At 45.2% G+C, this 60,000-nt stretch overlaps 2 protein-coding genes across 5 annotated transcripts; one reads left to right on the top strand and one right to left on the bottom strand.

The window, feature by feature from the left end:
* Positions 1–42,087: 42,087 nt before the first annotated feature.
* On the bottom strand, positions 42,088–48,191 carry LOC136530406 (sister chromatid cohesion 1 protein 3-like). Of its 2 annotated transcripts, XM_066523151.1 has the most exons (11): positions 47,926–48,182; positions 45,807–46,068; positions 45,666–45,712; positions 45,560–45,591; positions 45,438–45,490; positions 45,003–45,361; positions 44,685–44,796; positions 43,647–43,792; positions 42,968–43,565; positions 42,757–42,889; positions 42,088–42,642 (listed from the first exon to the last, which is right to left on the bottom strand). In XM_066523151.1, exons 1-11 carry the CDS (start codon positions 48,047–48,049, stop codon positions 42,544–42,546), a joined length of 1,965 nt encoding a protein of 654 aa, XP_066379248.1. In that variant the 5' UTR covers positions 48,050–48,182; the 3' UTR covers positions 42,088–42,543. The 2 variants fall into 2 exon arrangements, with proteins under 2 accessions (XP_066379248.1, XP_066379247.1); XM_066523150.1 differs by having other exon boundaries at positions 45,438–45,591; positions 47,926–48,191.
* Positions 48,192–50,082: 1,891 nt separating this feature from the next.
* LOC136530405 (CMP-sialic acid transporter 2-like) lies at positions 50,083–56,901 on the top strand. 3 transcript variants are annotated; one of them, XM_066523147.1, is made up of 15 exons: positions 50,083–50,414; positions 52,730–52,796; positions 52,871–52,931; positions 53,026–53,137; positions 53,287–53,366; positions 53,774–53,849; positions 53,939–54,039; positions 54,390–54,461; positions 54,575–54,623; positions 54,715–54,756; positions 54,866–54,987; positions 55,071–55,130; positions 55,210–55,258; positions 56,210–56,304; positions 56,393–56,901. In XM_066523147.1, the coding sequence occupies exons 1-15, from the start codon at positions 50,388–50,390 to the stop codon at positions 56,448–56,450; spliced, it is 1,071 nt and encodes a 356-aa protein (XP_066379244.1). In that variant the 5' UTR covers positions 50,083–50,387; the 3' UTR covers positions 56,451–56,901. The 3 variants fall into 3 exon arrangements, with proteins under 3 accessions (XP_066379244.1, XP_066379246.1, XP_066379243.1); XM_066523149.1 differs by having other exon boundaries at positions 52,727–52,796; positions 52,877–52,931; positions 56,393–56,900; XM_066523146.1 differs by having other exon boundaries at positions 52,727–52,796; positions 56,393–56,900.
* The last annotated feature ends 3,099 nt before the right edge of the window (positions 56,902–60,000 follow it).

The following is a 60,000-nucleotide window of genomic DNA, read 5'->3' as shown; positions in this document are numbered from 1 at the left end:
AAAAAAAGGATTGATTTGGGCCATGAATTTGTACTGTGTATCATGGGCTGTTAGGCCCGTGTGGATATAATCTGTTGGGCTGATGAATCGTTAGGGACTACAGCTGTGATCTGGTCACTTCTAATCTCCCCGTCCTGCCTCCGCGGAAGACCTAAGGATGGCAGTGGTGCGGGTTTAGGTCGGATATCCACGGTTTTCGGGTCTGATGATTTCAGTTTTGGTGTCTGGTTCTCGCCCACGGTTTTTCGGGTTCGGATACCCAAAAGTTAACGGGTTTGGGGCGGGTTTTCAGTTTCACCCGTGGATCACCATCGGAGCCCCGAAATAATTTGGCCCACTAGCAGCATCAACAACCCTAGCATATAAGCCTGAAATCCTCTCCCTCAGAACCCTCACCCGGTCACCCCAGACCCAGCCGCCGCTCGGGCAATCGTAGTCGGGCGCGTGGCAGCGGCGCAGGGACGCCTCGAGCTCGAGCGGTGGAGCCCTCAACATCTTCCTCTCGGTGTGGAACCGTGGATCCGTGCTCACCCCGGTGCTCTGTGCTCGAGGCTCGACCCCACCCAGGTACCCACCGACGGCCGTCTCGACGCCTTGCCGCCTTGGCCGCTGCCCGTCGTCTAGAAGGCAGCACCGCAGCAGCTGGCAGCCGGCACTGCCCACTCAGCGCGTGCGTGCGGCGTGCCCAGCAGGGGCCGCGGGCAGCTCGTAGGCGCAGGGTGCACCCAGCCAGGGGCGGTGTCGCGGAGGCGAGCAGGTGCCTACTTGCCCTGGCTAATTGCTGCTGCTGCTTGCTAATTGATGCCGTACATGGCTAGCTGCGACTGTTGCTTGCTAATTTATTCTGTACATGGCTAGCTAATTTATTTTATACATATTCTGTACATTTGTAGCTGCTGCCTGCCAATACTTTCATGGTTACATCTTGTTATCTACGATCTATTTTGCTAATTTATCATATTTTGTATTGTTGTTCTCGTTGATTTGTTGTAATTTTTTTTGGGTTTCGGGGATCCGCGGGTTTTGGTTTCGGGGATGGATTTTAACCTGAATCGGTGTTCGGGACGGATTCGAGTTTTAAGTTCGGGTTTCGATTTTGGATACCCACACACTCTATCCGATCTGAACCCGCCACGTTGACATCGGAAGACCACAACGACTGTGGTGGCATGTTCCTCCGCTCCGTCTTCCAGACTTCCCATTAACAACCACCGTCTGGCAGTTGTACTCAGATTTTCAGTTAGTTGTTTTAAACAGTTGTACTCATATTTATACATATTTTTTTCCTTAAACCATGCGGCTATATAATTAGATTCGTTTTTACTCCTACTAGCAGCCTGTTCGGTTGGCTGGTTTGTATCGTTGCTGGTTCGTTTATGTGAGAGAGAAGTACTGCTGGCTGGTTCATATAAATAGTGTCCATGTGAGTGGGCTGGCCAGCCAGCCAGCCCCAGCCGATCATGCTGTAGGTAAGTTCATGGACCACCTAACTCTAACAAACCCAATCTGACCCGTCCAGAAAAATTCAATCTGACCCGTCCTGACCCGCCAACACGCCGGGTTGGGTTAGGGCCTAGATTCTCGACCCATGGCCTGACCCAACCTGACTCGACCCAAAGTGTGAAAACCCAAGAAATGGCCCAACCCGACCTGCCAATGCGTTGGGTTAGGATTGCCTAAATTTTTTTGACCCGATCATTTTTTTTTCCAGTCTAACTCGAACCTGACCCGATCGACGTTTGATCAGGTCAAATCCTAACATGGGCAAACTCTTTTATACCTAGAGTGAATAACGTGAACTCTACTTTTTTGGAAGTTAATGAAAAATATCACATAGACCAGCACTTTTTTAGGGAAACCGGAGCTTCATTAGTCATGAACACTTTTGCCATAAAACTTGTTAGAAGGAGAAAATAAAATAAGGCGTGGCTTAATTTTTTTAGAGGATATATGCCAAACTGCCTCCAAAAGAAACTAGAATACAACGAAAAGAATGTATCGACAAAAGCTCCAAACAACTAACACGTGTTATAATAGAGAGAGCCATCCAGTAGAAACGAAAAAGATGACAACGCAGGCGAACAAACAATTCGCTCAACAACAGAGCGAGTTGAGTAAGGACTTGCACAACACAAACTCAAAGAAAAAAAAAACTGAAAAATTGCCCAAAGCACAACTAAAAACCAACGATGATGCAAGCATCAACTTGCACAGCAACCTTAAGTCTCATACGATCTTATATTAAAAGATTTTCTTATTTCATTCTTTCTAAACACCTACCACTGACAAAGTAGCTCCTTAAACTTTGTCTTGCAGTTCCACTTGCCAAATTTGCATCTCTTTCTCTTGAGTAGCAAACCGACTAACAGAATGGATGGACTGAGGAAGCACGACGAAGATCGGATTTGCTTGAGACACTCAGCCTGCTTGCATGCTGGGCTCTATCGGCGGTGCCATCTTGACCTTGGAGGTTTTTTCTTCGTCTTTGGTCTCCTTTCTTCATTATGCCCACGAGAGTATACAACGAAGACTAGAATTCTATGTTCAAATAAAAAGAGAGTAAGTTTCAGGCAAATGTGTTGAGGCAGTGAATCCTGGCTAACTTAATTGCCATCACTGGTAGAGAACAGACTTTCGATTTTAGGCTGGGCCCGGGACTAAAGGTAGGATTAGTCCCGGTTGAAGCACTTTTGCAGGAGGGGTATAGGAGGGGACCTTTAGTTCCGGTTCGTAGTTCAAACCGGGACTAAAGGTCACCCTCCACTTCCGGTTGGAGCTACCAGCCGTGACTAAACCTTTAATCCTGGTTGATGACGCTAACCGAGACTAGAACGCTACCTGTAGTCCGGTTTTATACCACAAATCAGGACTACATGTCCTGGGCTATATACTTTCTCCTTCTTCCTCCCTAGCCCGAGCCATTTCAAGCTCTCTGCCTGTTCTCTGTTCTTGCTCGTGGAAGGAGTTCATGCTTACGGGATTGGTGAAGACTTCATTCCTCCATCCATTCTTCGGTTCTAAAGGTTACCAACTTCATCCTCCCATGTTTCATTACTAGCATGGCTCATTTCTTGGTCTAGAAATAGAAAAATTTATGGTTTTTAGACTGAGAATGATGGTGGATTTTTTTATTATTTATATACCATTTGAGCTTGAAATCACTTGATAATTTGAATATGAAGATGAAGGAAGCTTATAGTAGTAGTTCATCAAAACTAGTATGCACCTTTTATTGTCTCATTTTATGGTTTAGAAATAGAGAAATTTTTGGTTTTCTAGATTGGAAATAATGGTGGATATTTTTTTATTTATATGGCATTTGAGCTCAAAATCACTTGATAGTTTGCATATGTAGATGAAGGAATCTTATAGTAGCTCATCAAAATTAGTATGCACCTTTCATTGCCTCATTTCATGCATGGTTTAGTAAATTGAGAAATAAAAGGTATTTTTTAGTATATAGCTCATTTAATTTCATGGTTCACAAAATGAGAAACTTATAGTAGTTGATGAAAATGAGTATAGAGAATCATAGATATCGACTGCTTCCAGGACCTCGGCCTCGCATGGGGTCCCTAAACGACTGAGGCCAGACCTCCCTCTCATTGCGTGCGGCAAGTGTGGGCAGAAGATTGTGAGGGAGTACAGGGTGAAGAAGAAAGATCCCAACCAAGGACGCATCTTCTATACGTGTTCGGATCGCGAAGTGAGTAATTTTTTTATCATGTTTTGTTATGGTTTGTAGCCATTTTTCGTGATGATTTTGATTAAAGTTCATGATTTGTTGTTGTAATTTTAGTAGGATGGCACTGGATCATGTGACGGTTGGTGCTGGGAGGAAAAGTATGTTGAGCACATCTAAAAATCTCTTACAAAGGAGACTGAGGCGACTGATGAGAGTGCACCTATGTATGATGAGGCAGTGAACCAGCAGAAGAATGATCTGTCTGTGTTTAGTTGGAATTGGTCATGAAATCCTTACTCTGCTGAAGTGCATTGTAGGTTTAGTTTGTTTAATGCTATTTGGGATTGTCTACATTGTATCAAGGCTTTAATAAATTAATGTTTGAGAGTATGTTAAACAGATATGTGGTATAGGATATTAATTAATCATGTTGATTGATGGATATTTTAGATCTTTTAATTAACTACTAACCATGCATGTTGTATAATATAGGTTATTACAAGTTTTTTGAATATGGTGTACGTCATGTACGTAATGCAGATGAACCGGCAATGGATGTACAACGCTGACCTCCACTCCCCAGAGTTCATGAGGGACATGTATGATTTCTTAAATGTGGTCAAGGCAAACACACGGAATGGTTTCATGTGCTGTCCATGTGTTCTATGCAAGAATGAGAAGGGTTATTCTTACTCAAGGAAAATTCACGAACACCTGTTTACATCGGGTTTTATGCCAAACTATATCTGTTGGACTAAGCATGAAGAAAGATGTGTTATAATGGAAGGAGATGAAGAAGAAGAATGGGATGATGACAACATGATTATTCATGGTTTTGCTGAATACGGTGCCTTTGATGATACTGCAATGGGGGAAGCTGAAGAAGATGTAGCTGTTGAAGAAGAGGTAGCGGCAGAAGATGAGCCCGATGATGATCTTGGTCAGGCCATCCAAGATGCACAGAGAGAATGCGAAAGTGATAAGGAGAAGATCAAGTTCGAGCGCATGCTAGAGGATCACAAGAAATTGCTATACCCGACTGCCAAAGAGCGACAAAAAAAGTTGGGTACCACACTGAAATTAGTGCAATGTAAGACAAAGAATGGTGTATCCGACAAGAAATTTGGGGAGTTACTGACTATTGCAAAGAAGATGCTTCCGAAGACAAATGAATTGCCCGCCACTACATACATAGCAAAACAGGTCGTCTGCCCTCTAGGATTAGAAATCCAAAAGATACATGTATGTCCTAATGACTTCATCCTCTACAGGTGCGGAGGTGGGACAGCACCTGTGCAGGGTATGCCATCGACAAGCCAGCTGGAAATGCCATCAGCTGCAAGCCAACCAACGAAGCCTGCGGTCTCGACCAGCCAGGCACCGGCGGGGCCATCCCCTTCAGCTTGACTAGCTCAAAAGTCCCCGAGACTCGAGTAGGGTATCAGAGGCGGCGAGCAGTAAATGCCATGCACCCCGACCAGCCAATGTAATAGGCTTAGAGCTGTAGAAGGAGGACATAGTTGTGTTATTGTAAACTTGAGCCTTTTCAGGCAAGCTTGTAATAACGTAACTGTATATTATTATAAGCTTGTTTGTTTTATACAAAACGCACTTTAAGCTTGAAATTTTTTATTGGTGTAACTAAGTGGGAACGTGTTAACGTTCTGTTTAGTTGTACCATTTTGCTCGACACGTCATCCTGAAAAGTTTGTGCGGCCCTAGTCTAGCATGTGGTCGGAGTATGAGGTACTATGACCTGTGCACACGTGGACGCAGACAAGTCAGACTAGGGGGGACCTGCCGATCACCCGCAACGTAGAGAGTGGATCCCGTGCACGTGTTGGGAGGAACCGGAGACAGGGCCTGCTCCGAAAACCGTAGAAGGAGTGGTGGTCGGCTTGCACTGGCTTAAGTTAGAATAACCATAAAATTCGGAGTGACACATTAGAGTGGTCGGAGAAATCATAGTTGCTTTAGTAAAGTAAATCGAAAATACAAGTAGAGTACATATCTCAGTAGTTAAGCATAGAAGCGTCTAAGCTTGTCGATGTGCCATGAGTTCGGTACGTCCGTGCCGTCTAGATGAGCTAACCTGTAAGACGTTGGACGTGTGACTTCCTTGATCATGAAGGGTCCCTCCCATGGGGTTGCAAGTTTGTGGACACCAGCCTGGTTCGTCTTCCACTTCAGGACTAAGTCCCCGACCACGAAGAAACGCTCTTTAACGTTCTTGTTGTAGTACCTGCGCAAAACAGCAAGATATTTGGCCGTGCGTACGCAAGAATCAAGCCTTTTCTCTTCTGCGCTGTTGACTTCTAGCTCCCATACTTCATTGACCTTGCCTTCGTCGAAGTTCTCTACCCGTGCTGATCTGAAAGCTATATCTGGTGGGAGGACTGCCTCAGCACCGTAAACCATAAAGTATGGTGAGACGCCGGTGTTACGACTGGGCTGAGTTCGGAGGCCCCAGACAACGGCTGGTAACTCCTTGAGCCATCTTCCAGGAGCTTTATCGTTTTCTCTGTACATCCTTTTCTTCAATGCGTCCAAGATCATGCCATTTGCCCGCTCGACTTGTCCATTAGCTCTAGGATGCGCCACCGAGACATATTTTACAACTATGCTCCTTTCATCGCAGAAGTCCCAAAAAGCGTTCCCGGTGAACTGAGTACCCAGATTAGTAATGATGCTGTTGGGCACGCCGAAACGGTGAATGACCTGGTCGAGGAATGTGACAGCTTTCTCTGAGGATGCCTGTACCAGAGGCATGTATTCTATCCACTTAGAAAACTTATCAATTAGCACGAAGACGCATGTAAATTTCCCAGGAGCTGGTTTGAAAGGCCCGATCATGTCCAGTCCCCAGCATGCGAAGGGCCAAGAGGCTGGAATCGTCTGGATCTCATGTGCTGGTACATGGATTCTCTTGGAGAAGAACTGATAACCCTCACAGTGGCGGACTAGCTTCTCTGCGTCGGCCACTGCTGACGGCCAATAGAAACCTGCTCGGAAAGCCTTACCGACCAGTGTTCTTGAGGCCGCGTGGTTGCCACAGGAGCCAGAGTGGATTTGGTCTAGGAGATGCTCGCCTTCCTCCTGGGTTATACACTTCATCAAAATTTCCTCCTTAGCGTTTTTGCGCCATAACTTGCCATCGACGAGCAGATACTGCTTACTACGACGCATCAGGCGCTCATTTTCTGTTCGATCGACGTAACCGCTACCATCTGTCAAGTACTTGATGAAAGGCGTTCTCCAATCCGGCTCATGAGTGGTCGGAAGCGGCTCGGTTGTGCTCGGCGCCGGAACCGTAGCCACTAATTGCTGGTCTGAAACTTTGTCGGTCGTTGAATCTTTGTCTTCAATGGAAGGCGTGAGCAGGTCTTGGACGAATACGCCATGTGGGATTTTGGCTCGGGATGATCCTAACTTTGACAACACATCCACTGCCTGGTTCTTGTCCCAGACCACGTGTATGTACTCGATGCCATAGAATCTGCCTTCCAGCTTTCTTATCGATTTGCAATATGCGTCCATCTTTTCACTGGTCGTGTCCCAGTCCTCCAAGCTCAACCGCAATGCGTAGACCATGCAGGCATGCTTCATACTCGGCGGCATTATTAGATGCTGGGAAATAAATCCTGAGGACGTACCGGAGCTGCTCCTTGGATGGTGATACAAAAAGAACTCCTGCTCCCACACCGTCAATGTTGAGAGAACCGTCGAAGTACATCATCCAATATTCGTCGGATCCCGGAGAGGCAGGCGTGCTTAAGTCTGTCCACTCGACGATGAAATCGACGAGTGCCTGAGACTTGATTGTAGTACGGCTTGCAAATTCCAAGGAAAGGGGCATAGCTCCATTGCCCATTTGACGATGCACCCATTCGCATCCTTATTGCGAATGATGTCCCCCAAAGGATACTCGGTCATGACCACCACACGATATCCATTGAAGTAATGTCTCAACTTTCGGGATGTTATCAGTATGGCGTAGAGCAGTTTCTGAATCTGTGGGTACCTGGTCTTGGATTCGTTGAGTACCTCACTAATGAAATAAATTGGCCGCTGTACCTTGTAGGCGTGGCCCGGCTCATCGCGCTCGACCACCAGTGTAGTGGAAACCACCTGATCGGTTGCCGTAATGTAAAGTAGGAGAGTTTCGTCTTCTCTGGGAGCGGTAAGTACCGGAGGTGACGTGAGGTATTGTTTCAGCTGCATGAAGGCAGCGTCTGCTTCCTCCGACCACTCAAACTTCTCGGATGCTTTGAGCAGTTTGAAGAACGGTAGTCCTTTTTCTCCTAATCTTGATATGAAACGGCTTAGAGCAGCCATGCAGCCGGTGAGCTTCTAGACATCCTTCACCTTTTTTGGGGGCTTCATGTCTAAGACAGCTTTGACTTTCTCCGGGTTAGGGCGTATGCCGTCGTAACTGACGACGTTGCCGAGCAATATGCCAGAAGGGACACCAAAAATGCACTTCTTTGGGTTTAATTTCCATTGGAACGTATTAAGGGCTGTGAAGGTGCGTTCCAGATTGTCAACAAGGGTATGTGCTTCCTTGGTTTTGACAACTACATCATCGATGTAAGCTTCGACGAGGCCGTCTTTTATCTCGTCGTTGAGGTAGGCCTGTATAGCGCGTTGGTAGGTAGCACCGGCGTTTTTGAGCCCGAACGACATAGTCGTGTAGCAGTAGGCGCCGAAAGGCGTGATGAAAGATGTCTTGATCTGTTGTCCTTTTTGAGAGCGATCTGGTGATAACCAGAGTAGCAATCGAGAAAGGAAAGCAGCTCACAACCGGCGGTTGAATCTACGACCTCGTCTATGCGAGGTAAGCCAAAGGGGTCCTTAGGGCAGTGTTTGTTGAGATCAGTGTAATCAACGCACATTCTCCATTCATTATTCTTTTTGCGTATAAGAACCGGGTTGGCTAACCATTCCGGATGATACACTTCTTTGATAAATCCGGCTGCCAAAAGCCATGTAACTTCTACCCTAATCGCCTCCTTTTTGTCGCGAGCGAACTGTCGTAGCTTCTGCTTGATTGGTTTGGCTTTGCTGTTGACATTTAAGGAGTGCTCAATCAAGTCTCGAGGTACACCGGGCATGTCGAAAGGTTTCCATGCAAACACATCCACGTTGCCCCTCAAGAACCTGACGAGCGCGTCTTCCTATTTAGGATCCAGGTCGGCCCCGATGAGGGCCGTTTTGCTGGGATCGCCCTCGACCAGCTGGATTGTCTTGTGCTCCTTGGATCTAATGTTCTTGCACGGAGCCTCGAGCTCTGGGATCTCCAGGTGGTCAGCTGGGGTCTTCTTAGCGTCGAGCATGGTCTCGGCCATGCAAATAGAGAGGTCGTGGGCCTCTGCTATTTTGAAGCTGTCGTCCTCGTAGGTATAAGCTGCATATACGTTGCCCCTGAGGGTTAAAACTCCTTTCTCAGTAGGCATCTTGAGCACCAGATACCTGTAATGAGGTATGGCCATGAACTTGGTGAGCGACGGTCGACCAGGAATAGCATGGTAGGTGCCGTCGAAATCAGCGACCACGAAGTTGACGTAGTCGGTGCGGAAGTGGTCCGGAGTCCCAAACTGCACAGGTAGCGTGATCTGCCCGAGAGGTGTGGAGCTCTGTCTGGGGAGAACGCCCCAGAACTGTGCCTCGTAGGGCTTCAGGTCCGCCTGGGCTATTTTCAGAGCGGGCAGGCTATTCTTGAACAGTATATCAATGGAGCTACCGCCATCGATCAGTACCCTGTCGAATTGAACCTTGTTGATACAAGGATCGAGGACCAGGGGAAAATGCCCTGGCTCGGGTATGGCGGCCCATTGGTCCTTCCTGCTGAAGTAGATTTCACGGTGAGACCACGGAGGAAGCCGCGGATCGGTGAGAAGGTTGTCGGTGTTTGCCACGTTCAAGCAAGCGCGGGCGAGCAGCTTGCGTTCTCGTTTGGTCTCAATGGACACCTTGCCGCCGATGATGGTGTGCACGCGATCAGTCGGCTTGACATATTTATGACGAGGATCTGCATCGTCGTCATCGTTGTCCTCGTTGCGCTGTTCCCCCGCGTCGTTAGGCTTGTCGGACATATCCGAAGCCTGTTGACGCGTGTAGATAGTCTTGAGGACGCGGCAATTCTCCATGGTGTGGTTCGACTTAGGATGGAGCTGGCAGGGTCCCTTCAATGCTTTGGCGTAGTCATCCTTGTAGTTTCGATGTCCGCTGCCCTTTTTCACAGTATTGACCTCACCGTCGTCTTCCCGAGCGCGCTTGCTCCTGTAATCGTTACGGCAGTTGCGCCGCTGATTACGTTGATCACGGTGGTCGCGGGAGTCGTTGCGCTGGTTGCGGCGGTCAAAATTGTCATTCCGACCACGATTGCCACGGTAATCGTCGTGGTGTGGGGGGTGGTCGGAGCATGGAACCCTTGCTGCTTCTTCAACGATTATCTTTTTAGCGTCGTCAGCGTCCGCATATTTCTTAGCGGTGGCCAAAAGCGCTGTGACCGATTCGGGTCTCTTCCGGAGGAGCTTGTCTCTTAGGGCGTCGTGGAAGCGGAGGCCGGTGACGAAAGCCTCGATTGCTTTGTTGTCGGATATTGATGGGACCTTGATGCGCATCTCCGAGAAACGCCGAACGTACTCGCGTAGTGGTTCATCCTTTCGATCTCGGATTCATTGTAGATCGTACTTATTGCCGGGTTGTTCACAAGTAGCGATGAAGTTGTCGATGAAGGCCTGCCTGAGCTCCTGCCAAGAGTCAAAATAGTTCGCTGGCAAGCTAACCAGCCATTAGTGACCTGCATGACCAACAGCGACTAGAAAGTAGTTAGACATGACGTGCTCGTTAGCCATGGCTGAGCGGCACGCGGTTTCGTAGAGCATGACCCATAATTCGGGGTTTTCCTTGCCGTCGTACTTCTGAAGCTTCTCGAGCTTGAAATTCTTGGGCCATATGACTTGGCGCAGGTGTGGAGTGAACTGCTTCAGACCCGGCAGACCGTGGGTGGTGTCATACTCCATACGGCGATAGCTTTCATGGGATGCACGATCGTCGGCTCTCTGGTTGATGCGAGCACGCAGATCGCATCCACCGAGGTAATGGCGGAGATCGTTATTGCCATCGCGGTGATCTCGATTGTCACCTGGATTAGCCCTATGACCGTGGTTATCACGGCGATTGTCGCGGTTATCTCGGCGGTTGTCGCCTCGAACATCGTGGCGGTTATCCTCCCGGCGGCGGTTGTCGTCCCGACCACCATCACGGCCACCGTTTCCGCCTTGACGGTTGTCTGATGGGTCGTTATTGCGCGAGCCACGTTGGTTGAGTGGCTGTGAGCGACTTGAGTATTGGCGGCTGTGGCTTGATTCGACAGAAACGGATGGAGCCCGGGCTTGGTTCATCTCTGCGGTCTGAGCCATAGCAGCCGTCAGGTAAGCTTGTATGTCATCACGGATTACTTGAGTCTCGGGAGTGTTGGGCAGCCACTGCATTGTCGCCATGGCGACGGCTACGTTGGCGCTTGGGGTCTTGAAGACTTGTTTGTCCCCCACCCTGTCGAAAGCATTGTTGAGGTCACGCGATTGGACCCTTATGCGTCGTGCCTCCTGGTCTGCTTCAGCTTCGGTTTGCCGGTGATTAAACCGGTCAATATTGCGTGCTTCGTGTGCAGTCTTTTCTTGTTCTGTTTCACCAACTGCTGGCGGCTCGTCGTTGCTGACAACATGGATCAAATCCCCTTGTCTTAGCGAGAAAGACGGAAATTGGGGGAAACCCAGGGCGTGATCTGGTAGATCCAGATCGTATTTGAAGCCTTCATCTTCGTGACGCTGAAGCTCGGTGTGGACAGATGCATTGGACGCGATGCCGGATGAGGAGCTGGAGTCACCCTCTCGGACTGTGTGGACGGATCCTTCCTGATAATCTTCAATCCGGACCATGTTGACGATGTTGCATGGCTTCGGCCGAGATCGGTGTACAGGACACAGATCCAAGCGGCGTCACAGGTTGTACGCGTAGCTGGAGGCAGCGTTTTGCAGGCCATAGGGCTAGACCTGGTGGTTCTCCGTCGGGGCTTCGTACTCGTAGAGTCGGAGACCCGTCGCGATGTCTGGCCGGCGATGAGCGAAACGCCCCTCAGGAGTTGATACGACCACAAGATCTGTTCCAAGTCGCACAGGACGACTGGTCTGAGCTGGTCGGATAGATCTGTTGTGGAGAGCTGTTACCTGCTCGTTAGGTTGGATTTGAATCGTACTTACCAGAGCCAGGGTTTCAGCGAGTTGGATGCCGACCCAATCAACGGAGTCGAGCAGGTCGGTGTTGTCGATCTGCTTCCCTCTGTAGCGGGGAAGCGGATGACGGGTTGTTGGCGTGGCTGTAGGCGTGGTCGGAGCCAGATGTCCCGTGGTTGGAGCCAGGTCCATCGTGGTCGGAGCCGTGTTCACCGTGGTCGGAGCCGTGTTCACCGTGGTCGGAGCCGTAGCCGATGCAGGTGAAGTAGTCGTCGGCGCAGGCTGAATCCATGCCTCCTTCGCGGTCATGGCGATGGAGTCGTCGGAGCTGGTGGTCCAGGTGATCTGGCCGACGGTGAACGTGAGGCCGTTGGGCGTAGCCATGGAGCCGGAGATGATGACCATCTTGTTTGCTTGGAGAGCAGTACGCACACCCCCTACCTGGCGCGCCACTGTCGACGAAATATGGTCGGCAGTCTACCTAGGGGTATGCCTAAGGTAGTAGATTATCGGCAGACAGATGCGCAAGCCCCAAACAAGACGGTGACGCAAGACAGACACGAGGTTTTATCCAGGTTCGGCCGCCAAAAAGGCGTAATACCTACGTCCTACGTCTGATTTGTATTGCTGTATGTCAATGAGAGATATTTTTTAGAGGGGTCCCCTGCCCGCCTTATATAGTCCAGGGGGCAGGGTTACAGATCCGAAAACTAATCCTAGTCAGTTACAATTGCCATATGTAGCCGGATAAGGATTCCTATTCTAACCGACCAGGATCCTACTTGGTCGCCAAATCCGTCTTGATTCCTTGTGCGGGACTCCGACCAGGTTAACTGGGCCGCACGTCATCTTTCGGGTGGACTGAACCCATCGATCCGGGCCAGCCCAAACTTAGCCGCAAGGGTATAGGGGTTAATACCCCCATAGGATGCATACCGGTATGCCATGCATCGTGGTATAAGATCAGGGATGATGACCCTGGTGATGTTGAGGGCGACAGTGAATGTCGCAAGAAGAGAATCCTTACCAAGGTGATGTGGTATGCTCCTATAATACCATGATTGAAACGTTTGTTCGGAAACAAAGAGCATGTAAAGTTGATGCGATGGCACAAAGAAGACCGTCAGGTGAACGATATGTTGAGACACCCCGCTGATAGGTCCTAGTGGAGAGCAATCGATAGAGAATTCCCAAAGTTTGCAGATGATGCAAGAAACTTAAGGTTTGCTTTAAGTACAGATGGCATAAATCCTTTCGGGGAGTAGAGCAACAGTCATAGCACTTGGCCTGTTACTCTATGTATCTACTACCTTCCTTCATGGTTGTGCATGAAGCGGAAGTTCATTATGATGCCTGTGCTCATCCAAGGCTCAAAGCAACCTAGAAACGATATTGATGTGTACCTGAGGCCATTAGTTGAGGAACTTCTACTTTTGTGGAGCAGCACAGACGTACTTGTGTGGGATGAGTACAAATAGGAACACTTTGACCTACGAGTATTGTTGTTCATAACAATCAATGATTGGTCTGCTCTTAGTAATCTTCCAGAACAACCAAATAAGGAATATAATGCATGCACACACTGTTTTCATGACATGGAAGGTATATTTTAAAAAAATGTCGAAAGGTTGTGTACATGGGCCATCGTCGATTTCTTCCATTGAATCACGCCCTAAAAAAGAGAGGAAAGCATTTTAAAGGTAAGGCAGAGCACCAAACAAAAGCCTGACAACCGTAGTAGTGAGGATGTATTCAATATGGTCAAGTATGTATAAGTAGTCTTTGGGAAGGGACCTGGCAGCCAACCTATTCCGAATGGTGCTAACAGACATGCACCCATGTGGAAGAAGTCCATATTTTGGGAGCTACCCTACTGGCAAGTTCTAGATGTCTGCAACACGATCGACGTGATGTAGCTAATGAAGAATCTTTGTGTGAACCTGCTAGGCTTCATGGGTATGTATGGGAAGTCTAAGGACACACTAGAAGCAGGACATGACCTGTAGTGTATGAAAGAATGAGAGAACCTACATCTAGAGAAGATAGATGATGGACGCCAGTTCTTAAGTCCTACCAGCTACACTCTTAGCAAAGAAGAGAAGGAAAGCATGTTTGAATGCCTAAACAGCATCAAGGTCCCATCTAGCTTCTCCTTGAATGTAAAGGGGATAATAAATGTGGCAGAGAAGAAATTCCTAAACTTAAAGTCTCATGACTGCCACGTGCTTATGACATAATTGCTTCCGGTTGCATTGAGAGAGATTCTACCTCTAAATGTACGATTAGCCACCATGAAACTATGTGCATTTCTCAACGTAATTTCTCAGAAGGCGATCAATCCAGTGCATCTAGCAAAGCTACAGAATGATATGGTCCAATGTCTTGTCAGCTCTGAGTTGGTGTTCCCGTCATATTCTTTAATATTATGATGCACCTCCTAGTTCACATGATCAAAGAGATTAGTATTCTCGGTCCTATATTCCTACACAATATGTTCCCCTTTGAGAGGTTCATGGGAGTCTTGAAAAAATATGTTCACAACCATGCTTGGCTAGAAGGAAGCATCGCCAAGGGCTACGAAATAGAGGAGGTCATTGAGTTTTGCATTGATTTTATTTATGACCTCGACCCGATTGATGTTACTGAATCATAGCATAAGGGGAGACTAAGTGGAAAGGGAACACTAGGGAAGAAAGCATATGTTGATAAGGAGGATGATTATTTCCCTAAAGCACACTACACAGTTCTGTAAAACTCCTTGGTGGATCCGTATATCGAGGTACACAAGGACATTATATGGTCCGAATTCCCGAGGAGGACCGAAGCCTAGATTACGCGTTGGCACATGGAATCTTTTGGTGGTTGGTTGCGAAAACAATGTTAGGGTGATGAGAGTCTGGATGACCAACTGTACTTGTTGTCTAGGGAACTATCTTGGCATATCCTGGCATTCAAGGGTACAAGATAAATGGCAATACATATTACACGATAGCCTAAGATAAAAGGAGCACCAACCAAAATAGTGGTGTCCGCATAGATGCCATAGACTCAAATGGGAATAAGAAAACATATTATGGCTGCATAGTGAAGATATGGGAATTAGACTATGGACCTTATTTTAAGGTCCCTTTGTTTCGGTGCCAATGGGTGAAGGTGACCGGAGGTGGGGTGACAGTGGACCATCAATATGGAATGACAACAGTGGACCTCAATAATCTTGGGTATAGAGACGAACCATTCGTCTTAGCCAAGGATGTGAATCAGGTTTTCTATGTGAAAGACATGTCTACCAAACCAAAGAATGGGAAAACCAACGACAATGGCTCGGACAATGAGCCAAAGCGTCACATAGTTCTTTCAGGGAAAAGGAACATCATGGGAATCGAGGACATGTCTGACATGTTAGAAGATTATGAAAAGAATGATGGAATTCCGTCCTTCATAGTAAATAGTGACCCAAGCATCCTGCTAAATAATAAGGACACTCCATGGTTACGGCGTGATCATAACCAAGGGACATACATCAAGAAGAGTTCATTGTTGTTCTCGCTTGATATGGTGATGTATTAGACCTATTATGTAATAATTGTGACTTTAGATTTTTTTTGTCGTGTTTTCATATTTTCTATAGTTTAAATGAATTTCTGCTTGATGGTGGATTTTTCGTGAAGAATGTGTGATGAAAAACCAAATGATCAACGTTGATAAGATGTGAAAACTAATTTCCTGTTGAAAAGTAATAGTTTTAATGATTTTAATCAAGTAGTATATTTTTGCATGGTGCAAATTATGATTATTATTTACACCATGTTAAATATTTATACGGTAAAACAAAAGAGTTTAGGTTATAGATTTTTGTTGTGTATAATAATGCAAAACTAGGTCCAAGATTTTTTTTGTAATTTTTTGCTAATATTTTATTTACTAGGCAACTAACAACTCTCTGCGTATTTATATAAAAGAAATATATATAAAAGGAAAACTTCTGAAAACTGGCGGGAAGTCAAACTACAGCCTACCTTTTCTCCCGGGTGGATCAATCACCCAGGACTAAAGGTGGGCTGCGTTTTCGTGACCCGCCAAAAAACAACTTTAGTCTCGGGCCATGGCTGCACCCGGGACTAAAGGTCAGACCTTTAGTCCCGGTTCTTACCATCACCCAGGACTAAAGGTCCTTTAGTCTCGGGCCATGGCTTCACCCGGGACTAAAGGTCCTCCAAATATATATCGCCTTGTCTTCTTCTCCCCCTCCATTGTCTTTATTCCTCACCCGAGAGCCACCGTACCGCCGCTGCTCCTCATCGCCTCTAGCCACCTCCACGTGCCTCTCCCATCTCTCGCTGTCTCCACCGATGGCCCGGCTCGTGCCTCTCCCATTCGTGCATGGCACCCACACCTAGATCCACCACCGTCGTCCTCGCCCTCACCTAGATCTGATTCGGATCCACCATGCCCTCGTCGCCATCGTCGATCCTCGTCCTCATCATTGCTAGCTTTGTCCTAGGCTCAACGCGCACACACGCCTCGCTGTGCGGTCATCGTCCCCTTCGCTGGAGCACTTGCCATCATCCCCATCACCATGCGCTCGTCCTCATCATTGAGAGGTCACCTCAGGGCAGCACCGTGCCTCGAGCTCGTCCTTCGTCTCTGGCGGCTAGCTGTACGCACATGCGCGTCTTGTCCAGGCTAGCTCCATGCGTGCACGCGCTCGTCGTCCTCCATTCTCATCGTCCTCGATCTCGTCGCCATGCTTGTGCTCGTGCTTGCCATCATGCTCGTGCTCGTCGTGCTATATGTGAGCAACAGTGTGTGTATGAGTTTGTGTGTGTGCATATTATTTTTTTTGGCATAGAAAAATATAGAAAAAATAGATAGATTTTATTTGTAGACAAAATAGAAAAAATGTAGTAGTTTACTTAAATATAATATATATATAGAAAAAATGTTGAGTGGTATAAATTGTAGAAAAAATGTAGTAGTGTACTACAATATGTAGTTGTAGAAATATATTAGAATCTTCGTCACAATTGAAAAGATTGTTTTTATTAGTGCTGTGAATTTTTTGGTATATATATATATATTTGAATTTTGATATATTGACATTAATGTTGATATATATCCTAATATTCTGAGCTCCGCTCCAAACCCTAACTTGGCTGATCTCTGCTCCAAACCCTAACGAAGGCGTAAATAATAACCCTAAATTCTATAGTTATATATATTTGATTCTTCATAATTAGTGTGACATTAATTTTGATATATTTATATACACCAATGTAGATCATGATATATATATATATATATCCTAATATCCTAAACTCTCTCCTAACCCTAACCCGGCCGAGCTTCGCTCCAAACCCATATATATATCCTGATCGAGTTCCGCGCATGCAAACCCTAACCAAAGCTCGACGTAAATAATAACCCTGAATTCTATAGTTATTTAAGTTTAAGCCCCTAGCTCTATCCATTAATTAGCATATGCATGACTATTGTATATGGTTTTCATTTATATATAGTTGTGGTAATTAAGATGGTCGAGCCGCAAGACGACTACGATCAGAATGAGGCCATGATGAACATTATTAGTGACGACACTCAATATGGCCCCAACAAACATGACGAGGGTGACCCGGAGTTCAATGATGGCTCTCAACACCTACTAAATTTTGAAGATGATCAAGAACCTCTTGTGCAAGGAAATCCTGTGCAAGAAAATGCTGGCGAGGTATATTTGTTAATAATCTTGCATCTCTTATATATATGAAATTAAACATAATTCCATTAATTCGTATATATATGTATGTATTACTGAATCTTTGTGTTTCTTTGTACGTAGCCCTCTGGATCGATGATGTCGACGAAAAGTGTACTAGGCCTAACAAAACCGTTGGAGGGCCACTACATAATCACTGAAGTCGATCCTAATACCGGTGAACCGCTCCTGCCAAAAAGCAATGCAAAGAAGTTTGTAAACCACTATGGGGTTCTTGTTAGGGACAGGGTCCCGATCAGTGTCCATGAATGGAAAAAGAGGAAGGATGATCCTCTGATCAGTTTTGTTGCTGAGCGAGAAAACGACATTGTTTGGGATTCAGTCACTACACATTTCACTCAACCAGGAGGTGTAGATTTAAGAAATCTACTTAAAAGTTGGGCTCTCAAGAAGATGGCCACACAATTCTAGACCTAGAAGAAGAAGCTGTACACTAAATTTGTCAAGAAAAATCCGACTCTAGATTTCAATGAAAATAGCCCATACAAAAAGTTGAGGGACGACTGGCCTAAATTTGTGATGTACAAGACCTCGGAAGAGGGTGAGGAACGGGTGAGAAGGAACCAATAGAATGCCCGATAGAAGTGGTACCATCACAAAACAGGATCAGGTGGCTACAAGAGTGCCATTCTAAAGTGGCAAAGAATGGAAGAAGACCTGCTTATCAAAGGGATCAATCCATTTTCAATCGATTGGCCTGAACGCTCCAAGAATTATTTTTTCACGCATGAGGGAACACTGGACCCAGAGACCGAAGAGCTGGTTGCTCATGGAACAATTAGAGAAGCAACATGAAAACTTTTTGATATTATTGATGCTTCTGCCAGTGGTGCCTTTGTGCCCAACTGAGAGAAGGATGAGCTCACATATGCCCTCTAGACTCTTGAACACCCTGGGCGAACATGAGGCAAAGGGTTGATTTCATGGCGGCATGGCTTCCCTGAGGACGCCGCTACCTATAGAAGCTGCCAGCGAAGGAAGGATGAGGAGGTAGAGCGGATCCATAGGTTAGAGGAGGCGGTGCTTCAATCATAGGAGCGAAAGCGGGAGCGAGAACTAAGCATGGAGGCGAGAATGCAAGAGCAAATCAAATGGCAAGTGGCACTACAGTTGAGTAGCCAAAGGCAGTCATCAACATCAGAGCATGTAGTCGACATTAGCCCCCCTCAGTTAAGAAGCAGTTGTGCTTCCACTGAGCTCCCAAATCAAGATGAAGCATTGTAGCACTTCCCCATGGATGACATCACCGTGCCTTTGACGCCATGTGAGCTGCACATTCCCTTGGAGAATACTGGTGCCATAGTCTTGGTGGCGCACAGTATTGTTTCTCCTGTGGTCTCCAATAAGACACCAATAATCCATGGAAATCCAATTCCACCTGGCTATTATAGCGTCTCGATGGATAGAGTTATCAAAGACTATAGGGAAGTGCCTCTTGACTTTCCTAGAGGTGATGGGGGGAAGACCCTAGGACAAGCAAAGCATTCATTCGTTTTATGGCGCAAGCACTACATAATTATTCCTGGTGCGGTGGCTAGGGTACCGTCATCTCCTCCTCAACTACATCATGATAGGTGTGGATGAAAGTAAATGAAATAATTTTTCAATAATTAATCATTCTCAATTATTAGCTTCTCGTGTAATAACCATTTACTCCCAATCATTTTTGTACTCACATGCCTCCCAACCTGAGTCCACTTCCATCCCATGATGATCATCAGAGTGCTCTAGATGATGATGATGTGTTCCATGGCATGGCTGCATCTCCATCTCCATCTGCTCCAAGGCAGTCTCCCCCTCCTCTGCCTCCCGCGCCGTAGAGCCAGAAGAGGCCCCCGCCCCTAGTGAAGTCCCCGGTGAAGAAGAAAGCCAGCCATCATAAAACAAAGCCCCCTCTAGAGAAGCTACCTTATGAGTAGTCTGAAGAGGGATCAAAAGCGGTAGCATAAAAAGATTTGGTTAACTGGAAGCAAGGTTTAACAGAATCAAGAGCAAGGAGGTTGGAACTTGAGAAAAACCCACCAAAGCCGCACTTCATAGCTCAACGAGAACTAAGGAAAAAAAATCAATGAGCATGAGAAAAAGCAGCATGAGGCACGTAAGACCTCGCCATTATTGGACTATGAATGCTCTCTAGATAAGTCATATAAGGCATCACTGAAAGTGAAGAGAGCAGGGAAAGATGTTGCATAACTTGGGCAACAATTTAAGCAATCTATCGACCCGCTAGTTGTTCAGGGTGATTTCACAAACGCACCATGCGGTCTAATAGATAAGGAGGCACTGGAAGACTTTATGGCCACCATAGGTCTCACAGCTAAACAACTCATGGGGGGAGCATCGATACCAATAGGCAACTATGATATTTACCAGACCTATGTGTATGGCCAGAGTCTTGTCAACCCTAAGTGCTACTCATCACTAGGTATGCAGATGTTCTTGTTGAACAAGTGGTACTTAAAAGTGATCGAGAATGACAAAGTAGCATGGCTTGTAGCCAGAGTGAGACCAGAGCATTACTTGGGCTATGATGTTGTACATATGGAGTTCAATGAATTACACCAACTATTACACCGGGACGCTCTCGAAAAATCTCTCATCAGCTGTTGGTGTCTGTAAGTGATTCTTTCTATAATTGAATTGAAGTAACTTGCATGTTAGTTCATTGTTCATATATAATTATCCTCACACTATATATATTGTACTATATATATGCAGATATGAGATGCTGAAATTAAAGAAAAAAGCGATGTCTGAGGTTGGTTTTATTGATAATAAAGCTAACAAGACACTGATACTCTTCCCATACGGCTTCAAGTGAGTGCGAATGTATTGTGCCCATTTTATTTTGCTTACTCCATGTTGACTTTAGTTAATGAGTTATGCCTATGTATAAACATGTAGCTTTCACTAGATATTGCTGGTCATCGATATGACTAGGAGTCGTGTAAAAATCTTTGACTCAGTGACAAAACCCCATGCAGATTACCAAGAAATCCTTGTGTCGGGTATCATTATTAGGGATACCCAAAGCAAGGAGGTTAGCACCCATGCTGACTCCCCCAGATGGCTTGAGATGTATTAAAAGGTCTCATGCGATCCCAAGGCCATGGGCTCCATCTTGCCCAAGGTCGCATGTTCCATCTCGCCCAACCCTCGGGTGCAGGCTCCGTCTCGCCTGACCCTCGGGTGCGGGTTCCGTCTCACCCAACCCTAAGGACATGGGCTTTGTCTCATCCGACCCCTTGGGTGCAGGATCCATCTCACCTGACCCCAAGGCCGTGGGCTCTGTCTCTCTCGACTCCTTGGGTTTGTGCTCCATCTCACCCTACCCCTTGGGCGTGGGCTCTATCTCGCCTGACCCCAAGGCCATGGGCTTCATCTCGCTCGACCCCTTGGGTTCATGCTCCATCTCGCCCAAACCCTCAGGTGCAGACTATGCCTCGCCCAACCCCAAGGTCGTAGGCTCTATCTTGCCCAACCCCTTGGGTTCATGCTCCGTCTTGCCCGACCCCCAAAATGTGGGTTCCGTCTTGTCCAATAGGGACCCATACCGCCGCCAACCACTCTTGGTCCAAGTGTATGGGCCTGGATCAAAACTCTAACACCAGAAAAGAGGTTGTCATGTCTTGATGTAACCCATGGCTAGGACAAGCCATACCTGGTGATTCACATCAAGAACAGTATCGGGCATGCCGATACTATTCTGCCTAATCCTTGTACAAACATTGATAGGTGCATTAGTTCACCATGACATCTGCTGGGACGGAGTGGAACACCATGACCGAAAGATGACACCTACGCATGGCGCTAGTGATGAACTGGGCCATGACATGGAGCCATCCCTATTAACATCTATAGGATCGGCGAGACCTGCATGAAGGAGAAGAAGGACCTGACAATCCTAGAAGCCTTCTTCTCTCTATCTTCTCCCTCTCTCTCTTCTCCTTTTCCTCCACTATAACCCGCATTTTCCTTTCGCCTATAAAAGGGGAAGCAGGGCACTTGATGAAATGGGAGCTGGACCATGAGATAAAAACATAAGAGCATGACACAAGAACATGACTGAGTGGCAATCGAGCTCTTAGCGCCCGTTCACTCCTTCCACCAGAGACTTGGGATCCTTTCCCTCTCTCACCTATTTATAACCCCTACTACAAACAAAGTGTCGGTAACACGAGTAGCAACGAACTAGATGTAGGGACGTTCCGCCTAAACTAGTATAAACCCTTGTGTCCTCTAAGCACACCATCTAAGCCAGACACGCAAATACAAATTTACTTGTCGGTGGTCCAAAAACATGGACAGTTGGCACATCAGGTAGGGGCTTTTTGCGCATCTCGATGTCCACATTAGGCCTCAGATGGCTAGTCACGGTGTCAGCTGGGTCCCGGGCGCACACATGCGCTTTGGGAACTTAGACTTCATCATTACAATAGAGGGAGAGTTGGCACAGGTTCCCACCACCGTCTAGCCTCTCCACTCTATCGGCCTCGATACAATCGCCGAGGTGCTTGAGGAGCTACAGCTACACGCACTGGAGGCCCACACCCTTGGGAGCGACCAGCTCCTCGACTTCAATTACGGGAGGTTAGAGCACTAGCTTAGCGCCTTCCTGGGACCTAGACCAGCCCAAGAGGGCCTACACTGCCTCACCTTTTCGTTCACCAACGTCATCACATAGTTTGCCAGAGGAGAGCCACTCTCCCTAGAATGCCTCATTCAAAGCGCCCCGATAGTGCTCCCATTTGGTCTGCGCAACACCATAGAGACCGTTGGCCACCTTGTGGCACAATGCACACCCCCATCCCCTATGGATGACCGAATACATCATGGAATATTCCCATGACCTCCTCATGGGAGAATCAGAGTCGCCCTGCCACTCTGACTCTAGCAAGGGGAGCCATCACCCCTTGTGAGAATGTTTCATGGCAGGTACCCCTAAGGGATACATCGAAAGCATCCATGAGGGAGGGGCTATCCCAATAGGCAACCTTGATGATGAGATCGAGAGGGATGTAGGGGCCCCACCTCACCTATGGGTGGAGCAGTTGAGGGCATGGCACCAAAAGCTCAAAGAAGCATGACTCTAGCTCGAGCAGGACGCTGGAGCTCGAGCGAGAGATCGAGCGCTACAGAGACGATGGGTGTGCATGTGCCACGGCCCGTGATGTGAATCAGAGGATCATAAAGGATAACAAAGCCCTCCCACACTTCACCTAGGCAAGCCAGAACATCGTTGCTATGATGACATTGCTCTAGGGGCTTCTGGGGCCCACAACACCAGAGGATCATCAGGCCCATTGCGAGATTCACCTACTACTCGAGCGTGCAGCGACGTAGCAGGCCGAAAGCTCACTGTCCCAATGACACAAGCTCGATGCCAATAAGCATGCGCCCTCAGAGTGATCCGACATGGACATGTCAGTCCACTAGGTGCAACAAGGTGATAGACCATGCACCACGATCTCGGTGCATGAGCATCTTGGCCTCCACCATGATGTGCGCAACACCTTGGATGCCCACTGGTGTGCCCATAGTGATGAGAGGGAGGAGGCTAACCATGGCTACCACCCTCGTCATGGCAGACGCTACTATAGCATCGAGGATTGAAGCTTGAGCCTTGACTTGTCGGGGCCTTAGGCCTTTGGCCGACACATCCTCAACGCTAAGTTCCCACCGTGGTACCAACCGCCAAGCAACATCCTAAAATACTCTGGGGAAACAAAGCCTGGACTATGGCTTGAGGATTACCGACTTGCTTGCCAAGCCAGTGGAGCAGATAGTGATAATTTCATTATCCTCAACCTTCCATTGTTTCTATCTGATTTGGTGCGAGAGTGGTAGGAACACCTTCCGCCCAACCAAATCTAAAGTTGGGTGGACCTAAAAGAGATCTTCATAGGAAACTTCTAGGGCACATATGCGCATCCTAGAAACCCATGGGTTCTAAAAAACTACCGACAAAAGTCCAAGGAAACTCTTTGTGGGTACATCCGACGCTTCTCCCGTCAGTGCAACGAGCTGCCCAACATCGCCGACGTCAATGTCATAGGAGCTTTCCTGTCTAGGACCACCTATGAGTCCTTGGTTCACAAGCTAGAATGTAAGGGCCAATGATCCACCAAGGAGCTTCTCGACATCACCACCAGCCATGCCTCGGGTGAGGAGGTGGTCAGGGCGATTTTTGACCACCTCAAAGGCAAGGCAAAGCGGGACAAGGATGCCGATGAAGGTGCCTCAAACCATCCCAACAAGAAGAACAAGCAACAGTGTGAGGGATCGCTAGTGGCCACCGCTGACCGCAAGAGGGGTTGAAAGCCCACCAAGGGTACCTCGTACCACTTTGAGAAGCTGCTCGAAGGGCCGTGCCCAAACCATGCTTTCACCGTCAAGCACCTATACAAGGATTGCGTCCTCATGAAGCGGTTATTGTCTAGAGGCTCTAATAAGGGGGAGCATAGGAAGGAGCCCAAGCCAGCCATAGATGACACTGAGGGGATGGACAGTGGATTTCCGATGCTAGATGGTTGCCTCATGATCTTTAGAGGGCCGACGGCCTATGACTCCAAGCACCAATAGAAGCTTGCACGCTGTGAGGTCTATATGGCCGAGCTAGCCATGCCTACCTTCCTCTAATGGTCAGAGTCTGCCATAACCTTTGATTGGACCGACCACCCAGAAAGTGTCCCACAACCAGGAAGATATCCGCTCATGGTTGACCCGATCATCGGCACGAAGCGGCTCACCAAGGTACTGATGGATGGAGGCAGTGGCCTCAACATCATATACGTTGAAATGCTTGACACCATGGGCATCAACTGAGTGTGCATTTGGCCAACTAGGGTGCCTTTCCATGGCATCATGCTTGGAAAGCAGGCCCTGCCACTTGGGCAGATTGATCTGGCCATCACCTTTGGGGATCCAACCAATTATAGGATGGAGACCCTTACCTTTGAGGTGGTCGAGTTCCACAGAACTTACCATGCCATTCAGGGACATCCATGCTACACGAAGTTCATGGCTATCCCCAACTACACCTATCTGAAGTTGAAGATGCTGGGTCCATGCAAGGTCATCACCTACTTCTAGCGTGCCTATTGTAACACCCTCGGTGTTACATTGCACTATTTTGCTAAACATCACATGAGCATTAGGGTTTTGTGCATATGTGTATAGATATCATGAATGAGAAAGCAATGTTCGGTCCTTGAAACATTTATATGAAACAAGAATCAATGTTACGTTTCGTGTCACTTAACCGAATTTTTGTCAAACGAAAATGCTATAGAACGTTGTTGCGAACGGCGTTGACTTATATGAGGTCAAGGACATGGGTGGCTAGTTAGTACATCCCGTAGGTCAGAATTGGATTTTGACGTGGAATCGTTCGATTCGACGTCGTTTGTGTAAGTTTCGGAAGTGATCGACGAAGCCACTTTTGGCAAGCTGTGTGGAGCGATTGGCTTAGGAGGTAGCATGATGTCTTGACTTTGATGGATAGCTTGATGTACCCTCTTGCGTACCGAACATTTAGCTTGGCGTTTGGAGCTTTGCGAACAAGTTTTCCACCCGCTTTAAAAAGCGTGCACGGCACAGGGCATCTCCTCGGGCGTGGTCACCTCCGCTGCTGGCTTGCCAGCACCCACTGCCATGCGAGCCTCACCCCCTATCACACCGGTCGTGTCTCGCTGCCATGCCTATGTGTGTGCGCACTCGCCTAGCCATGCGCTGCGGGTCATGACCATCTGCCTTCGCTGCTGGCCATGCTCGCTGCTGCTGCTCAACCACTACCACTGCTTGGCCTGCTGTCGCTACAGACTCACCCTACATGCCGAGGCGTAGACCACGTCTTCATGCTGCCATGACGATGACATGTGCTGACCCTGTGCTACTACTGAAATGACCTGATTTCCACAAAGGAAAATCCACAGAGTCGAAATGTAATAAGACCGTTGTAGATCATATTACCCAAATTCTAGTCAAATATCACATCCATACAACATAATATCAGAGTACAAATAGTATGGAATTACATAAATTATTACATCGCCGCATTAGCGGAATCCAAAGTAGCATCCATTCAGAACAGCTTCAAGATAAGATCGCCAAACTCGAGCGTAGGAACGAACCCCTCAACCGTCAAACTCCTTAGAGCTATACTCCTCAGCAGAACCTATGTGCCAAAATTTATTAGTACGATTTGTACTGGCCACTCCCACCCTATGAGCATTGCTTTGTGGAAATTAGATGCAAGTTGGATATAATTAAAAGGAACCTATAAGGCTAGGGTTTCCTATGTATTAGCATATCAAGTATATAATAGTGTAGTCAAGTTTTAACACCATTCCCACACACATTCCACCCCATTCCCATCTAGAGCCAGGTTTCGATCTTGGGATTGATATACCACCATCTCCATATCATCACCATACCATCGCTCAGTCGATAGGCCAACTCCCTCTCGGCACTGTCTCAAGGCACGTAGCCCCTAGCTACGACCAACACTCTCTCACGGGGGAAGAAGAGAAGGACTCATCTCACTATCTAGTTTAAGCAAATCCTAGGAAAGGTCCATAGCCAATAAGTCAGCATATGTATCGATCGATCAACCATACACTCTATAGAGGTTTTACATAACCACAAGATCTACCTTCTTCGCTGACCGTCATCAACTAGGCTGATTCCATCCGCTTGCTAGCCTAGGATAATGCCACTCTACCATTCATCTCTAGTACACCCCAAGTCTAGTCTAGGGCGGCTAAAACTGTGAGTCATGAGCGAGTCCATAAGGTCTCCATGAAGTCTCGAAAGGGTGTGGGGGAAATCCTCCGCACCCCGTACCTCCTTACACTATCCGCTATCAACCTAGCAGTAGTGGCAATATCCTACCAAGTAGTCCGGCCGTCCCGCACCATATAGGGCGAGTGGTACGTAAGGCTTCCCGGTGAATCTGAGTACTAGTAAGTCCTTAGGGATGACCAAGCCAGAATGTCCTCATCAGGGTTTCCATTTGCCGTGCCACCACAACACCTCCACCCTAGGCTCCTCCCATCATAGGTTCACACCCAGGGCCACCTCATATACCATTTACCCACCACAGGTATCCATTTTCCAGGGGTGCCCAGGTAGCACCCCACGGCAAGACTTGCCCTAGGCTCATCGTATACTCCAACTTGGTCAACACAACCCTTACCCTCCACACACCCAAGTCACACACGCAACACTCTCCCCAAAGTCTAGATAACTCCAGTTTCACCTTGCATCAATATGGTATATATAAGCGTAGTAAAAATAATAAGCAGTGGAATATAGCAGCGAGCGTGTGTCTAGCCTAACAGCAAGGTGAGCAGGGGTAAGGTTGCGTCAAGGTAAAGGCCTTTAAGAAAGCATACTACCATGCAAGTCTTATCATAGTGTGATTATAACAATAAGGTAAAGCAATAGCAGCTCTATATTAGCCATGTATAATAGGTGCTACAAGATTGGGTGGGATGTGGCACCTTCAGTGAAGTCATCTCTGTACTCCTCACGGTACTCTCGATCCTTGTCCGTCTGGTTCTCCTACGAGTCTGCAAACGATCACATTATAGTCGTGTTAGTGACGTCTTTAGAATAGCACAAAAAGAAATGAAAATTCAAAAGAGCCAAATGCACTCAAACATGGGTTCATTGCGTAGAGCTCGATTTTAGATGAATTTTGGTCCTGGTCTTGTATTTTTTTGAGTTCGTATGACTATGAATTAATTATGAATTTCCAAAGTTTCAATCATTTCTGAAAATGGGAAAAAGGTTGAATTAATATCGTGCTGACACGTGCCACATTCCTGTTGGTCCACGTGGCATGCTGATGTCAGCATGACATCATCTCAGCTGTTTCATCCTTTAACAAGTGGGTCCCGCATGGCTAGGCCTAGATTTGGGCTAGGCTTGGCCCGCCACGTGGCGCGCGCTGGTGCGGCCATGTTGTCTTACTAGGCCACTAACGGGCCATGATCCACAGGCATAGGTGAGGCGTGGTTCATGGTGAACCTGCCTGCATTGGTCCATAGACCGCAGAGCCGATCTATGAAGGACTTGGTCCACTTACTCCTTCCTAGGGTTTGGTTCACATGCACGACATGGTCATAGTCGGAACTCGGTGAAGCTACTCGGGACGTGGTCGTGGTCAGAGCTCGGCAGAGCTGCTCGGGACATGGTCGATGAGGGGAAAATCCCCTTCTCATCCCCGATGGGGCTCCCATCGGTGGTGAGGTCACCGGCGAGCCCCCGCGGCGGTGCTAGCGTCTAATTAGGGTAGGCAATAGCTTCCCCATGCTATGGCGACTGCGATGGTGGGTGATGGCTAGGGCTCCTAGGGCTCTAGCCATGGTGAACAGTGGTGTGGGTTCGTCAGCGTGTATGGACAGGGCTGCAGTGGTAGCAAGAGCCTAGTTGGAGGGGCGTGTGAGCTCCACAGTGCTTCTATGGCCATGGTGGGTGTGTTGAAGGAGCTCCTGGCGCTCCCAGTGGCTCTAGCCATGGTGGTGGGGGCAAAGCGGAGGCGGTGGCGCTCCGACGTGGTTTGGTGCAGCAACATAGGTCTCTGGTGGGCTTCTTCCTTGGCTAAGATGAGCGCGGTGTGTCTCTCATCATGGCGGAGCCAGTCGGGGTGTCAATGTCACCTTTACCGCAACGTAGAAGATGCGGTGGTCTCGCCATGGTTGTGCTCTCAGCCATGGTGAGCGTGCCCGTGCATGTGCACTCCTGCTCTGATGTACAACGTCATGGCTAGGGTCCTCCTTTTGGGCTGATGGCAGCGCGCACGACACGTCCTAGGTCTCAGCAAGCGTGGCCATGGCGGCCTCCCTAGCTAACCAGTTGGGCTAGGTCGGAGCTCGAAGCTTCAACAAGGTTTCGATCATGGCGGTGCACATTCCATTTGGCTAGGGAGGTTGTCTTAGCAAGATGGCTCACCGCGGGGAGCTCGAAGGCGATGGTGGTGGTGCAGTGTCGATGGTGTAGCAGAGCCAAGCCAGGACAGAGGTACTTGCCGTCTTCACTTCGACTGTGGCGTCCTTCTCCGTGCCTCTCCTTCTCCTCTTGTCCCTTGGCTTAGTGTGTTGGTGCAAACTACATGGCGGCAGCAAGGTGTGGTGAGGTGCTAGGGTTTTGGGCTCCTCCTTTTATAGGCGACGCCCCAAGCTTCTCCAATGGTGGTTGATCAGGTGGCGGTGATGCACGATGCACATCAGACGGCTCATGGGCGTGGGGCAATTGTCGTGGGGGTTGTGTGAGCGCTATACCAAGGGGATAGGGTCATGCTCTTTGCGTGACCCCGGGCTTGTGCCTGCTGCTCCGGTCGGTTCCAGTTGAGGGAGAGGTCGGCGTGGGGAGGAAGAAGACCCTGTTGCCGTGCGGCTGATAGAGGGGCCCCGTTTGTCAGCTTGTCCTAATGCGGCGGCGTGTGGTGCGTGATAGCTGACGGGCGGGTCTAGCTCGTTAGCGGCTTATGTGCGCGCGGGCGATAGGGTGTTGCTGGGCCAGCTTCATGGGTTGTGTGTGCGAGTGGGAGGGCAGGCTGGCTCGGTTGGGCTGGCTCGCAAGGCCGAGCAGGCCTGGGCGGCTGCTCCCTCTTCTTTCCTTTCTCTTTTTCTTATTCTTTTTCTATTTTGTTTTCCTTTCTCTTTTATTTGTTGCCAATTTGGTTAGGGTTTAAACTTGAGCTTCGAGTCATGTAGTGGGTCCCACAATGTGTTTCAAATGGTGGTCAAAATACATCTCATATATTAGGGATTATTGGCTATTTTTGTTATACAAAAATAGTTGAAGTTTTTATATAGGGGTGTTTTATTCTTCCAACAAATAATTCATTATTTAGGGTTTATCATAAATATTAAGTAAGTTAGTTAAACATCACATAAGGCAAAAGAATCCAAATCACAAGTGGGTTTAAGGATGTATGTATGATTTATTTATTTAGGAATTTAATTACACATGTGACATAAAACCAAACTATGCTTATGATTTTAACCTAGTTGGGTCACATCCAATCCAAAACTAGGGTTTGGCTTCTACATGTGTCACTCAACATCACATAGGGCTAAAACAAAAATTTTATAGTTGTGATTTTTGGTATGTGGATTTTTGGATTGTTACAACTGCCTTGGCTGCTTGCTGCCTCGCTAGCACGCGGGTCACCTCACTGACTGATGTGCTACGCCAAGGCCACCGATCGAGCTCCACCGAGCCTTGTCCTGCCCCGCTTTGGCCGTAGGTGCACCGGGTCCCACGTTCACATTGCCAGCGACCACGCATGGTACTGATCGCTGACTTCCCCTGGCTGCTCGCTCGAAGGATGTCCACCTGCTCTGCCATTTCCTCCGCGTTGCATTGCACTATGTCATTTATCTCGCGCTGCCCACCGTGGTGGCACCATACCATGCTCGTCGCCTTGCCGTAGTGGCCGTGTAGACAATCGTCTGGGGCACATCCCACCAGTCTCGCTGTTCCCGTTGTGGTGTGTTGGCTTGTTGCGTTGACGCCACAGACGGACCAAGCCAAGCCATGATAGAACCCCCTTGCCTCCGCTGTCTCCATGGCCGCCAAGATGCATCTTTCAAATTTGCCTTGGTAGCGGTGTCTTGATTCAAATTGACCACGTGTTCGACTCTGCTAGGTAGCCTGCACACCATCCTCTTCCTTTCCTTTCTTCCCCGACGCTCTTTCCTTTTCTCGCCACCGTTGATGGCGCAGCCCGATTGGAAGGCCACTCGCCTAGGTATGGAAAGCACTGAATCCGCCCCGCTCCCCTTCCTTGTACGCTGCTGCCGCCTGCCTATAAAGGCTGAGCCCCCCCCCTCTGCCCTTCTCCATCCCCTGCTCGCAGCCATGAGCCACTGCCGCCGGCTAATCCCTCCGCTCGAGCGTGTAACCCGACGCCGACGTGCCCAGGAGTTCCACTGCGACCCACCGAAGCCGTAGGTACCTCCACTTCGTGATTTTGCCCTCATTTTCCTTGGATTCAACCTCAACCATGCCCTCTCTCTCTCTAGTTCGTGGCCACCATTGACAACTCGCTTCGGAGCCTTCCAGACACTGCGACCACCACCGTCGGACTTGTGGTGAGTTTCTCCGCCTCCCCGTGCTCTTCATTCCTCAAATGGTGGCCTAGAACGTCGTACCCACAAGAACAGTCACCATCGGCCATGGAGGGCTTGCTGGTGATGCCCTATAGCCACCGGAGTTCGTCTAGTGCCACCTGTGCTGTCAGATTCGCGATGAAGGGCCACGATTAGATCTTACCTCTTCGTTAAGTGACTGGTCCATGGACCCGTAGACCTCAGTCCACCGTGGCCGCGTCAGCGAGTCCACTGAGCCATGTGGTGAACCGCACCACTCACACAGTGCCGCGTGGCACACAGTCAGTAGCCGAGTCAACCCAGCAGTCAACCATGCATGTTTTGCAGAAAAGCCCCCGCCTTTTCCAGTAATCAACCCGCAGTCCCGTGTAATTCAAAATAATTATTTTTTAGTCCTATTTTTATTCGTTCAAGTCCCTGTAGTTTCTAGAAATAGTATGCACAGTCCAAATTTCATTTGAATTCAGATTTTTAATTGTTTTAATTTGAAAATAGGTTAGTTTATTTACAGAATTGCCATTACATCTTATTTCATGCATAACTTTCACGTTTTAAGTCCGATTTGAGTGATTATTTTGCTCATGTGTTTGTAGCAATGCGTAGAATAGATCTGTAAGCTTTTCAACATATGTTTTCACTATTTGGTGTACTGTTCTAATGGAGGTCTATCTTGTATGCATGTAATGATTGGAATGATGCTTGATTGATGATTGGATCACGATTAGAGGGTGAGCCATTTGAGGTGACTAAGGACCCCCAGCAGGATCAGCAGTACTCCTAGGACGACTTTGAGGAAGGCAAGTGTACCAAAGGCCCCTTGTTACTTATGAACTACTACCACTTACATTCATGCATGTGTTTAATTTGAATTGCCTTTAAGGACTTTACCTAGATGATTCCTTGTACCACATATCCTTGATACCTGGGTTTATTGGGTAGGCATTTTGGATAGATGCTGCAGCGCTTAACATGAAGTGATTGTTAAACATGATTAAAGGCTATATGCAATGTGATACAAATGGAACTTTTTAGCAATAAATAGGGGGCTGGAGTATGGGGTTGAGTACTCTAGTGCCTCTCCATAAGGACTTAATCCTGAAGCAGCAACCTAGGAGGGACCATACAACCCCAAGTGTCACATGGCTCTGACTTTAACCTATTATCTAGATTGTGCTAGCTCATCTATAGCTCCAATAAGGGGTAAGAGGGTATCTTTCCTTTTTCTGTTAGGGTGTGCACCCTGCTGCGATGCCCACGCGTGCCATTCCTTTGTAGCTATGACCTATTAGTGCAACTAGCTAAGGGTTTCATAGTGAAACTCTGCCACACTTCCTAGGAAGAGGTGTAGTGGGTCTCGCGAACCCCAGCATTGGGAATCATGGCTCGGTGGGTAAAGATGTACAATTTCTGTAGAAATAATTAACCTATTATAACAGCCGTGCTCACGGATACGAGCAGTCTGGATCCTTCGAGATTAGTGGTTACTATGGATGATGGATGGTGTCGGTGTTTCGTACAAGCACCGGCAAGTAAATTTATAGTAATGCGCGTTAGGCTCGGATGGTGCGCTAATGGACACAGGATTTATACTGGTTCGGGCGGAATGTCCCTACGTCCAGTTTGTTGCTGCTTGTGTTATTAGCACCGTGAACGGTCTGTAGTAAGGGATACAAACTACCGAGAGAGAGACTGGTCCCAAGTCTCTGATCGAAGGATTGAAAGGTGGTCGAGAGCTTCGTAGCTGCTCGTGTGTTTGAGTGCATTCTATTGTTCGGTCCTATTTTTTCCATCCCTTTGATGGAGGATGCGCATCCCCTTTTATAGATGAAGGGGCTGGCTTTACAAGGGTGAGGGCTCCAGGATGCGTACTCTACTTAGCCTTGTGGCTCATGTCTACCTGGTCAGGTCCCCCATTCTGATGAGTGCGAAGGAAGATAAGTGCTTACGATGTTGTTGATATCTCTGTAGGATGTCAGATTAGTCACAGCATGCTGCCCCCAGGGTATGGGCTGTAGTACAGTGGTTTTGACTTAGGAGCCTCCCCCCAGCCTTGCTCCACATGCCTTCTGGTTCCCATGATTCTTGTTGGGAGAATTCGGGGTCGGGGTCCGGTGTAGCGCCATGGACAAGGCCCTCTGACTGGGAGGACCTGAGGGGTCGGGAAGAGGGCCCCACTCCCTCGAGTCCACAGCACGGTGATGGAGTATCCGTCGTTCGTGGAGATAGAAAATCCATTCTTGGAGCGTAGCGGTTGTCGTATATCTTCGTTGGGTTCCGTGTCCCAGAGCTGAAGGCGGCGCCTACAACTCTACAGAGTGAGATGCACGCACCTGTAATACCTTTTGGGCTCAGCGGCGCCCGGAAGGGTCTAAAGCATCAGTCCTATTGCTCCCTGGCAGTCCTTTTCCTGCCAGGGCGCAGGGTATGGTCGTTGGAGCCATGGTTGACCCGAACGTCTTGTCTCGTCCTATACCCATCATTATGAGGGATAGATATCGATCAGGGCGAGGCTCGTTCTAGGCCATCGGGCGAGGCGGAATCCATCCCTTTGCCTTCGGGCGAGACCGAGCCTGCCCTATAGGCGTCGGGCGAGACGGAGATTAGCCTTGAGCTTTTGGGGCGAGGCAGGGTTATCCCACAAAGGCGTCGGGTGAGGCTGACCCCGCCCCTCCGGGGTCGGGCAAGACAGAATTCATCCCTCAGCCCTCGGGCGAGACTGAGCCTGCCCTCAAGGCGTCGGGCGAGACGGAACCGAACTCCTGTCACTCAAACAAGGGATGACATGGCGCCCTTATGTGTCCAGAAGTTTTTCACATTCGGTGGTTATCGGTTCCACCTTCTGGGGTACCCCGGTATTAGGTCCCCGACACCTATGTTATATTTGTTGAGTATGACATATACTTACGCTTGCTTTATATTCAAATTTTGGAAAAATCCCAGATGGATAACAGAAGATGAAGCTTGGTTAAAGTTCTTGAGGAGTGCTAGGCATATGTACCCCTAGTCAACCGTCCCTATGGTGTTTGGAGGCTTTACTTGAAGACTAGAATGTTTAGTTTCCGCTACTATGATAAATATTTGTCCCTATGTAATACTGTTGTTCGTTATACAATAAAGCTTTATCTCTTGATACTATTGTAATTTGTCGTTGTATGTGTGAGATTGATCTCTGAGCACACATAGGATTCTACATCTGATTTTGTCTTTAAAATCGGGTGTGACAACCTAAAATTTGGAAATTTTGGGGTGTGACAAACTACCCCACTTAATAGGAATCTCGTCCCAAGATTTGGGGAGACTAGGGAGAAAGATAAAGCAGATCTTCATGCCTCCACACTATTCGAGATTCGTGAGATGAAGGAACCTGTATTTTAAAGTGAATTCAGGAGTTGCACAGGATAGCAAGGAAGATAAAGATCAATGATGATTCATAGAAGATGCTATCCCACTTAACAAGGGCCTTGCTTGACTTTGAAAACTTCCATATGACCATCCTTTGTTGGAGCAGTCTTCTGTTCTTCTAGAGGTCACACACTCAAACAATACACCAAGCAAGACAAGCATTCATTGACTCTACACGTTCTTCTGTAGCAATGGCGGACATCCTAAAAGGTAGATTAGAGATGATGAAGGCCGTCGAGAATTTTGAACAAGGTGAGATTAGAAATTTTTTAGTAAAGCCAAAGAAGCAAAAGATCATGGAGACAAGAAAATAATAGTTCAAAGGAAGCTATCAAGGACGAGAGACAATATAACAAGGATTAGAAATAGTCAAATCAATGGTCAAGGAGGTAGAAAATAGTTTTATAGCAAAATAAGCTTTTGCAAATCGATCATTGCTATTAGGCATACATCCTACAGTCAACACTGCTCTGATACCAATCTGTAACGCCTAGTTTTCCAAAGAAAACCAAGCTCGCCATACGTGTGCTCAGGAAGTCCACACATACAACTAACAGAATGGAAAAATATCAAAAACAATGTTATTAAGTAACATATACATATCTATATTAACACTTACATCAGAGTATCGTGGAACGGTAACTAATCCTCAGGCTCCATTCTTTACGGGACGGCTGACTGGGGGTAACATATGCCTAGCACTCCTGCCAATCTTCTAGGAACCTCCATGTTTTCATCAATCTTCTGAGCAACTTTTGCTAGAGACTGGGGAGTGGGGGTAGCAAGGGTGAGCACATGTCGTACTCAACAAATATAACATGGGCTTGAAGGCTCAAAGGCTCGACTAGGTTGAACTGCAGTAGGCATTTTTAGTAGACCAAGTTTTAACATTGAAACCTGAGTTGCTAAGTTATGCTTAAGCTCCAATCCTCACATGATCATAAGCAATGGCAATATGACAATAATGATTAAACATGAGCATCAACATCATAGAATAACAATAAGAACCAATAATTCCATGAGTTTTCCAAGCCGCTCATGACCGTGAGCACGATTGATATACTAGTTTTACACTCTACAGAGGTTGTACACTTTCACCATGAGCCGTGATTTTCCTTTTTGCCCTAGGTGATCAGCCTCTTGACCCACTTCCAAGGAAGGCCGGCATGGTTCACTATGAAGCCTTTCAAAAGTCTCTCTAACCAGTTAGTAGCCGCTAGGTTTTAGCAGCTAGGCGAATGGAGCCCCTCTAACAGAGTGGCACATTCCACGTAGGCTATACATACCCTAAGAGACAAGAAGCCATTCTTCAACCTAGGCCTATCCTTTTGTGTGTTAAGGTAACCACTAACAAGCTAGAAAAGCTTAGTTTACTTAGCTAACGCCAAAGCTAGAGCCATAGCTCCCATGGTTGTACTATAATTCCTGGATAATCACTTATAGATAAGTCCTTAGGGATTCCATGTTGCTAAAAGCACATTTTAAACATCATTGCATTTGCCATTAGTGAACATTAAGGAACTTTCATTTATTAAGTAGAGCAACTAGCAAAACTACCCATATGCATAAACCCCATAGGTATCAAGGATCAAGATAACAATGTGCTAGGATAAAATCCTTAAGGGTTGATCAAGTTAGACACATGCGTGGATGTAGTGGCATTAATGGTGAATAGGTATCAAGGAAAGCCTCATATTATACTTGCCTTACACTTGCTTTTCACCCAAAGCAACTTGCTCAGAGAATCTTCAAACTTCACCTTCCATTCTGCAGCTCCTGACACTCAGCTCCTGGTCTCCAGCGCTTAAGTACAGTTCTCTTCTACTCGTAGCAAACACCAAGTATGAAGAAAGATACAAAGCAAACAAACATAAATATCTAAGCACAATACACCAATCATAATAAAAAGCGTGCTAAAGAGAGGGCTCGTTGCTATGGTCATGGGAACACAAGAAACGCAAAAAAACGGAGCTACAGTTAAAAAGAAACGACTACCAAAAGATTTAGTATAGTATAAAAGAAAAGACTATAGGCTTGATTGATTTTAACCAAGCAAAACAGTATAAATATCATTATGTTTACACCATAATTTGGAAGAAGAGTTGCAGGGATTTGGAAGCTCCCGAAATCATGTCATCAAGGAATCAGTTGCGTGGAGATCGGAGCTAGTTGATTCGGACGCACTAGAATCGGCTTTCTTCATATAGCGCCAGCAGATAACGACAAAGGCTACGATCGACGCTAGGACGAGACATGCTGGACTCTATAAAAAGGGAAAGATTAGAGTCAAGTTATCTTAAATTAGGAATGTTTTCATTATGCCAAAGATTGTATTGAGTCGTACTCGAGTAAGGTTCATTTTTAGACTCCGGGTATAAATAGCAAACCCCAGCTATTGTAAAACACACAATCAATCAAATACAAGTCAATTATATTTTTTTGCTCCGGCCACCCCTTAGGAGTAGGAGTAGAGTAGATCTCGGCGAGTTCTTCAGCGAGTACGGCTGCATCGATCCGGTCGACCTCCACTGCTTGTCTATAAGTACCGTCATGGTTTATACCTCTATTCGTATGGTTGCATCGATCCGATCGACCCCCACTGCGACTCTGGTATAGGCTAGTTATCGACTCTTGTCTAATTCAAGTATGGCCTGTGTAATTCTACCTCACACCCCACTGCTTGAATTAGATCAAGGTCAAGTTATCGGCTCTACCTTAGAATGACAGTCTTTGGTAGATTCATTAAGTTACCGATATTGCTTATTGCTTTCATCATTTATCTAATTACAGCAATATCACTCTGCCCGATTGAGATTGATTTGGATCGGCCTTATATCTTATTTAACCCATCGTTTGCTAATCTAAAATTGATCTAATCTACACCTTAAACGATGAGTTATGTCTTATCGGCTGTTTTATATCAATCTTAATCGTGCATAGCATGCGGTTAAGGCATGTTCGATCTTGAGTAGATCTATTGGTTAGCGAGAACCGTTTCATAGCCCGTTATCACGGCCTGTGGGATTCTGCCTCTCACCCCACTGTTAGCATCATGGAGTGGGGATCGTTAGTTGGTAGATCCGTTCCTGAGAAGGCATGACCTTAATTGTGCGCTATGCCTGAATCGGCTGTTTAGCCGATATCGAGCGCTTTCACGAACACTTCACATTATAAGATCATTGAAGTAGAGATAAGTTGAAAGATATGTTAGCCCCATGATGTTATTATTGTATTACGGCCTGCATGATTCTGCCTCATGCCCCACTGAAATTAGTAATGAGTTAGGGTCGTCGAGTCTATTGTTGTTTCTATGGCCTGCATGATTCTGCCTTATGCCCCACTGATTATGGCAATAGATGAGATCTAACATGTTCATTAGATTTATCTTTATTAAATGGTTAAGTGGTGTTGAATTATTTCTTTATATAAAAAGGAGTTCGGTTACTTGTAATCATTGGCTCAGTATAAACCGATCATCATTGATATCTTATTGCCATTGATTAATATTTGCTTAAATAATATTTATCCTGAATGATAACCGATTCTTCTTATACAACCCCATGAGCTTTAATCGGTTTATTCTTATGAATATGCTGGAATCGACTATTTAGTCGATCTCCTCTTATATCGGCTCTCAGAGCTGCACATTCGGGACTGTCTGGCAACACCGGTACGTTCCGCACTTAATTACTGATGAGCTTTCTCTCCTTGTCAATTGCATGGTCAAATTGGCTGGCACGTCTCAGGAGGATTGCGCAGGATCGACCACCCTTACGCTGAAGCTAGGCGGATCTACTCTATCGAGCGGACCCTTCCGACTTGTTGTGTGTGTCCTCGGCACGGAGACAAAAATTCTATGTCGACACATTAATTCATGACAGTCAAATTATTTTTTATTGAAAAATCAAGTTAGTCATGTTTTATTTATAAATGTTAAATGCTATTTAAGCCAATTAAACTTTATTTGTGAAGAGATAGTAATTACATGAAAACATCTAACGAATTTATGTATGACTCGTATTTAAACTAATCATGTTATAACTTAGAAACACATTAACGTTGGAATTAATAATGTTAATAACATTTATAAAATAACGAAGTATCAAACGTATATTACTTTTATTTATTGATAAACTAGTTGCATAGATATTAATCAAATTAAGATTTAAATTATAAAACTCAGATATGAATCAAATTAAGATTTAAATTATAAAACTCAGAAACTTTTAACATGTTAAGTGTCTTTTCTAACACGTAAATTGTGTTGCTATATACGAGTCTAACACAACTTGAATGGACTTGAGCCGAGCTATAATAGGAAAACATGGCAGAGGATTGAAGGTTTAGGGGTCTACTGGAAAGGATGCATAGACTCGATGCTCCGTCCATGCAGGTAAAGTATAGTTCAAAGGCTCATGTGATTTATCCCAATTTAAAAAGAATTCGGAGTGAACACATAAAGATGGATTACTATGCAAGGGCGAGGTAAGCAGGGCGTCAGCCATATGTTTGATATATGGACCGAAGGTGCGGATGGCTTGTTAATCATGGACATACGTTCTGCTCTCCAAGCCCGGCAAGACTACGCTTGCATCATGCTGCACTTGCTCTCGATGCGAGTTCTGACTTTTGCTTGATAGACGCCTCAGCTTGGCTTGGAAATCCGGAAGTAGCAGCAAGCAACGATCGACGACGTTCTCTATAGGTTCGGCATGCTCATCGGCTCTATCAAGAGAAGCCGTGTGCTAGTGTAGGCACATAGAGACGGGGGACGGTTGGAAAACAAAAGGCTAGGAATACTGACGATGCTTCAAAGACAACACGTAAAAGCAAACTAGAGAGGAACATGCAGAGGGTCTCACCGGTGATGGAAAACAGCTACGGCAGCCGGTGCTTTGGTCCATTAATTTTCACATCCGACGGTGCTTTAGGCCTCCAGGATCGGGCTTCTTGGCAGTGCTCGGCTCAGTGTGCTCGCGGGGCTGTTGTCTTGCCAATCAGGAAGCGGCGGGCGGGATCTGAGACCGCGCAAGATGAGCTTGTGGCGACGGCGCTGACATTGCCAAGATCACGAGGACGACAGGATTATTGACGAGGATGAGATACAAAACTGACGAGAAGGGAACGAGGAATGTAACGGTGTGCTCACCTTCATCGTTCGGCTATGGGCGAACAATGGCAACAAATCGGTGGATGGAGAAGAAAGCAATAACAGAGGCTCGCTGAGTTGGCCAGCAGTGACACGACAAGAAAGAAAATCTAATTTAGGAATTCCCGATGTTGCACCGCCTCCACCTACTAATAGGCCTCAATAATAATTAAAGCCTATTAATAAATAAAGACATGGTCCTTTAAGATTCTTTAGGATTTTAGAATTATTTTAATTTCGAAATTAAATAATTTCATGAAATAAAAATAATTCTAGGAAATCTAGAATTACCATTTATATCATGAAAAGTACTCTGAAGCTTAGAAAAATCCCTAGAGAAATCATGAAGACAGATTGAAGGATGAAGAACTCAAATAAAATATTTGAAGCTCATGAAAGATATTTTGGAGCATCTAAAAATTAGATTATGCTCGCAGAAAAGCAGGAAAGAATTCCAAAAAGAGCTGAAAAAACTTCCGAGACGTTCTCAAAGATAGTTGATGGATGATGAACTCAAAGGAGTGATTTGGAACAAAAGAAAAGTATCTTGAAAAACTCCAACACAAAGATTAAGATCAAGAAAACAATGATTTTACTACATAAAAGATAGAGACAAGACCGAGAAAGATAAACAACTTACTAAACATGTTTTTTTTTAAATTTATTCATTCACAGCATTGAGTCAGGCAACAAGCAACATCACATCATGCAAAAGCCTGTCAAATTAATTCAGAAAAGTCTAAAAATTCATATTTTTTGCAACTAAATTTGCGCTAGCTTAAACTAAACACAGTAAATTTTATCCAAATATTAAAATCAATTAGTTTATTTAGTGTTTTCTATTCACAACCTAAAATTTGGAAATTTTGGGGTGTGACGATCTGGATCTGAAACGTTTCTATGAGAATTTGGATCCCTACCAAACGGGCCTGTACTAAGGGCCCGTTTGGTTCCAGGTGACTAAAGTTTAGTCACCTAGTTTTAACCTCTTTTATAGTCACTAAATTGCCAAACATGGTAACTAAAAAGTGACTAAACTGATTTAGTCCTCTAGTCCCTTGGAGGGTGATTAAAGAGGACTAAACCAGCCAAAAGACACCCTTTGCCCCTCATTAATGCACAAAAGGAGAGAGAGTGTGAGAAGAAGGACATTTTGGTCTTTGTATAGTAGCTTTAATGGCTTATAATTTAGGGACTAAATGGAACCAAACAGGCCATAACTCCGAAGATCTTATAAAAAAACTTGGAAGATAAAAAGCATATATTTTTTTCTTCGCAGCTTTGCCAGGGCTATTTGGTTTGCCTCACCAATCGGACTTAGAGTTGATGCCTTGCCTTCATGGGACCATGGAGGCATGGACTACACACTTACTACTATATATGCAACAAGGACCCTCGCATGTTACCATAGGTTTGATTTTTCTCTTTCATGTGGTATCTTTGGAAAGCACGCAATCCGGATTCAACGACATAAATTGGTCGGTTTGTAGAGTTCTACATGAGGCAAATACAATTGACAAAGCTTATTGCATGGCTATTAAGGAGGATCCTGTTACGCATAGTACTCCACAACCGAGGCCCTCATGCTTACATATTTCAGTTGGTCCTAGAATTTTTTTGTGATGCCTCTGTAGGCAGACAAGGTGCCACCACGCCAAACCAAACAGGCATTGGGATTTTCATTCTTACAACCCCTGCATGAAGTGTTTCCCATGCATCTTTTTTTTTTCAGGTAGTCATTCTCATTCCCCAGGTAACTCCCACCCTCCTCCTCGGTGCCAAGCTGGCTATGGCACTCAACTTGCATGATGCAACTCTCTGTACTGACAATCAGGTGCTAGCAATGGCTGCTCGTGCTGGTTCGCATCGAACTCATCCGGCCTCTACTTTCTGAATTGCAGGAGATCAGTCAAGTTAGAAACCTCTCATTCATCAAGATCGGAAGAGAGTCAAACAAAACGGCTGACACACTTGCGAAAAAAGCAAGGTGTGCTAGAATCCCAAACTCTTGTCTTCTCTCTTGCTAGCCATTAGCACATTCACCGATATGTAACGTTGCTCAAGCTTTGGAACATTTCGAATGGGGCAATCTTAGCCCTATATCTGTACTTTATTTGTGACGCAATGAAAATTTAAACTTTCAAAAAAAAATCCACTCCTTAGTCTTATTTTTTAGCAATGAACTTATTTTTAAGAGCATTTCTAAGAGTTTTCAAAATTCACTTCCAATCAATTTTTTAGCAAGATTGAAAAAATTGCTCTCCAACAACTCTCTATCTCAACTCTTAATCTTTTCACGGAAGAGCCTATAGCCTGGATATTCCGAGATTTAACTACGTCGTGCTTTTCAGTGATAGGCGACGTTCTCATCTACAGCAAGGTGCCCGCCAATTTGGGGGGTGGAAGTACATGGAGTAGGACAAGGTTTCCTGTGTAAATATATAATATATAAGAGAGAGATAAAACATAAAAGTGATTTGGAAATAGTCCGGGATTTTTGATGTAAAATTGTTTTCTATATTATAGAGCGAGATTTTTGTAAATTGTTGGAGAAACCCAACAAATATGCTCCCAACGTTTTTAGCCACTTGAAAAACTTATCAATTTACTATTTTTGAACTATTGGAGATGCTCTAACAGAGCACATGTCATGTGCTGATGTACCCGATCTTACCGTACGCTTAAACACATATAATTAAGACTAAAAAACCTTGAAATACATGTACAAGGCACACGTACACATATACACTCCACACACACTGCCTCCTCGGTTCCCTATGCGAACAAAGTCCCAGTCTATTAACACAGGTACTCCCTAAACCAACTTAGACCCTAGACATATCATTTACAGTATAAGCTAGAATGAGTTTCTTATGTCTATTTGATCCATTCATCACATGGCTTGGTGTGAGTGTTGACAATAGCACGGGTTGAGAAAAGGCATCTCAAATCTGAACTGAACCAGTGACGGAGCTTGTCATTCCGGATGGATGCTAAACATCACGAAATGCCATCCGCGGCCTCATAAGAAAACAGATGATAACAACATTAGTAGGTTCACCAGCTACTCGTCATTGCATCCATTGGTTGGGTACCCACAGCACATCCTACCAGTCTTTCTACGAGCAGATGAAATGAGAGGTCCTCTCTGCTGTGATTCTGAATTGACTTAGTTAATGTTTGGCTGCTGCGAGCGAGGGTCTAATTGAGATTTCAATATCACCATATGGTTCTCCTTGTTGGACATCAATGTAGCCACAACTCTTCAGGACCTGCAGAAAACAGGCACACCAACCAAAATCAAGACAAGGAAAGTACCTGCTGCTGAAAAAGTAATACAGCAATTGTATTCCAAGAAAAAACACCAGAAGCAACTCTAACTATACCATTGTCTCCAAGAACATCCGTGAAGCTTGCTTTCTTACTTTCCCTTCCAATATTCTACTCAAACTGAATTTGCCAGGCTGCTCTTCAGGTGGGGTTGAAGGCACATGGTCTCTGAAGAACAGTGCAACAGCCCTAGAGTGCCATATAAAAAGTCATCACAACTTGAACATGAATAAGAACGATAGGATCAGCTCAAACAGATATCATTACCTTGTCCTAGCAGACATGCTTCTTAGTCCGGTGGTTCCAGTACCTGCACTAGATATCCCACCAGGAGTACTTATGAGCCCTGGAATCTCTGGCTGATCATCATAATCATCACTGATTGGAAACAGGGACACCATACGATCAGAGTCAGGAGTACTTTGTCCAGGTAATGAATAGGTTCCGACAGAAGAAGGTATTTCAGGGACACCAGTCCCTCCAAACCCAGACTGTGGAGTTTGATGGACAGTTTTGAAAGGAGAATCATCTTCTCTTATTGGACATGGCATATCTACTGTGGAGAACCGGGGGAACTCGGGAATCATATCTTCAGCTCGTGCTGCACCGACTCCTCCTGGTGACTTGGGGGTGTGTTGAGGTTCAAGCTGTGCATCTGAATTTCTTGGAGATTTTAGGGTCAAATCATCTTCAGGCAGTGTATCTTCATTTCCATGAGACGTTGGGGTGAGCTGTATTTTAGCAGGAGCATCCTGACTACCACCATAACCAATCATCATGGGTTCACAAGAGGCAAACTCAGCATCAGGGTCACTGACACAGGGAAAGTTTCTCTCATATGTTACATGTAGGTCAGTACACATCCCTGAAAAGGAGTAAATTCAGGGCATAACTTTTGAAGTGAAGACAGAGTAAACCTTTGAAATCCAAGAGCATACTAGCTTACCTTGCAGTAAGGGTTCAAGCAATAAGTTGGTGTCATTTCTGCTGGTCCTGCTGAATTTCCACATATCCAGGGCTGTTTGAGGTAGCTTTCTCCTCTTGCAGGCTAACTTATTTAATCCAACACCTTTACTTTGAGCCTTCATATATCTGTGAAAGAGATGCACAAATGTATCACTGTTAACAGAAGAGGCTATCAAGTCACGTTTTTATCATACAACTTATCACTACCATATGCAGGTGAAAGCACCTTTTGGTGTTCAAATTCCTGGTGTGCACAATTAAAAAAAATAAAGGGCTATGTAGATCCCTAGTTGGTGCAGAGGCCAGATATTAGTCACCATTATCTAAAACTACCATATGCAGCATTAGTGATGGTAAAAAGTATATGGAGGATTGCATTTTTGCATCAGGATGGGACCTGGGTCTATCCATAGCTCTAGAGGAACTATTTTCAACAAATAAAAACAAGAGGCACACGATTACCATGAATGTGTTTATATAGTATGGCAACGTTCAAGGGAGGCCGTGCAGCACAATACGACACTTTTCCTTAAAACATTCATATGGCACTGTGGCTCCACATATATAATTATATACTAAGAATAACTGATACAATAAAGCGTATGGCTACAGGTTCAGTGTTCCATAAACTGTAACAAATTATATAAAGAACATAATTTTATCCTTTGGGTTGGACCCTATTTCAGAAGGCATCACCATGTATCATGAAGTATCGAATCCAATACACATCAGATGTTTGCATTTGTTACAATTATTGCCTGGGGAGGTCAAGGGTGACATAATTCTTATGAGTTTATTATGGGAAGGAAATTCAAAAACAGCATTTTAGATTTTTATGTTTTGAACAAACACTATCTGAGATTATCTGATTTGAAAAGGTGAAAAATATCAAATCATTTTCAAGCGACTACACACTTTATACTACTGTCATTGAGGCCTCCTGTCATGACCCATGACAACTACTCAAGTAAACAGAAACGAGTGTCATTTCAAATGAGGGTCAGAAAGTGTCACTTACTCATTGGAGAGCATTATTTCATTGTCAAACACCATCTCTCTCTTTCTCTTTTTGTCTTGTCCTTGACGTGGAGGTGGGGATGGTTCAAGCCGCAATTCAGGTAACTGGTTGTCTAAAATCAGAAGATAAGGAAAGTTGGATCATGAGATGTTTACTCATTGAGACAAAAATGCATTTCTCCTGACCTTCTAGCATATATCATACAACTGATGCCGGTGGAATAACAGAACAGCTTCAGTTCTATTAGAACGAAAGAGAAGTTGAAGACAGATAGACAATTACTTCAGATGCATAATGTGCCAGCAAACAAATACTAACCAGAATGTAGGGGCTTTATATCATCAATAAGATCATATGTGATAGGACTTCGTAAGGGTACGTGTCTCCCAGCTAATTGTTGAGCAGAAGTTCCATCCATTGCTGGAGGGGTGATAAGCTTGTTCTGTACAAAAGGTGAAGAATCCTGGCTCAACACCATGGGGTCATCATTTCCAAAAACTGTATCTATGAAGTGTTCAGGCCCCTCCTGTGGAGCTTCCCGCATTATTTCTGGCGGATCTTGTGCTCCATCTGATGGATTTTGGTTTTCTAGCATATTGCCAGGATGAGGGTCTAGAGGAATCTCATTGCTAAGAGTGTTATTTCCTCCAAGACCGTCATCAAACTGAGGGAATGTCCTGGACATGATTGCATGATTGTAAAGGATACATGTATACACTAGACAGACAGAAAGAAATTATTCAAGAAACATACCCTGACTCAAATGGTTCAGGCCCCATGTATGGAAATAGACCAGTAGCTGGTGCCTGTGAGATGTTAGTGATTTGAGAAGTAAAAAAGATAAAAAGGAAACAAGATAATACAATAATTAATACCTCATCGAGATCTATCATCACATATTCTCCTTCTGCAACACCAATGAGATAGTTAAATGAATGAATTGGATGTCCATGAGCATTTACTTTATTGAACTTCCCTTACCAGACAAAGTAATCTGATCAAGAGTCTTCTGATGATTATCAGATGTACTGCAGAAAGTTCACCAAAACAAGAGTATCACAATGAGATTGCATGAGCGTGACACAAATAGAAAAATGAGAAAAGAGCCAAAAGGATGCTTACTTTATTTGAGAAACTATATCATCTAGGTTTAAGTCATCAAGATTTAACGTAGATGGCCATGTGATGCAGTCAAATGGTGCCCGATCCACCTCAACAGGAAAATCTACTTCCACAGAAGCAAAGGTAGTTTTGATTGTAGTTACCATTCGGTTGCAATCTTGAAACAGGTAGTTCACCTTCCATGAATAAATGCGAACTAGGCCTAGGAGAAGATGCCCTGATAATCTTAAAGCATGTGGAACCTCTGGAAACATTATACTCTCTGGAAAAGGCAGAAGGCATGTGTTAGATGACTAGGGCATTGTTTACAGAATAAACACCAGGACATAACCACAGAAAATTAATCCAAATATCTGGAATATAGAAAGCAAAATAACCATGAAATGGCGAGTACAGAGTAACCTTCCGTTAAAGGGATGTTGTTTCAGTGCTTAATATTAGGTAACATTAGGCAAGCCATTGACAACCAGCTCATGCTGAAGGGCAAGAGAAACAAAATGATAATAATTGCACACTTGACTGCTGTAGGTGAAAGCATTAAACTTGATGCCAAGGACATAGAATCTAGTGATTTTTTTTTGACAAAACTAGAATCTAGTGAATTGTTTCCTAGTGATGAAAATTAGATGGCATTTGTCATATTATTCAACTTCCTTGCTAAGTATTCCATTACAGTACTCATCCTATCTCTGTCCTTAATCAAAGCATATCATTTTGCAAATAAAAAGCATATCAAATTCATGTTTTACATTGATATTGTATCGAACAATCAACACACTGCATTATAAGAAAAGAACCAACAAACAATTATAATAATACACCAATCGACATTTAGTGTCATTACTAGTTTTTGAAACTTGCAAGAAACCTGGTGTTCAGGCTAAGAAATTGTGAGGACCCACGTAAAATCACTACTATGTCCTTGCATAGCCAAACTAACTGTTCTGCAATCAAGTCTGGAGATAGAAGTTGTAGCATACAGCTCGCAAGAGTAAAGTGAGAGGCCTGCTGCTAAGTTGAAAGTGGCCACAAGGAACAATTTTTTTCAGACAACTTCCGTTCTTCCCAAATCATTTTTCTCAACAAATTGCAAGGATTATAACTGATTTTGGGTTAACTGAGGGAAAAAAGATACGACACTTCAAACAAGAAACAATAACTTAAAATTCTAATTACTTCCCTTGGATTTTCTTTTCCAAATCCAAATTTTGATAGAAAATCTAACTGGCAAACAATGTTTTCAAATCGTCTAATCGGACCTAGTCGCCATGGCACAGATAAGGCCGACTAATCGCGATTAATCGTGACTAATCGGTGACCATAGTCAGAACTGGGGGACCGATAAGGCCGACTAATCGCGATTAGTCGGACGACTTAAAAACATTGCCGACAAAATAGATTAATGCATTATCTCAAATGCCCATGATTGTTGGTTCAAAATATCAATCTTTGGGCATGACAAGCCTCAACATCTGCAGACAGCCTACTACACAACAATTGCTGCTTTACTGAATCCTGAAGACATTTTGTTCTTTACCAAAACCCAACCAGATAACCTTTTTCTACCTTCTGCTAGCAAATCGTTACACAAATCTCCAACCAGTAACTCATTAACGGTAATGAAAGCTAAGGGGACTATATAGTAATATTATAGGCGAGAAAAGAATGAAAACTAAAGAAGAGTCATCCAACCAAATAACATTCGTTCACTTTTCAGCAAAAATCCTATGACAGAAACAAATTTACAGAGCACTCTAATTCGTATTCAGTAGCCGAATCCATAATAAATCCTAATGGGACAAAAGAATCTACACATGGGTTCTTTAAAAACAAAATCAACAAAGGCATTTCTCTCCCTTCGACTTGCACAATACTGAGGAGGGACAACATATTAGCGCAATGTACCATCGCATGAGATTCCACCAAAAAATCAAGACTTCTCTGCGCACAGCGCAACCGTTCCCCATTTGCCCACCAGAACACGAGGAGCCTCTGCCAACGAACAAAGAGGGAATAAAAACTTTTCTTGGTTGGTTCTAGCAGCGGACGGCAGAGTCGCAGAGAACGACGAAAGACGGCGTCATTGAGCGAGCGAGCGAGGGAGAGAGGGCCAACGGACCTGCGGAGGAGGTGATGTCAATACCATCGATCTGCGGCTTCTTGATCTTGCGCTCGAGGTGCGCGGCGATCAACACGGTGCCCAGCGGGCTCTTCCGGTCTAGGATCGTGTGCGAGTAGAACATCCTCTCCGATCCTCTACGGGTCCCGGGCGGCGGCGGGGTTTAAGCGGGGTTTCTGGTAGCCGTAGTGGAGACGACGACGGCAGGGGACGGGAGGGCGACGAGACACCGGTCAAGCTATTATGGGGGGCGGAGGGGAAGTTTTTGCCGGACGGTTTGGTTGCCGGACGTCGCGGCGGGGCGGGACTGGTGGGCCCGGAGGGGCGGTTCCTTGCGATGGAAGGACGATCAGTTTTGTGATGTGTGTTTTCCCCTGCCCAATGCGGGTTCGTACGGTACTAGTATTTTTTTCTCTTTTATTATGTTTTTATTATTATGTGAGGACAAGTTCATATTTTCTTTTCCATATCCTACAGTTGATATGAAAATTTCCATTTTTCGTTTAGGCTATTGTACTACCGAAGGTGTTTTCTAGATTATCATTATCAGAGATCAAAAAGAGAGACGTCAGATGGGATCTCAAACCGGAGGAGCGCCAAATTGCTTGTCTGCTTGTCAACTACCGCCTGATTTTAGGGCACTCTCTTCTTCCCAAAATAAGGGATTGTAAATATGTGGATTGATGTTTGCCTTACTAAACACTATTAACGTGTGTTTGGTTTGCGGGTTAAGTGGGAAATCTCGGGTCTGTCTCAGATGATTTGCTATTTGGTTGAGGAATTATGTGGGTTTAGGTCCAACCCAAGAGAGAATATACCCTTATATGCAGCAAGTTGGAATGGTTCCTTCGGTTCGAGGGGACGAGCTCGACCCAGTTCATGACGTTTTGCTCCGTCTCGCAGGGTCGGCTCAGGGAGGTGGCGTCTGGCACAGGCGATCTCGGGGAGGTGGCGGTGTCCGGTGCGGGTGAGCTCTGGGAGGTGGCCTCCGGCGCGGGCGACCTCGGGGAGGGGGGCGGCGGGAGTGGACGAGCTCAAAGAGGGGGCGGCGGGACCGGACGAGCTCGAGGAGAGGACGGCGGGCGCAGACGAGCTCGAGGAGGGGGCGGCATCCGGCCATGGTCGCCGGGGACTTGCGCGGGCGGTGGTGCCGCCGGGGCCGCCGGGGCCTGCGCGGGGCGGGGCGGGGAGGTGGTGCCGCCATGGCCACCGGGCTCGGCCTGGGGTATGGCACGGTAGAGCAGAGGAAGAAGATAAGAGGAGAAAATAAAGAAAATAAAGAGATGACAGGTGGGGCCCACTACCAGTACTGTTAACAGTGTCCAGATGACATCCATTTCGTCCCTCACCATCCTTGCAAGTTGCAACCAAACCGAAAAACTGGGTTCAACCCAACCCCTGGACCAAAGGTTCATCTCATAAGAAAAAACTGAGTTGGACCTAACCCAATCCACTTAGCCCCAAACCAAACACACGGTTAGAGGAAATGCCAATAAAACAAGACAACAAGAAAAAATATTATCCAAAAGGAATAAAGGAATAAAGTGCCGAAGTATTTATCGGGTAAAAGCAATGGCATATATGGATTGAGATTCTTCGGCTGCACCATGTGGATTAGCACTGACCCAGCCGCAGGGCAACATACAGCCTGTTCGAGAGGCCGTATCGTATCGTGGATTATTTACTGCGTTGCTTTCTAGTTTAATATTAGCTTAGAGTTGTTGCGTGTTGTTTTCTAGTTTAATATTAATTTAGATCTAAGAATTGAAGATAGAGTGCGAGAGGCAAAATCATCAAGTTAGACGCTATTATAGAGATTTTTATTTTTAATATTTTTAAATCTTATTTTAATAATACCTCACCTATTTTTATAGTTATTATTAACCCTTTTGGCCATCCTAACGTGCCTAGCGTACGTTCTGACGCCATATGCGTTTGCACGGTAAGATTTGCCATTCTAGGATTTCCAATGCAAATTTTTTCACGTGAAAATCGTCATTCGATATGATGGATTTTACCGCATTAACGCATGTGGCGTAGTTTTGTTGTACCTGACATGCAGGCAAAAGAGTTAGAAAAAAAAACAGGTGGGTTATTTAAAAAAAATTAAAAAGATTTAAAATAGAAAAAATCAAGGAGGGAGGCCACAGTCATGCAGTGGGTACAGTGAACCGCCGCCCGGGCCGCCCCAACTCGCTTGCTGGAGATTTGCCACTCGCGCTCGCTCAGTCACCCTCGACTCCTCGAGTCGAGTACCAACTCGACGCTTCCACCGACCACCGTTCACCGCCGCCGTCCTGCTCCACACTACACACTCCTCGGCTCCAGTGCTCGTGCCACCGACCGCCGGATCCCACCCACCAGCCTTTTCCATACCAGCGAGCGGCAGCTGCAGCCCTCCTCGGTCTCTCGACCCCACGCGATTAAGCGATTCCAAGGCGGAGCGTGGCGGAGAGGCGGCAATGGAGTACAGGAGGGTGAAGGATCAGGTAAATCCCATGTCTAGACTAGCGATCGCAGAAGCCTCTAAAGTCTAAACCTAGAGGAGTTTATCAGATTCAATGCGCCCCTCCGATTAGGTCGCGTCGGCTGCCTCTTCGATCTAGGAAGAATCTCTTCCTTTTCGTTTTTTTCCCCAAAGTTTTTGCGGCATTGTCTTTACCTAGGGTTCGTACAATCTATTGGGAATTGTTTAGCTGGGCGGTGCATATGTACTGTACCTTTCGTTGTTTGTAGGTATTAGATGAAGGGTTATTTGATTCATACCGTTATAATTTTCGATGTTGGGAGAAACGTCATTACTATTCGTCTATTTTGAAACATGCCATTATAATTCTTCATTTCTCACGAGAATGCCACATAATACGTATGGAGACGATTTGGGCCCAGCTGTTTGCGTATACGAATACGTATATCTCATTGCAGCCCCTTTCCCTGTCACTGACACACGGGCCCCACATGTCATCTTCTTCTACCACCTCTCCTCATCTTCCCTTGCCGAGCGCGTCGATGGCGAGCAGCAGCAGCACGCAGGTGAGTAGAGCTCGCGGCCTGGGCGGCGTGCGGAGGACGCGGCCGGCGTGCTGCTGCTGCTCGCCCGCATGACTGTGTTGCATGACGTCGGAGCTCCCAGACCGACGTGCTTCTGCTCGCCTGCATGGCCATGTGGCCGTTGCGGCGGCGGCTCGCCAGCTCGCCCGCTCCACGCCGTCTGCGTGCTCCGTGCGCCGCCCAGTTCGCCCGCTCCGTGCTGGCCGCGTCCTCGGCGCGTCGCCCAGGCCGCGAGCTCCGTGCGCCGCCAATGGCGAGCAGCAGCAGCAGCACGTTGGGCGAGCTCCGCGACGGCCGTTGATGGCGAGCAGCAGCAGCACGTCGGGAGAGTAGCAGCAGCAGCACGTCGGGTGAGCTCCGCGAAGGCCGCGTGCTCCGCGCACCGCGCGCCCAGGCCAAGAGCTCCCCAGCGTGCTCCGCGCGTTGCCCGGGCCGCGTGCTCCACCGGCCACGTGCGCCCCACCGTCGGCTGCTCGCCCGTGTGCTGCTGCTGCTGCTCGCTATGGATACGCTGCTCAACAATGGAAGATGGCAAGAGGAGGAAGGAGATGACATGTGGGGCCCACGCGTCAGTGACAGGAAAGGGGCTGCGATGAGCTATACGTATTCGTATACGCCTGCAGCTGGGCCCAAATCGTCTCCATACGTATTCTGTGGCATTCTCGTGAGAAACGAAGAATTATAATGGCATGTTTCAAAATAGGCGAATAGTAATGGCGTTTCTCCAAACATCGAAAATTATAATGGTATGAATCCAAATAACCCTTAGATGAATAGGGTTGCTAATCTTGTGGCCATAGTGAGTGCCAGGTTGAATGTGTGTGAGATTGACATGCTTGCAACTTCTGTTTTGGGAGGTTGGCCGTGTTCCGTGTCCGTGTCCCAGCTAGTTGGTTTTGGCAAGGAGATCGGAGTTTATAACTGTATTGTTTACTCGGATTGGCCATGCCATCGACAATGGCAGCACTCATTTTGGTTTAACTCAATGAACCCAGATTGTGGCATATATTTATTGTTTACGTTGGAAGACGGTTTGAACTGAAGACGCTTGTGCATTTACTGTTGAATAGCTTGCTAGAACGCTGTTCTGGGCCTAGGTTGAAGCTACAAGTTTGCTCTAGTTCTTTCACGTGCAACAAGTTCAGTTTTGCTTTTTTGGCACAGTTGCTGTAGGGATTAAAAAATAATTCACTACTTGATAATTGGCTGGATAATTCACTACTTGATAATTGGCTGGTGCTTGCACAATCGGAAGTGTCCAAACTCCAAAACTAAAGGCATTGTGATTCAGTTCAGTTGTTCGACTGACTCATGTTGTTGATAACTCAGCAAACTTGGAATTCTAACCTTTTTCTATTTGTGCTTGGGACATCTACAGTTTAAATATAGCATATCCTTTTTTTCCCCCCATTTTGCTCTGGAACTCTGTTCTTTGGTGTACACTGGTTATGAGAACTTGTATCTGAACTGCTTCAAACGTAAGCTGAAGACTGAACTGATGGTTCACAAAATGGTATATCTGTTACGTAACTCTTGCAGGGTGAACTACACTGGACCAGCTTGTGCCATTCTTGGTATGTAGGGGTTTAATTAGACCAGCTTTGATCCAGTCCCTATCTCCCAGAAGTGTCCACACGAAAAGAAAAGCTAGTAGTATCTAGCCTGCATGTTGCTTTTGTTTGTTTATTCACTATGCCAGCCCCGTATTTCATCTCTAGAACAGTCTCTAACGTATCTTCTGTCCCTGAAGGAGATTTATGATGATTCATCTCAGAAGGATGTGGAAAGCCTGAGCGGGAGGACACTATCTAGCGCCAACAGTAAGTTATTGATACTTCGTCGAAATGTTCCCTTCTTATTTTAACACTGTGGAACTCATTATGGATTCCGTCAGCTGCAGCTAGTGGTCTCAGCTCTGCAGGAGGCGCAAAAGGCAAGTCTAGTTGGAAACTAAAGTAAGCGTCAGTTTCCTCTTAAGTCTTAACCTTATTTTTCGACCACATACTTTCTTGAATATTATCATATCTCTTATCCTTATATTTGCGACAGGTCTGTTGTTACTCTTGCATTGACATTACTAACAAGTTCTCAGGCAATATTAATTGTGTGGTCAAAAAGAGCTGGAAAATATGAATATAGTGTCACAACAGCTAATTTTTCGGTGAGAAAGCACGTCTCAAGATGTTTATTACATATATCTTTGATTGCCCATCAATTTGCATGAACTAGCGTGTAGACTGTATTCTCAGATTATCCCTTTTGTTCTTCCAATAAATCTTATTTTAGTAATATTTGTTTGTATATGTCTAGGTGGAGGCTTTAAAATGCCTTCTTTCACTAGCTGCTCTTTTTAGGACGTGGAACCGCCATGGTGTCACTGATGATAATAGGTGAGGACTGCACTTTGGGCTTATGGCAACTGTGCTACTCAGACTTACGGCGTGTTTGCTTCAACGCCAGAGAACTTGCCTGGCCGAGGCAAGAGTTCTCAGGCGTCCGATTTTGGACGCCTAGGGTCGAATGCGCTGCCTGGGTCAGGGTGTTATCCAAACACGCCCTTAGTTCCTACATTTCTAACATGAGTGTATAATTATACTTTTACATTAAGCTAAAGTCAATTTATTATAAGTTTGTTTTACTAATTCAAGTCATTAACATGGCAATTATGTTTCAAAGAAATTTGTAACATGTTATGAATTTTTCTGTGAATATGGGAAACTGAGACTTGCGATTGCAATCTAAAAACTGTTGCTTCTGTTAACTCTGTTCAGCAGCCATTTGATTTTGCTGTTTTCAGGTTAACCACATCTTTTGACGAAGTTGGTGTATATCCAATTCCTGCTGTTCTTTACATGGTAAAGAACCTATTGCAGGTGCGAGTGGTACTTTTGTGATATGGCCAATTTAATTCCATGATGTTTAAGCATGTTGACATGCCCTTCCATTTGCTGTTATCTGCCAGTACTATATCTTTGCCTATGTGGACGCACCAGCTTATCAGATCTTGAAGAACCTAAATATCATCAGCACAGGTGTTTTGTACCGTATCATTTTGAAGAAAAAGTTAGTATCTTCTGAGCAATTGGAAATTATCTTTACAGATTTGCTTTACTCTAGAAGTGGAACTCTAAGGATCATGGTCGCAGTTTATTTTGTTGATTCTATTATGGTTTGACTTGGATAGAAGCCGAATCAGAATTTCAAATCTTTTTGGCCTATGAGTCTATGACAGATACCAGACCTGAAAGAAAAGAACTATAGCTCTGTGTGATTGGCCGTCTAGCTGACCGCAAGTTTTGTTCACCTCCTTGCTAGAACGTCTTACAATCTTTATGTCATCAGTACCTGTTCACTGTTCTGCAGTCTTTCACTCTGTGTGTGTATATATTCAGTTTCTTCCCTGTCCCTTTTAGGTTAAGTGAAATTCAGTGGGCAGCATTTGTTCTTCTATGTGCTGGTTGCACAACAGCTCAACTTAATCCTTCGTAAGCACTAAATATATTCCACTTCAATTCTCTCTCTCATTATCTAGTCATCATTTGGTCATTTAGTTAAACATGAATTTTGATTAGTTGAAATGTTATCTGCCCCTATTTAGGTCTGACCATGTGCTTCAAACACCTATTCAAGGTTGGATGATGGCAATTGTGAGTTGTAATAGAAGATATATACAGTTTCATTAAGATTACTGTTGGAAGTGTCTTCACTCACGTTGCTGAATTGGTCATTCTCATGCAGGTGATGGCTCTTTTGAGTGGTTTTGCTGGGGTATATACAGAAGTACGTCTTGTTACTCTTTGTTTATGTTCTCTTATATGTCTGACTTTAAGTGAATTCATTGGGGGTGTAAAACATTAGGAATGTTTTTATTTATCTTTGAACACTGCAGGCTATCATTAAAAAACGGCCATCAAGAAACATCAACGTGCAGAACTTTTGGCTATACATTTTTGGGGTGATCTTCAATCTAGTTGCAATTTGTGTTCAGGATTATGATGCAGTCATGAATAAGTTAGTGCACATGGAAACTACTAAACTATTATGTTGTCTTCAGTATAATTTATGGATTTAACACTGACTTATATCTGACACAGAGGCTTTTTCCATGGGTATTCATTCATCACAGTTTTGATGATTCTGAACCATGCACTGAGGTACCAAACACTATCAGTTTAACTTGTTTCACTTGGTGACTTAACCAAGCAGCTTACAATGGTTTCGTTTACTGTGCAGTGGAATTGCTGTTTCAATGGTGATGAAATATGCTGATAACATAGTCAAGGCATGTGCACTAGCATTTAAATTTATGTATGATCATGATAGATGGTGCTACTGACCTACTGTTGATTCAGTTGTATTGTATATATATGTGCTGCCCACTAGAGCCTGACTACTGTTTATATGTGGCATTGTAGCCAATAAATGGCTACTGCAGCAACTCGTGAGTATGGCGACTACATTAGTTAGGATTAGATGGATAGGTTTGTTAGCTTCCAAATTAGATATTTTGTTTTGTTTAATTGCTGCCATTAAGGTGTTTTCTGTTGAATATTTCATATGAGTTAGCCCTAGTCCCTAGGTCACTGTCATCATTTCAATTAAGCAAATAGAAATATGAAAGAAATCTCTAGTCTAAGTATCCACCAACCTGCTAACTCCCTGGATTTATACCCTGCCATGAGGGTCACAAATTGAGGCTTAGATTTGAATTAGATCATTTCAGAGAAGTAGCTAGGAATAGTAAACTTGTTTTATTATATGCACAATAATTCTTAATGGCACTGAAGTCGATACTGGATACATTGTTGATGCATGTATTTTACTGTTTTCCTATTGTTTCAGACATGCATATTTTTGTTTAATCTTTCTGGGAGCAAGTACCTAGGTCATTAGCTTAAATAGTAATAATTTAGAGCACTTGAATTTATCTTTTGCGTTGCAAAAAGGGGGAATTTATCTCTAGTCTACCCCAACTTGGTTGGGACTAAAAGGCTCTGTTGTTGTTGGCAGTGCTCCAGGAGAACAAATATAGATACTCCCGAACAACATCAGCCATATAGGTGCTTTAACCCAGATGCATCTTTTATGTGGATGTTAACTAAATGGGCCCTTCCTATCGTGTCCCGTCCTGCCCCATCCCATGAAGCAAACACTACCTTAATTTTGGTCTTCTTAGTGTGCTTCAATGCAGTTAAATATTACAGCAGTTTTTACTGACAATATGTATTTACAGGTTTATTCAACTTCAGTCGCAATGCTTCTGACAGCAGTTGTATCTGTCTTCTTGTTTAGCTTCCATTTATCCCTCGCATTCTTCCTTGGATCCACGTAAGTTTTAATGATAATTTTATTGCAGCTTCTGCTGATCAGAGCTTTCAAACTCATGATAGAATAATGTAATCTGCTAAACTTTCAGGGTTGTGTCTGTCTCAGTGTACCTGCACTCAGTTGGAAAACTTCAACCACAGAAATAAGGGTTGTTTAGTCACTGGTTACTGACTGCTCCTCATGTGTCAGTAATCACTGGATAACACAAAGGATTGGTGAAGATGGAATCTGGGATTCATTAGTGGTGTTTGGTGCTTTGAGGCTAGAAGCAAAGCTTCAGTGGAGATGAGATTTGATTGCATAGTTAACTTGCGGAAATTAGTAGGCAGTAAAAGGTAAGACCCAGAAATGTTTTTTTGGAGGGGTTCTATCCGGTCACAGTTTTTCTTCTCTTCTATGAAGTCAAGTTTGTTGATCGCTAACCACATGGGTGCCTAGTTTTTGAGATATCAAGCGCACATTTATTGTAATGCTAGTGTTTCGAAATAGTAGGTAGCACACAATTGTTGTATTGAACCAGTTGCCTTTTAATTCTAATGTATAGAATTACCTTTTTTTTAAGCTGCCCGGGCAATTTTACCTTTCTTTTTACTACCGAGCATGTGGACCGTTGTTGAGTGTTACTATGTATACAAGGTGCTGGAGCAGGAGATTTGATCCTGCAAAGTATTTTTAATCATGGCAGGTGTTTGTATTATGCTAGAATTAACTTCTGGGCATTTCACACTCGGATGCATCCAAAATGTAGGCAATTATATTTGTCTCATTACTTGCGTGTTTTGAATACATAGAGTCTTACCACCTGGTGTAAGCGGTAGAGTTTTACCGTCTGTGACCGGAAGGTCCCGGGTTCGAGTTGTGGTCTTCTCACATTGCACAGGCGAGAGTAAGGCTTGCCACTGACATCCTTCCCCAGACCCTGTACAAAGTATGAGCTCTCTGCACTGGGTACGTCCTTTACTTGCGTGTTTTGAATATGTATTTTGAAATTTGAACTTCTTGGATATAGTATTCTAATTCTATGTTTCATGGCCAGAATAAAGAGTATTTTTAGTTTCAGCGCAGGCCGGCATGAGCTCTGAGCATTGAACTTCCAACTGCGCGGGGGCAATATTCATCTGTTCTCATGCTATATTAAAAAAAAAGGGCATACCAAGTGTAGAGATCTTTCGCTCTGTGCGGGGTCTGGGGAAGGGTGTCAGTGGCAAGCCTTACTCTCGTCTGTGCAATGCGAGAAGACTGCGATTCAAACCCAGGACCTTCTGGTCACAGGCGGTAAGACTCTACCGCCTGCACCGAGCCCATGCTATATTGTGATGCTCAAATACATTTCACTGTCGAGCCAAATTCAACCATTGATACTGTGCTGCTATAATTTTGAAATTTATCTAGACTCAAATAAAGAATCCATAATCACCACGTATCTCATACTTAACAGACGTAGAACAGAAAACCATCTGCAGAAACATGCACCATGAAAGAAACGTCAAAGCAAGGGATGGATGGAAATCAGATTCACAGACCTAAGAAAACATCAAAACCATATCCCCACTCCAAGGTATCGAACGAACCTGTGTCGCAGCATTGCCTTTTAGACTTGTGGAAAACATGAATAGCTGGCTTGAAGTGCCTGGTTCAATTTAATTTGTTTTGATTGGACCAATTTGATGGCGGCTAGAGTACTTTTGGCCACACACGGAGAGAAAGTTATTACCAGCCATGCACTATCACAGAAAGAAACTTTTACAGCATATTCAGTCTGTACTAGAAAAAACATAGATGTCATCCATTGGTTTCGCTTTCGTTTTTCAAATACCTATGTAATGCGCTCACTAAAAACACTACGTTTCAGGTTAGTGGTACGCAATAAATTCTTCGCTGAATTTAACATTTAGGGCATATATATACTTAGTCTGTTCGCTTGCTCGTATACGATCGTGGATTATAAGCTGCAACAGTATTTTTCTCTCACACCAAATCAACCAGCAGTAAATAATCCACAATCGTTTACGACGAAACGAACAGGCTGTCATAGAGAGAGCTACAGATTTATAAGTACCAATTATATTAGCAATTCCTTTTGTCTATTTAGGAGTAGAGATGTCTAGTGGATGCACGAGCACATCCGCTCCCTCGGTCCCTCCCGCGTGTTGGGCCTGGTCAGCTTCACACCAAAGCTTAAGCCACCCTACTGCACCACAGCCAGGTGGATGGTCCCTCTCGAGAGCAATGACATGCACCATACATAAACAAAATCATCCTGGTCATAACCAAGATAAGAATAGCACTCGCAAAACATTTACAACAGTTGAAAAAACACTGATTTATCAACATGAAGCACGCACCATCTGTTTCCTTGCAGGTATGGGTGACCAGACACTAGGACAACACATTCCCATAGACAACTGAATCTTTGATTTACAATGAAAACTATGTTTACTTTTACTTATATATGGAGTCGAGGCACAAATACATATCCTTCCTGCATGTTCCTATCTTTTGCCTTCCAACAAAATGTGATGGAACTGTTTAACTACAATACAGAGGGGCGGTGACCGGCTTGTAGAGGAAAGTCTTGACAGTGTGTGAGTTCCCAGACGGTTTGTTGTAAGTGAACTTTACCCCAGAGTGAGCATCACCCCTCCGTGTGCAATGCAGATGGAAGCTGCTAATAGGCCTCGCCAAGCACGAGTCCCACCTGTCGCTCTCTGGCATAGTCTCGGCAACAGTATACATGCCCTTGGAGTTTGTGAAGGCTTGGTAGTTGATAACCTCACCGGATTTTGTGATGCAGAGGACAGCAACCTCGGCACCTATACAAGAAAGAAACATCATAAAGATTAGTTTAGGAACGATCTTAAAACAATTTGAACAGAACATATTGAACCCAAATCAAGAAAACAGTGGTATAAATACTGAAATATAGTAAAATACCGTGTCACATCAAATGGACTTTTTTTTAATTCAAAAATACTGATTACTGAAGGGCATAGGCCCACCTTTTACTGGAAACACAGTAACAGAGCATTGGAGAAATTTTGACCCAACTTTCACAGAAATTATAAAGGATTTAGCATCTCCCAAATGTTATATTCGAAATATGAAATCATGCTTGTGGCATGTTCTAGAGATATGATGTTTGACACACGTACTAATACTAGAATTCTAGTGCTAACTTAACTGACAATAACAACAGAAGCAAACTTCAGTATAACACATTCATCAGACAATGAGAATAACAGCATTTCTTATGTGGTGAATAAGAAAGTTTTCCAACTGATGGACCTTTACCTTCTAAATTAATCAAATGGGTCGCATCAATCCGCACCTTTTGCAGGCCTATTCTGGTCATCCTTTTTTGTTCGAAGAAAATGACATATCATTTGAGGTTGATTAACATGTAAATGGACATGTCTTTGATCAAGCATGTTATTCAAGCATGTAGTTTATTGTGTTCAGACTTGGTTCCAGCAAAAATGTGAATAATTAGTTATGAAAATGGTGAAGAATGTGATGACGTTAATCTTGCTCGATCCATAGTTCCAAGAAAACCTTGGATGAAAGATGTCCTGCTACACGCTAACGTGAACAACAAAATGCTGGATCTTTATTTGTTGAGGTATTGCAAGAATTCTTTTGTTTGCCCGTAGCAACGCACAGGCATTTAGCTAGTATATACTAACATACTATATGTTC

Source organism: Miscanthus floridulus, unplaced genomic scaffold (assembly GCF_019320115.1).
Source record: "Miscanthus floridulus cultivar M001 unplaced genomic scaffold, ASM1932011v1 fs_118_3_4, whole genome shotgun sequence".
In the NCBI taxonomy this organism is placed as follows: Eukaryota; Viridiplantae; Streptophyta; class Magnoliopsida; order Poales; family Poaceae; genus Miscanthus; species Miscanthus floridulus.
Note: the sequence above shows the minus strand (reverse complement) of the source record. Positions and strands in the feature narration are given on the sequence as shown.

Bases quoted from the DNA above. Each gene is read 5' to 3' on its own strand.
- LOC136530406 (XM_066523150.1), bottom strand. From the start codon at position 48,049: ATGTTCTACTCGCACACGATCCTAGACCGGAAGAGCCCGCTGGGCACC. The intron at 43,793-44,684 runs GTAAGTGACACT...TCTCTTTCACAG, and splicing joins GAAATAATGCTCTCCAATGA to ATATATGAAGGCTCAAAGTA. The intron at 43,566-43,646 runs GTAAGCTAGTAT...ACTCCTTTTCAG, and splicing joins GCTTGAACCCTTACTGCAAG to GGATGTGTACTGACCTACAT.
- LOC136530405 (XM_066523146.1), top strand. From the start codon at position 50,388: ATGGAGTACAGGAGGGTGAAGGATCAG. The intron at 52,797-52,870 runs GTAAGTTATTGA...GGATTCCGTCAG, and splicing joins GACACTATCTAGCGCCAACA to CTGCAGCTAGTGGTCTCAGC. The intron at 53,850-53,938 runs GTGCGAGTGGTA...GTTATCTGCCAG, and splicing joins TGGTAAAGAACCTATTGCAG to TACTATATCTTTGCCTATGT.